The following is a 71046-nucleotide window of genomic DNA, read 5'->3' as shown; positions in this document are numbered from 1 at the left end:
TTAGGCTACTCGTTTTACCCTACTATTTGGCTTTGAAAATAAAATCTAGTGTGTAACTGTTCGAAGACACGTGGCACTCGTACTCAAAGCAAACATATCGTCATCTGGATATGGTACGTTTTCTAATGTTTTGAGTTTATAAAACGTTTTGCATCAGTTTGATTCCGCGCATATTTGTGCAATTTGTATAATACTGAATATAGCAAAGTCATACTGAGTGTTTACCAATAACACTTGCAGTTGACACCCCATACGCTTATAGCTGGCCTATAGTGAACACGTACATTGTCTTCATGTAAATTTTGTCGGAAAATATTTACATATATTAGAATTACCATAGTTTTACACCGAGCTGTAAAAGCCTATGACGTGAGATAGTGAAGGAGAGCTTCTGTTTACCAACTGATAGATGTTGCATTCGGGGCGGGCAAATGTTGGAACTTGGGTGGATGGTTGCTGGTCGATTGTTATTTATATAGACAGCTAGGCGAGTCTTTATGAATCATTAAAAAAAAAAAAACTCCATGACGTTGCAACGGAAGCGGAGTATAATCTGTTTTCATGTTCTTTCAAAGTTGTTTTTGTTCCATGGAAATGTAACTATTGTCAATGTTTGTAGTCTTTACATAATCAAGCACACTACAACCGCTCGCTGACATTTGTTCACATGAAATATTTGGATTGTCGCGATCACCCGGTTACACAAGTGTTTATTTGTGGTGATACACGAGAGAGAATTTGGGGTAGATGAGCAAGAGACGCACCAGAGAGGTGCTTCACAGAGGGGCGATAATTATGTGCTTTCACTGCCTGCAGTCATCAGGGGCCTCTCTTCTCAACACTGTTCTGTGATAAGGCAGAAAGACAGTTCAGAGTCAGGTTACAATCACTGTTGTTGTTTCAACAAAAGCACCCTTTCCATGTGTTTGAAGCCGTTTATGTCAAACCAAGAATGTGTCAAATAAAAAGGCAGACATGTGAACCATGGTCTGTTTGTTTTTATCTCATCCACAACATCTCTCTGACAACGGTCATGTTTTGAATGGGTCAGGTTGCATTGCTCGAGCAAACAGACTCTGCCGACATCTATCAGGATATATTTTCCCCTTCCATAAAGAGAGTTATGGATTCGGAGGTCTTCGAGGTGGTTAGCTAGATTTGCGTGTGTCAGGGGACCACGTCTTCACTCCGGGTTACGGGGTCAGACTCGTATTTAGTTAGCCGTAATGATCCTGTTAAGGCCATGAATGGACCACCATCTAAGCGAGCGTGTCTTTCTCAGCCCACGCCTCTCCCCTCCTCCCCTGCCTCTCTTCTCTACCTCTCTTCCTTTTTGCCCAGGATGTGAACTGTGATTAATTGACTTACAGAGGGGCTCAATGACTCTCCCCAATGACATGGCCACAGTCAGCCCCTACACCAATAGAGTCCCGGGTCCAGAGGGAGAGAGAGAGAGAGAGAGAGAGAGAGAGAGCGAGATGAAGGGATTGGATGACGTTTTGGGGCTTACAATGCTACAGCTGGTTCCCGGGGCAGGACCCAGGGCTGAAAAGCCAAGCCTCCAGGTGGCTCATGGGGCTTTAGTCTGTTCAGTGTTGGATAGCCTCCCATTTGCGAGATGAGCATCGACGAGCGTGCTGAAGTGATGTAGGATGAACTGCAAGCCGTTCAAGGAGTACGTTTTCCAGACCCTGACCTGGGTTTTGCTGGAGTGATGCTGGAGTCCTTTTTGTTTGGGCTGTCTCTGGTCCAATAGGATCGGGCCTTGACTGTGCGAGTGTCATGTACCTGTAACGTACCACCAACCCTCTGTTTCTCTCTCCCTACTTCCCTCCCCTTTGTTCCATCCCTTTCTCTTCCTATCTCTCTCTCTCTCCCTCCCACCCTCTCTCTCCCTTTCCCTTGTTCTCTCCCTCCATCTCTACCTCCCTCTGTCTGCCTCTCTTTCTCACTTTCCCTCCCTACCTCCCCCCCCCCCACCCTCTCTCTTTCTCCCAGGCGTCCTCAGGTTCCTCCCTCCGGGTCCATGCCCTGCGTCTGGGCCCGGGTCAGGAGCTGCTGAGCAGCCTGCTGGCATTGGTGGAGGAGAGAGGCCTCAGAGCGCCGTTCATTATCACCTGCGTGGGCAGCGTAACCAAGGCAACGCTCCGGCTGGCAAATGCCACCACGGAGAATACCAATGAGGTATAGGCCGGGCCCGACCGTTGGTTTGCAGACATGCCTGTGCTGACGCTGCGGTTAGCTGCTCTGAACAAATAAAGGAGGGTTGTCACTTACTCCATGTTTAGTACTCAAAAGGGGTTTGGGCTGGGAAGGGATGTCTACTGTATCATTGAGGCAATAGATTTGAAAACTGGACCTTTAAATCCTTACATAGAATATATATTGGCGTTTGTGTGTGGTGGCTTGTGTGTCAAACTTGAAAAATGCCAGAATGAAAGACTTACACGTTTGACCCCTTATTTGTTTTTTCAAAGTCGTATTAAACACACGAGGTACATTGTCAAGTTCTTCCGTGGTATCCCCAGTGCAGTACAGCAATGTGTGATCCCGAAACCCGGCGTCCCTCTGTCCTTCCGTCAGGTGATCCACCTCCGGGAGCGTTTTGAGATTGTGTCCCTGGTCGGTACGCTGAACAAGGAAGCCCACTTGCACGTGTGCCTGGCTGACAAGGACGGGAGGACAGTGGGAGGCCACGTGCTCGGTGACCTGGAGGTGTTCACCACGGCCGAGGTGCTCGTCGGCGAAGCCTCCGACCTGCACTTTGACAGAGAAATGGACGATCGCACGGGCTACCCAGAGCTGGTCATCAAGCCACGCTCTTAGAAGCACCGGAGGTCGTGGTCGGATTTCACGGCAATCGTAGTGTATCACAAGAGAAAGAGAGATGAAAGTATCCCGCTGTGCTTGACCACTTAATAAATGGAAACCGTTTTTTCCTCATAGTATTGTTAATGGTATTTGGGATGTAGTCTTTTGTAGCACACATGCTTCCCTACTATCATGCTGTTTGTACATTTCACCTGTAGGCACACACACACACTCAGACTGACAGACTGGAAACTGACACGCTTCACTAAAAACAGGACCCTGGAGAGAGCTGACAATCTCATCCGACATGTTTACGTGCAGGACAACAGTAGGCAGAAGAGCCAACCAGAGAAGCCCTCTGTTGTGTTGTGGCGTCTCTGTTTCCACATGTGTAGACTTCACTATGGTTCTTTGTCTCACAGTGAAAGGGAAAGGAAAACGCACCCATTTCACAGTAATTAAATAGATATTCAACCACCTATTGTTCCCCATCCTCAGCTGATGTGAACAGACGCCCCCCAAATTCTGGACGGCGGAGCGCCTTTTGTACCTTAACACCTTCCGCAGAACAGATGACTAATGATGTAACACCCAACAGCTGTGGAGGAAACTGTTCCCCCCCCCCCCCCCCCCCCAAAAAAAAAAAAGCTTGTCCCTTTTGCGGAGCAACCAATGAGAGCGTCTCCCCCGGTCTGCAAGTGTTCCGCTAATAGATGTTTAACTAAACCCCGTCTTTTCAAACGCTCTGACCCCCTGGTTGCTGGGAAACAATGGGAGAACTCCCAAAGGATTACCAGTGACCTCCACACCGCCCGGAAGAAAGGAGCCTGTGCTCCGCCTGTCTTGCAAACAGAGGGAGGGAGGTATATGGTGATGGGAGGGGCCAGGGGAGTGGTAACAACCTTTTGATGGAGCAGAGTTTGCATAGACAGCCTCTAATTGGACCCCATGCCTTGCTCCGACCGAGGACGAGCCAGTTAGAGACAACTTTCATCACGTATTCAAGCTGGGTGCACGCACGAGCGCGCGCATGTGTGTGCGCGCGGGTGTCTGTGAATGTTTGGATTTGAGAAAGAGAAAAAATAGTGAGAAAGTAAGGGGAGGAAGGAAGAGAAGGCCACATTGTTAAAATGCGTGCCTTCAACTCTGTTTTATGCACTGCGAGTTCTCTCTCTCTCTGTCTCTCTTTCTGTCTCTCTCTCTCTCTCTCTCTCTCTCTCTCTCTCTCTCTCTCTCTGCTGTCCTTACTCTCCTCCTTGCCTTCATGCCCGTGGTGCTGAAAGCCTGTACCTGTATATGAAGTGTTTGGCTACTGAGTGAGAGGTGCATTAAATTGTTTAACAGATTAGAGTTGATGATGACTCATGGAGTCAACTACATGTGAAGCTCAGTACTACAATACATTAACAAACTGCTCCTTTAGCTCCCTGATGCTCTTACACACGGGACACGTTTAGATTCATTTAGAAATCTGCACGTTCTTCTTTCATAGAGGTAAATCAAATCAAATCAAATTTATTTGTATAGCCCTTTTTACACGCAAGCATGTCACAGAGGGCTTCACATATGCCCATAGAACTGCCCCTCAACCAACCTAAACCCTCAAAGAAGACAAGGAAAAACTCCCAAAAAAACTCTCAAAAATGACAAGTCCAATGTCAAAATGTTAAACATTAACTATGGTCCATTTTCAGGATGTGGAAATGGCCATTACTTTGCCCCGCATGGTTTATAAAAACAAGTGAGACAGATAGCAAACTTTTAGATATAACACATGCAAGTACTATGAAAACATGATTCTGACACTGACTACCCTTCAGCCAGAAGGAAAATTACTAATTATAACGTTATTCATGACCAGTTGACTAGGGACATAATCAATTTGATTCGATTCGAATTTATAATTCACTACTATTTTCGATGATGGTGCAATGCTTTCAATGTGTAAAAACGTTTCAATTAATTTTTTTACATTCATATACAGTTCATATAAAATATATACCTGTTGACTAAAACATATTGCCAAAGAGGGACTTAAGACTTGACTTGGACTCTACCTGAAATACTTGCTACATAAAGGGAATATGTAAAAAAAATAAAAAAGACCTGTGAACAGCTGTTTAACACAAGAGTTTGCTATTAAGGGGATCTGTGCATCGCCTACTGTACCTCCTGGGCTCTCGGTGCATTTGTGACTTGGCGTTAGAAGATACCCATGCAGACATGCAGCACTGTACATTGACCGAACAGGTGGAGGTTGTGTGTCATTGCTAATGTAAAAAAAAAGTGTGCCTTACTTTACCGGCCAACGAACGGCCACACATCTTTTTGACATCGGCACACACACACACACACACTCACTCTCGCAAACTCCTAGGGCATCATGCAGATACATTTTTGCTGTATACGCAGGAGAGGCTAAGCCTGGAGTGGCCATTGAAATGAGCCAGAGCATCACTTACCTCCAGGCTCCTGGTGCTTTCAGCTCTGAGGGGGCATGGTGGAGTGGCTGTGCCCCCCTCTTCCCCCTCTCCTACCCTCAACTCCCCCTCGCATTGGGTCGAAATGCTACTCCTGTCCTCGTATCACTTATATCTATACACCTGACATGCCGTTGGTGGATAAACAAAGGTGGGCTTTTGTTGTGTACGTTATTTGGTGTGTGAATGAGTTCAGGCCTCAAAGAATTCTTCAGAGTTGATTTTCCAAAAATATGTCGAATGCAAAACGTCTTGTCCAAAGCTAGATTCAGCCCATTCAAACCTCAATCCATGAAAGCATCTTAAAAGGGAGAAGATCATTTTTGGTAGAATAATAAAGGATTGTGTTGTCTAAAGGTGAAACCAATAATTATGATTGCGTTTGTGGTATTAATGCTTAGAAGCCATCAGCCGCCATACCGCCGGGCAGTAGCCCAATCTAGAGTGGACAGAAAGGATTCCCGCGGCATCTTTGTGCTTTTGTTTTGATGTGTTTACACAGCGTGGTGGCCGAGCGCGTTGGTGGTCCACCCCGTAGCCCCCTGGGGGTGGCGGGGGGGAGGGGGGGGGTTGTTTTTTACACATACTGCTAAGCAGCTCAAAGTCTTCTTTTGTAGCAAATGAGGAGGCATGCACCATTTTATGATTTTTCTATTGTCTATTTGGGGTTTGTGTGCCTTGTTCTGCCTAAGGTGTGGTCTCACATCCGCCTCATCATCTTCCATCAGCTCTTTGTGGTCGTGGCAGATAGCCGTCCTTTTGGTTTGATCTCGCTTTGTGTTGCCTTTTGATGCTTTTGCCTTCGACGTGCGTTCTACATCAGGGAGACGAGGAGGCATGTTGGTCATCAAATGCTGCTGCGCGTCCTCTGCTAACAGACATGCCGCAATTACACGTCTCTCTTTACATCTCTCCCATCAGAGGGAGAGAGAGGTGGGAGGAAGAGATGAGATGCGTGTGAGTGTGTGTGCATACATGATTGGTTGTGTCTCTGTGTGTGTGTGTGTGTGTGTGTGTGTGTGTGTGTGTGTGTGTGTGTGTGTGTGTGTGTGTGTGTGTGTGTGTGTTGGCAGTCCATTTGTGTGTTTGACTTTTCAATGTAAATTCCCTGATTTAGGTGGCTTGGGGTGGACGTCCTCTTTACTCTGTCCATTAGTGAGGATTAGAAGCTGCTCTGTGTGCTGGCATTTCACTGTGTCGTCCAGCAACATACCAACCATTCACCAGCACACCACCTTTCCCTCTTTTCAAAGTAATAGTGGAGGACGACTGAAGCTAGTTGAGGCACTGATAGATAAGGGTACAGTGATAAGTACAATGCAATGGATCGACCTGCCACAACCAGCATTGATGAATGCTTCTCTGCAATGTTAAATGGACAAAGGTTACCTTACCCTTGGTAAGATAATGTTGTGAGCTTTCGCAAGCGGAATGGAGTAAATCAAATTTAAATATGTTAAATGAGAGCTTAACACTTTGACTTGTTTTTTTCCTACACAATTGGAAGTGTTCTTAAAGTGGAATGATTTTGTATTTTCAGATTTAAAAAAATTATATAATACTTATTGAGCAACTTTAATATATGTTACTATGTTTGTACTTATACTTTGTAAGTATACTTTTTGTCACATGGGTTATCTGCTTTGAAAGGTGGAACCGTCTCTCTCACACGCTCACTCTTGCTTTCTTACTCACTGTGCCTCTCCTTGTCGCTCTCTCTCTCTTAAACATACCGGCACGGAATGGCATTTTGCAGAGGAGTCCATTGTTGTACTACAATAAGAGATAAACTTGACCTAGGAGGCAAAAAACAAGGCGGATAGAGCACTACACACTAAACGCTTTTGAGAGTCTCCTGAAAATCGGCCTGTCTGTTTCTGAGCTTACACTGATGACCCAATGTACCTGTTAAATATAGCATTTTGCTTCAGACATCATTTGTGTCTTGGCATAGATTAGATTTCAGTTGTACCATCTATATTCGTAATAACTCGTCTTGACTCCAGTACGCTCCAGACTCCGGGTAGCACGGCACTGACCTTGTTAAACTCATCAACTGCTGATGTATCAAATGTGTTCTTTCCGGAAACGTTGTGTGGCCTGTTCCCCCGGACAAGGATCTTTATCTTTGGGACAAAGGATAGCTTTGTTGCTTTTCAAACTGAATAATTACATTCATTCTGTTTTTATTGAGGATGGGGAGAGTAAGTCATTTGTAGACAATCTTCATTTGTGTTGCTGCACCATCATTTATCCAAACTGACACCATTCCACTAAGGGTGTATTATTTAGTTCCATCATTCACTACTCTAAAAACAAATGACCATCCGCAACTCGCCCCCCGCCCACCCCCCCCCCCCCCACCCACCCCACCCATCCGTCTCGTTTGGGAACAGATTGATTAAGAAGGGAGTACATTCTCCCCTCCTGACTACATAGTTGTGCTAATGAGTCATTTAAGAGTGTCATTACATTTGAAGGATCTCTCACAGATCCATGGCAGGGACGCAAAAATCTCTGCAATAAACCCCTTTTCCAGTTCCATGTTTTAAGAGGCAGCAGTGTTTGTCACATCAGTGTGGGCTGATGATTAGAGTGGAGGGTTCTGAGTGAGGGGAGCTGGAATAATTTGGCTGGAGGGTACATACTGTATGAAAAGCTTTTGGTGTGTCAAATGCACAAAGTGTCTTTTTCCTCAAATGTTCTTAGGCAGAATTGGCATTTTGTGTCCATATTGTAGTGTTACCATTCCTGTTCATCGGAAATCGTCTGTGACTGTAGATTTATTGTTTTGTGTACTGCACATACATAACAGAACATCATGTTAAAGTGCGAGTACATTTTTCTTGTATGTAAGTTGTTATTGTTTGTTACATTTCATGTGCATTAACTGTATGTGTCCACGTGTGTGTGTGTGTGTGTGTGTGGGTGCGCATCATTGTGTGTAAGTGTAGATTCATGTGCATGTGTGTTCCAGAAGCAGATCTGTTCAGAGCTCTCTCATTTGGCTGCGTTTTCTCATTAGTGACTTTCTCCCATTTGAAAGCTTTTGTCCCCGAAGCCACATTAGCGCGTAATGAGCCTTATTCGACAGCGTGGGGTCAGGCTCGCTAGCTCTGCTCGGCTAACCCACCTCCACAGGAGCCCTGACATGGCCAGCCCATATCATTATGAGGCGCGTGCTAAACAGCCTCTGATTTGACCGGGAAGCCCGCAATGAGAGAGGATGTCGCACCGAAACACCGGTCCTCCGGCGGGGTCATGCAAGCCCTCCTGGGGAGCCGTACAGTGACAAGCCACAGCGAACGCACTGATGTGACAACTTTCATGTTCAAGCCAAAGTTCCCAAAGGCTAATGAAGGGAAGCTCTGTTTGAAAATCCCAGTGTGAGACATGGTGGAATTGGATGAAGGCATTTTGCTGTTATAAGCACCAAGAAATGTGGCTGTGGGTGACTGAGGCAAAGGAGGCAAGCAAAGAAGTTTCAACTGATATTATGTGCATCACAAAGTTGTCATCATAGGTATGCCGTAGCTTCACTGGAATATGTAGCTACAGAGGTTTATACACAGTCTCTAATCCACACACCGACTCAAAATAGGTTTTCACCAACAGCACAGAAAATGTTGTCATCCATCAATGGCATTTGTACACCGACAGTCAGAATTTGGACTTATTGTTTGAACTAGGGACAATTCTTATTAAGTGTTGCCACAAACCTTCTTGTATTGGAATGAATATGATTGACATGTAGCCTTGTCTGTCAATGCCAGTAGAGACTGAAACAAAGGAAGAATGAGCCCATTGTAGCAGTTGGGTAACTGGATTGTCTCCAAGAGATCAGAAAATGTTGCCGGAAACAATCCTGGCTTCCGCTGCTAAACAAGGAAAAGTGAAACATTGTTAGTAAAGATTCTATACATAACGTGTCAAGATCATCATTGAACAGCACAAATGTTTTAACCTGGAAGGCGACCAAGGGCTGAATATGGGACCTGGATGCACAACTATGTACGGATGTCAACCTCTGCATACTATTGTCTTGTTTATATACAGTATGTATATGGCAGGGCGACTTACATTTATTAGGTTTTCTACCTTTGAGACGTACATGTAATTTTTTTGGACTGCATGATTATTTTACTGGATAGCTTGTTTTTTCTTCCTCGTCTCCGCGGAGTGGTTAGGACAAGACCTATCACACCCCTATCCACTTAGAAGTGTGTCCCCACTCAAGTGGGGCTATTGGTTTTAATCCACCTCTATTTGATTCCCAGTTTGGCCTGGATTTTAAGCTCCTCCACAAACACCCGTCGAAGAGGAGGGAGAGGCGACAGCTGTACGGCTGGAGGGTTGTTGACACTGGGACGTGTATCGACTGCTTCATTATGATACTGTTTTAACAGGACTCAACACTATATCCTCCGATTTCCAGTGGGGGCTTTAAATGTGTGACCTTTGACAATAACGGGATGATCTCCCCATCCTCAGAACACCTCAGGGGAGAGGATGTGTGATGGTTTTTTGCCAGCTGGGGGCAGTATTTACCAATCATTGTTCAACCAATCGTTCCATCACTAAGTGAAGCTTTTAGAATGTAATTTCCCTTGCAAAAATAAGCTGCAAAGATTCTAATAGAAATATATCGGTGATATCACACCGTTTTATTTGGTAAAATGTATATGATATATTTAGCTGTAAAGATGTTTGACAACGTATTTTTCCTTGTGAAATATCATTTTGCCTGTTCTCCAAAACATAAATATTTGTAAAATGTTTTACAATTAGCTCATAGCTTTAAGCCATGTTTTAGTAATTTAGCTTACATGTTTGTGTAATTTATTATCTCACAATTACAACAACAAAATAAGATATACACCATGTGTGAAAAGCATGTGCAATGAATTTCTCAAAAAACACTCACAAGCACCTTTCAAGCTTTGTTTTCTTAATTTTTTAGAAATTCATTTTTAGGGTAACATGGAAAACAACAGCTCAGTGTGTTCATGGACAGCTTGGAGGTGTTGTATGTGAATTATCACCCACTCCATCCTACATCTCCTCATATGTTATTTTTGTCACTCACCCTTTTCCAACACCCTTTCCTGACAAAAATTGGTGGAAAAAAATGAAATTAAAGCCATTTTCCGTCAAGGGCCTTCAAGGTCAGTGTTTTTATGAAGGAGAGTCTCTGAGCAGGCCCTCTGGGAGAACACAAGAATGGTAGGCAAGCTTTTCTCTAGGTCAGCAGTTACCTGAAATGAGAGGTCCTCGGGAGCAGCTGTGCCTTCACTGTGCTCTAGTGTGGTCATGTAATACACCCTCATGTCTATGGGAAGCATTCCCATAGAAAAGTGTCTCTCTACACCCGCTCCAGGGTGTTATACTCATTTGTTTTTACCACAATTAGTCATAAGTAGACCTAAGTCATCAGTAGGTCTACTTGGCTCCAAGTCTTGTTTGTTGATATCAAAGGGCACTTAGTTTGGTTTTGTCATTAGCCATTCACAGTGATGTTGTATATTCTAACTTTCAGGGCATGGGTCAATATGTCTCTCACAATTTGGCCTGGATGAATGATACAAAATGTAGCTGAGACTATCATGCGACTGAAAGAAATGAAGAGACTATTTTGAATGATCCGCGAAATCAAACGACAGTGTATTATGAACATATGTGTGGTGTGCAGGGTTATGCCCGATGGCTAAAGAGAAACGACCAATGTGCAAATTCATGGCAAACCTCTTTTGAAAATTAATTGAATCACACTCCAGTTAAAGGCTAACCGGGGGAAACATGTTTGTTATTAAAACGCTTTATACTTGAAGCTCATCCTCTGCATTTCCATGCTAATGGGCAGGTAAGGGCTCTCACGCTCTGGTATTACTGGGCACACTAGGCTCCCTGCCAGTGGCATCCCTGTTTTTAACAGAGTGCTTTCAATTCACATCAATTTAGCCCAATTAAACTGCTTTACATCCACTGAGAGTGTTTCAGAGCAGCATTACAAACCATCCTTTTCAATTAGCTATGATGAAAAGATCCATAACAGATCCTTTTGTTTTCTGTCTTCACATCGGGCCGCCCAATATATCACATATAGTCCTGTCCTAGCTACTTTACACTGGCTCCCTGTTACCTTCAGAATTGACTTTAAGGTCCTTTTCCTCACATACAAAGCTCTACACGGACAAGGACCTAGCTACATTGCTAACTCCTTTATAAACTACACACCAGCTAGAACACTGCGATCATCAAATGCAGGCCTATTAGAGGTCACCAGAAGCAGTCATAAGAAGATTGGTGATTCGGCCTTTGTCAATTACGCCCCAAAACTATGGAACAAATTACCCATAAATATTAGGGAAGCAAACACTCTACCTACCTAAAACCTACCTTTTTACCGAAGCATTTAAGTAATTTTATCTCAAAAGGGTTTTCCTACTTTTAAAGTTGTTTCCTCTCTTGAACAGAGATCTTATTGGGATTTTTATTTTTGTTTGAATTGTTTATCACTTGTATTATTGTTTTTATAGATTTTCTGTAAAGCACCTTGAGCTACAATTCTTGTATGAAATGTGCTATATAAATAAAGTCTTACTTACTTACTTACTTACATATGAAACCTTGTTTACCAATTGGTTACCAAACTGAATCTACTGGCCGCCACACATGGTCATCTCTGCCAGTCTGCAAGCCAAATCATTTGAAATCTCTGATGAATGCACAGTGGGAAAACATGTTTGTATAGATACCGTTATATGGTATTCTTATTTGACATGTTATGGATTCATATGCAGTAAATACATTAAAAGAGAGAGACAGACACACTTCAACATTACGAAATGATTCCGGTTTGTTTAGAAGACGTATCTTCTAAATTGTAGCCATTATTGGCCCTGAATTTAACCTGCAGACAAAGCAGATTATGATCCTGCATGTGTCTCACATGCAATCAAAAATCTCTACTGGTTCTTTATTCTCACAGACTGAGCAGAAATGGATTCAAAGAGGCTCTGGCGTGAAGACATCCTCAAAGAAGCACAGACCTCAAGGCTCCATCAGGACCTTGGAGGCATAAATTGATCTATTATACTATGTGAATTCACACTGAGCTTTTCATGTGCCGGGATTTTTTTCATCCCAGCCAGCAGATCAGCGAATCAAAAGAAGCTAAAATAAATAGTTGGATGGAAAATTGGATGAAGACATATGGCTTATGTCTGTATTGGAATAGTTTGAATTATAATGTTTTATATGGCACAGTGCATTTTCTTCTGTGCATGACACATTCTTGATGGAATGTTCTTTACTTTTAGATGGAGTGTAGACATTCTAATGCCGGATAGCTTGTTCCCACAAGTTAAAGGACCCAGTAAAATGTGTTTAAAAATGTATAGAGACCACTGTTGAGTTCAGATAAAAACAACAGATGAGCACTATGATGACAACAGCAATCCAGGCTCTTGAGGCCAATCACTATACTGCTGATTACAGTTTGGGGTACAAGGTTTATCTGTAAGTATATGGATCATCAGTTGCAGAATTGTTGGTAAAAAAAAGTCAGTTGTGTTAGTGCCAGATACAAGCCGACTCATACTCAGTTTTGTGAGTAAGCTCATCTGTTCCAGGCCGATTCATTAAGTAATTGGTTTCCAGTTGTTTACATGAGTATTAAGCCTATTCAGGAGCCTTTGAGAGTTGCATTGTTCAATGTCTCATGTTATGAATGCGAAATGAGATGGGTTGTGTGTGTGTGTGTGGAGGGGGGGGGGGGGGGGGGGTGGAGGTGGTGGTGTTTCTTATTGGCAAAACATTGAACTGAAATGAATGCAGGCTTTGGCTACTGCACTGAAATGCATCGAGTGTCACAAGACATTATTTAAATAGATTTTAATGGTTAATTCAGTGACTTCTCTGTACCACTTATTTGATTATTCCTTAGAAAAATACGAGTTTTCCCACCATGCAATGGTGGTGCAATCACAGTGGTCATCATACTTAAAATCATCCACAAAGATGTGTTTTTTTTTTTTACTCATTGTAATTGCCTGTTTAAAGTTTTGCTATAAACATGAGAGGGACAACAATGACTGTGACCTGCCGGTGGAGGGCCCTCTCCCTCTGTGTGGTGGACATGGCCTCTGGCAGAGCTTATTAGTTGGGTCACTGCAGGAGCTCTATAGCGATTTATTGATTTATGTATAGAGTTGAATAAAATATTGAGAGTAAGAAATGGATATTGCATATATCATAGGCTAAATTGTTTTCTAACTTTTCTTTTTTTACTGCAAACAAAATTCCTTTGGCTAGATAAAATGCTAAAGGTTTAGCCTTATTTCTTCTAATTGACAGACTATTTTTAAATACTTTTTTTTTTCTCCATCCAATCATAAAATATCCATATTGCAAATTAAATATATCTGCTATAGACTGGGGCTTTCTGAAAATACTGTCAGAAATGCGTTGTGAGTTAGGCCTACATCATTTTGCACTGACGCCTGCGTGTCACCCTAGTTACTCTGACACTCAGATCATTGGCTACTTGAGCTATCATACTATTGACATTGACTATCTTTGCTAGGTGAAATTCCCTACAAAATGAGCTAGTGTCAATGTTTATGGAAATGGACATTGAGGTAGGCAAGTGTTTCCATCAAAGCTCTTTGGGTATTTATTCTGTCTTGAAATCAGATCCTTCCTGTCTGAAGTATAACAGCTGATGGACGTTTTGTCCGTAATGGGACAATGCATAAAAGAAAATCTCAAATGAATCTAATATGTGTTGCTATGCAAGCTATTACTACTAACAAAATGCAGTATCACAAATATAGCAGACTAGTAGGCTAGTATTTTTCAATTGCGTACGACTCTCATCTCTTAAATATTATTGTATGACAGGGTAGTCTTACATAGTAGATTAGCTGAAAACACCAATGCTAATAGCAATTCTATAGTTGAAGATCTTACTGAATACAACTTTTGCTATTTTGTTTAACACTCGGTTTTCTCAGGATGCGGTAAAACTATCCTAGAATAGAGTCCACTTTTTAACCACAATGCAAAGTGGCGCTCTATGAAAAATGGATAACGCATAAACCGCAACCGGAAGGTTTTGTTAAACAACCCGGAAACAAATGTAGGCCAGGAACGTTTCTTAGGAGCCCGTACTACAGCAGTTGTTTTAACCAAGTGTTTTGAAACATTTTTTATATTAACTGGTGTTTATTGCTTGTATATAAATTACGGGAGATGGGAGTCCCCGCATTTTTTCGTTGGTTGAGTCGGAAGTATGCGTCAATTATTGTGCATAGTGTTGAGGAGAGGGTAAGTGTTTGTAGCCAACATGCTATTGCCAACGTACGTGTTAGCTTGCTAGCTAATAGGTTTTATGAAGGCCATGTGTAATAGTTATTGTTATTGAATATAGCTTGAACTGACGCGTCTTACGTCAATGTTTGATTTCACCAATTCATGGCAGTAGTTTGTAATTTAAATAGAAATGAACGAATTAGCGATCGGTCTTTCTACACTAGGAATCGACGTAATGAAAGTAGCTACGCCACACATTAGCTAGCTAATGCGCGCGTGCAGTGTACTAGTGCACCGCACTTACTCACAGGTGGTACCTGTATTGCGCAATACACTTTGATGTTGTTACGGTTGCACTGTTATTTATTTGGTCAAAATGTAATTTTTCCACAGTCGAAGGAATGCAATGGTGTGCGTATTCCCGTGGACACCAGCAAGCCAAATCCGAATGAAGTGGAATTTGACAATTTGTACTTGGACATGAATGGGATCATTCACCCTTGTACACATCCTGAAGACAAGTTGGTCATACTTTTTGCATGTTTTGATGCATGATATTTTATCATGATCGATATACAACTGCTAAAGTAAACATTTACCTCTACAGGCCTGCACCCAAAAATGAAGATGAAATGATGGTTGCCATTTTTGAGTACATTGATCGTCTTTTCAATATAGTTCGACCAAGAAGGGTCCTCTACATGGCTATAGATGGAGTGGTAATTTTTTCTTTTCCTTCAACCAATTACCAAAGGTCATAGTGGTAGCTAAATAATTGTGGAATATAATACAAGTATAGTCACAGTTTTAGCTGACATAATTGCTTGTCTTTAAACAGGCCCCCCGAGCCAAAATGAACCAGCAGAGGTCCAGGAGATTCCGGGCGTCCAAGGAAGGGACAGAGTTGGTTGATGAGAAAAACAAAATGAGAGAGGAGGTCATCCAGAGAGGTGCCTATATTCAGAACATTTACTCTAACAACTACAAAACATCTAAAGCACTTGAAACAAGACCATCTGTGGAATTATGTCATTGATTTTGTCTTGTTTTTGTGTTTGCTTATTTGAATCCTCAATCAAACCTGCTTTTCTGTAAAAAAATTGTCTAGGAGGGTATCTTCCCCCTGATGAAATAAAGGAGAGGTTCGACAGTAACTGCATCACCCCAGTGAGTCAAATAGTTTGACCCATATTTAAATGTATTTAAAAGCCTCTCTGAAATGCATAACACCACCAAAAAATTTTTGTCTCCTAGGGAACAGAATTTATGGACAACCTTGCAAAGTGTCTCAGATACTATGTGGCAGATAGACTCAGTAACGATCCTGGTTGGCGTAACATTACGGTCAGTATTATGACTTTGTTGGTAGGGAAATATGTAAGTCCAGCCACTACATTGGTTTGTTCCTTATACAAATTAGTCACATGATTCATGATACTATGCATGGTGTACTGGAGTGCGTTATTTGGTATTATGCATGGTATCCGTTTTATTTTATATTATATTTTATATCTACCTAGGTTGTTTTGTCTGATGCCAGTGTTCCAGGTGAGGGGGAGCACAAGATTATGGACTACATCAGGAGGCAGAGAGGTACCAGAACATAAGTGACACAAGGCTTACTGTGACCATCATGTTAGCCTTTCCTCCACCCAAATACTCAGATCAGCCAGAATGTCATTTAACTTTCCTAAACGTTATTCCCTTTGTTTTTTGTTTTTTTAGCTCAGCCTCACCATGACCCGAACACCCATCACTGTCTTTGTGGGGCTGACGGTAAGCTGGGATCTCATTCACTCAATAATACTGGCAAGCTTGAGCCTGTGACAACTACAACGATGTAGTGTCTGTGTACTGGGTGTAAGCGGATTGAGACAGTATTGTATTGCATACGTGTCTTGCACTGGATGTCCTCCTCGTGTTAACACCGTGTTAATAATGACATGTATCATGACTGTTGCTTAGGCCCTGTAGAGGAAACAACCTGAACCCAGTCAAACTCCGAGCTAGTCGTTTCTCTCTCCTCTATGATATAATATGTCTTGGCATGTTTAGATGCATTATGATTCTTTCTTCAGAATATGATAAATGTTTGCTATAGTGGTCGTATTTGGGATATTGGTTGATTCATTAACTAAGTATGTCGTCAGTAGTTCCTGCTTTTTAGTTGCCGGGTTTCAGTTTGGTCTCTGGTTCCTGCAGTGGAAACGCTCTAGGTTAGTTCTTAGGGGCGGGAATCTTTTGGTACCTCACGATTCGATGTCTCGATTTTTGGGGTGACGATTCGATTGAAAATCGATTCACGATTTTTCAGAGATTTTTTGAATAAAATCAACAACAACAAAATATATATAAATAAATAAATTACATAATTATTATTTTTTGATTCACATACATTTGTGAATCGATCTGAATCGCGATTCAAATGTGAATCGATGTTTTTTTTTTTCACCCCTAGTAGTTCTGTGGTATAGTTCCAAGTTTTGGGGTATCGTGCCTGAGGTGCAAACACAGCTAATCACAGTTTTAGATGGTAAGGCTGCCATCTTTATCTTACACTCAGGCTGTGGGGCTTGTCTGACTTCCACATGGACCTGTAGTGTTCAGCCCTCCCACACACTACACCTGTGTCTGGTCTTTCTTGGATCCTGAGGAATAAAATACTATGTTCGGTGACAAGTCGTTTAAAATGCACATTTTCCATCATCTGTTTTTAAGAATATTAGGGTAGTGGGGAAAAATTACAACTATTGTATTGGTAAGGTGTTCTGATGATGATATTTTATAAATGATAAAATTCAACTTGAAATCCAAATCTAATCAATGTGTCCAGTCCACATTAATTTGTGAACAAAACAACCAATCTATCTGTAATTAAGCTTAGTAATGAGCAGATGGTTAAAATGGAGAGTGCTTTGTAGATGAAGGAAGATGGCTGGGGCTAGAGAGAGCCAGCTTTTTTTTGCTGTTGAGGATGGTTAGGCTGTAGCCTGAAAAACCTTTGGTTACATTAAATGTGCTAGTATACAAACTCAAGTTTTCTTGAACGGCTGCATATATAGCTAGTAAATTGAACAGCTTGTAATTTATTTTGATTTTTATATTACTCGTAGGTAAAACAGAAATTTGACTTTTGATTGTAGACATTGAAATGTTTTTCACAGAAATAACACAAAAGTACTTTTCTTTTTTTTTTAAGAATGCAAAAATGCTTGTCTATTCAAACAACAAAGATGAATTAATCTTATATTATATTAATGGACAGTGGCTGTTGCAACCAAATATGGATAATAATACAAAACACAATTTTTATTCTACAGTTCAACATCAGTCAAAGAAAAAGGTGTACATTCGAATGTGATTGATATTTTTGTTGTGAAACTGTTTTGCCAGTTGCAACTCTTCAGGTCTGGATGTGAATGAATATGGGGATCAGTCTTTCCGCTATCCTAATTGTTCTTGCTTATTAATGCTTGGTTAAAGCATTTAGATTGGCTGCAATTATGTAGCACACAGAACAAAAAGATGCTGCATTCAGTGGTTTACACTGCATTCGGTGGACAAAGGAGGACAAATATTCGGTGTAATTAGATTGAAGAGGAGCTTGATACATTTGCCCCCTAAATGGATGAATTATGCCATTGTACATTTGTATTACCAATGCATGTGCATAATAATGTATGTCCGGCCCACGTAGGATTGGTAATGTGAATAGATGGAGCCTGCAAAGCCTTCTCATTGTCTGATAACAATGCACGCGGCGTCCCTGGAAACGGGGCTCCTTTTGGAAAGTTTTCCGTCACGAAATGAGTTGAAATCGATTTTGGATGTTGCTTTGTTTGCTCAGCCGATCTTATCATGCTGGGGCTGGCCACACATGAGCCTAACTTCACCATCATCAGGGAGGAGTTCAAGCCCAACAAGCCCAGGCCATGCGCTCTGTGCAACCAGATGGGTCATGAGATCAAAGACTGCCAGGGAGTGGCCAGAGAAAAGCAGGGAGAGGTAAGTGAATGTGTTCAACCCCCTACCCTACTCCTCCCCGCAAATAGATTTCTATGGCATTCTACAATTGGACAATAACCAATTCTGTGGATGTTTCTCCAGCATGATCAGTTTGCAGACACTATGCCGGCTTCAGAACAAGAATTCATATTCATAAGACTCTCTGTGTTGCGTGAGGTATGTGAAGACTTTTAAAATAATAAATAAAATAAATTGTTTTCAAGTGAAAGATGTTACATGTACTTTATTGAATGGGACCTTTTTCTATCTCGTCACCGTGGCATTGAAAGTAATACGAAATCCTCCCTCTCAATCTTCAATGGATGTATTAGATGTTTGTGGGTTTGATATTTATCAAGGCCTCCTTGCTTTTCTGCAGTATCTGGAAAGGGAGCTGACAATGGCGAGTCTACCCTTTCCCTTTGACTTTGAGAGGAGTGTTGACGATTGGGTCTTCATGTGTTTCTTCGTGGGAAATGATTTCCTGCCTCATTTGCCGTCGTTAGAAATAAGGTGAGGCTGACAGCCGACAAATCCATTACAGCAGTTCATCGGCTTTCGTGACATTTCAAAGGTCTCGACTTGATTTCCTTTTGTTTTTAGAGAGGGTGCCATAGATCGGCTGGTGGGCATCTACAAAGATGTTGTCCACAAGACCGGAGTGAGTATGATCAGTAGTGCCTGTCTGTTTCAAAGCCAGGCTTCAGTTGTACCTTCTTGCCTGAGTGCTTGCTGCTGTTTCTCCCATGCCGACACGCTTCATCTGTGGTCTCCTCACAGGGCTACCTGACAGAGAACGGCTTTGTCAACCTGGAACGAGTCGAGCTGATCATGCAGGCAGTGGGTGTGGCCGAGGACAACATCTTCAAGAAACGCAAAGATGATGACGTTAGTTTGCAGGATGAACAGTGGCTTTAGCAGCCAATTTAGTCTCTCTTCAATAGGTCATATTTTGCTGTGGCTGCACAGGAAGATGGGAGATTGCCCATTTGGGTTGCATGAACAGCTGCAATGTAGGCATCTGATTAAAATTGCTCTCTGGGGGAGGTACTAGCCATTGATACTCAACTAGAATTTGGTCTAGTTTAGGGGGTGGCAATTTTAGGAATTCAAAGCCCAGTGAATAGCAATTTTCTGTTGCTCTTGTTGTCAGCTGCACTGTTTGTTCACATAATTGTGTTTGTCTTGTAGGAGGGCTTCAAAAGAAGAATGAAGGAGAAGAAAAAGAGAATGAAAGTAAGTGATACAGATGTGTCCATTTGAATTGAAGTCCTCTCTGTTTATTGTAATGTGATGCCAAATTTAATTTGGATTTGTTTTGACAAAATGCTTTGAAATGACCGCCGAATAAAAAGAAAAAAGGCTTCTTTTGGTTTCCGCGGGTTTCTGGAGTCACACTGTCCGGCTTTGTGTTTCCTAGGCCCAGCAGGCCCCGTCCTACCTGACCTCTGGTCAGTTTGCCCCTCAGGCCCTGGGTGGTCGAGGCAGACCCCAGCCTGTGGAGAATGCTCGGCAGCAGGCCTTCGACATGAGGATGCAGTCCAGAGAGCAGCACAACAAGGTATGCAGCCGGGAGCCTGGAAATTGTGCTTTGAGTTCACATTGAACCCCGTTCCCTAATCAGAACCCAGAACCGGACCCATTTGGTTCCAGAACATGAGAAATGAGGAGTGTAACAACGCTTCAAGGTTCTGATATTATTTTATTCAGGATGCCGCTCAATCCCTGAAGGCCATGATGAAGAATGGTGGGAAGGTAGGTGTTCTGAACTTAACTGATCTAGACATCTAGCATCTAGACTTCTTACTGCTTGTGTGCAAACATTACAGCCGAACCTCGTTGAACCATAGAGCATAGTTAAACGTATTCTGTAGGTCGATTATTTCATTGATCCTTCATGGCTAGGGTCAGGTGTGTCGTAAGAAACTGTTAGTGCTTATATTCACTCACGCTTTGCTTCGTAAATGCCTGATTGAACAATGTCCCAAGCAGCTATTTTGCACATGAATAAGAACTTCACAAAAGAAGCATGTTTAAGAGAAGGTTTCCCATTGTGCAGAACAGCTTGTTGTATTTCCTTATGCCCAGGATTTTTTTTTGCCATTAAAGGAAATGTCCTTCCCTTACTAGTAATGTCCTCTATAATACTCTGCAATATTCAAAACTACAAAAGTTAGTTTGTGACCCAAGGTTTCACATAAGAAGTGTGTGAACAAAATGAATACATGTAAATAAATGTAATGTAACATAAAAACGAGAAATGGTCTTTTCTAAAGGTGCCCCGGGTAACGACATTCATTTAAGTTTTGTAATCTCCCCATTCCCCCCCCCCCCCCCCCCCCCATCCCTGCTGTCGTCCAGAGCTCTGCCGGGCCCAGTGATGCAGCGGACGGCCGAGGCCTGAAGAGGAAAGCCGATGACAGCGACAGCGAGCCCGAGCCTGAAGACAACGTCAGGTAAACCCGGGGCACGAGCGCTCCTGCCAGAACGGCATCCAATCCAGGATAAGGCTCTGATTTATGCCTCAACACTTGCAGCACGGGCTCTTCGGTTGCTCCTCTGTGGCTTCCCGATTCTCATCAATAACCCCCTCCCCCCCCTTCATCTCACACACACACACACACACACACACACACACACACACACACCTTCCTGCAAGTCATTAATATGGAAAGGAGGAATATTCTCATAAATTCCTCTGTGATGTGCCTGCCAAAGCTGTTAAATCCATTGGGCTAAATTGGTATTCATGGAGGCTTTCCGGTTACAAGTCGTCGCTCCCAGTGGGCCAGAGTGGAGGATCGGCTAGACAGATGCTGTTCATCCTTGATTATGTGCAGAATGGCATACCAATCTACTTGTATGTCGGAACCATTAAACTACTCCAAAAGGTGCAAAGTTTCGCTGCATGTCTACACGGACGCGACTACGGTGGTCGAAGCGCGCTGATGGAATTCAATGCTGCATGGAAGATGGAGTCGAGTGCATTGTTTGCATAGAGCCCGAATAACTACAGTTGCTGCAACTATGGTTGAATTGTTCCCCGAGTTGATCGCAATCAATGAAAAACTTTTCGACGGGCGGTAATGGACGCCCGCTGGTATAGCCAGTTTTGTGTCACGTTCTTCTCACAATGTGCTCTGGCAGGTTGTGGGAGGATGGCTGGAAGCAGAGATACTACAAGACCAAGTTTGACGTCGACGCCACCGACGAGGACTTCAAGCGCAAGGTGGTCCGGTCCTATGTGGAGGGCCTGTGCTGGGTCCTGAGGTACTACTACCAGGTACAGAACCCGCCGAAGGCCTTTTTACACACGTGCTCACCCACGAGACGAACCAGCTGTTCTGAAATCATTTTGCGGGGCACACCGTTTTTTAAGGGAGAACCAGCCAACAGTGTCACGGTGTGGGAATATACCATGGAGCTGTTTATTTAGGACGGGAATCGAGCTGCCCTCCTCTAGTTTGTTTGCTTTGCCATCGGGAGCCCCAAACGCACCATGTATTACTTTGTACGTCAGTTGATAATGCAGATCTTGATCTTTAACTTAAAATTCAATAATTAGGCGTGGGTTCTCTTCAGAAGATCCTTGTCTGATTAGGCAGGAGCTGGGGGGATTTGTCAGCGGTAATTGTGCGCTCTGTGAATGCGGGGCTCTTGTGTTGACACCACATGCTCAGCAATCGAGGGCCGTCCCCAGGGGGGGATTCTGAGTGTATTCATTACCAAGCATCCCCCCCCCCACACCCCCCCCCCCCCACACCCCATGGATGTGGACGTGTCTGTTCTTTTCTGCCACACATTCAGGGGCTTGCCAACGTCAGACCTGTGCTGTGAACGTGCACACGCATCGCCAAATGTTCAGAGACCAAGGCAGCTCGTTTGGCTGGTGCCAATATAGGGAGCTAAAACAAATTGAACCGTGTGTTTATTTATTTAGGTCTTCTTTTTTGTCCTTTTTTTTTTTTTTTGAATGTCGTAGTAGTACCCTGCTTTCTAGTCAGTACCATAAGAAAGCACGAGACATATTTATTATTAATTTATAGGCTTTCAATTCTGGTATGGCTGTGGTGAATGTTGGTTTTTAATGTGATTTTGGGGTTCACACTTAATCATCCTCTAGGTGGAAAGCCACAACTTGTTATTTGAATTATTGTCTTTTTGTCATAGAAATGTGGCATTGAAATGGGAGTACCCAGTGTGTGCAGGGATTGTAGAATAGTTTGGAGACATCATTTTCAGAGAGAAATTCCTGCTAGCAAGGCAGTGAAGGTCATCCATGGGTATGCCTTTGAAAAGCTAATTCTGTAGCAGAGGAGAAGTTTATCTTATCTCATCTCATCTTCCAAGGCTGGATTTGCAGAGTTTATATTATTTTCAAGTATACTTTAGGGAAGGGGTGAAATTTAATTTGTATCCATTTTGTTAGTGTTATAAGGGTGAAGAGGTACTAAGCAGGTTGGCCCTTTGCGGGTCTTTTGGAAATGACTGAAATCTCATGAATTCAGCTCAACCCGTTGCTAAATAAACTTCAGTAACATTATAAATCCCTTACCACTTCAAAAAAAGAATTCCCAGTGGGGGTTTTTCCCTGCGCACTTTTTCAAGCAAATCAGCAAAGAGTTGGGGGTTGTTTTTTGTGTCATTGCTGTGGGAAACTCATGTTTGTTTGCTGATTGACAGGGGTGTGCCTCCTGGAAGTGGTACTTTCCTTTCCACTATGCTCCGTTTGCATCCGACTTCAAAGACATCAAAGGCCTGTTCACCGAGTTCGAGGTTGGGACCAAGCCGGTAAGAATGGACAGAAGGCCACTTTTTCCACTTGTCTTGTTCACGTTCTTTCCCGCTCTCGTGGAATTCTTCAGCCCAGTCCTTTCCTTGCACGACTAAGCCCGTTTCGTGCTCTGTGTGGTTACGTCTGGGTAGTTCAAGCCCCTGGAGCAGCTGATGGGTGTGTTTCCTGCCGCCAGTGGAAACTTCCTGCCAGAGACCTGGCGTACGCTCATGAGCAACCCAGTAAGTTACAGTGAGAACATCAGTCACAACTAGTACAGTTTCTTCAATACACACATTAGGCTACTTTGGCCTTGTGAAATTGCCAGTTTAATTTAAACGAAACAATGCGGTATGTTCTCTCGCGCTCAACGTTCTGCCCCGTTTCAACAGGACTCTTCCATTATTGATTTCTATCCTGACGACTTTGCGATCGATCTGAATGGGAAAAAGTACGCCTGGCAGGGTGAGTCGTCACTTACCACAATAATCCAATTTCCTGGTGCTTGTGGTCGTCTGACCTGGAGGGACTACGTCCAATAAGGGGCCAAAAATCGAGCAGAAAATGCCAAATGAAAGCTGACGGCCTGCTTTCACCGCATTGTCATTGGATCACTTCTAATCCAGCGGGGTAGTGCAGAGCCAATGTAAACATGACCACCATGTCACTGTCCAAATACTGTTACTAGTGCAGTGCCTTTGATGCAGCTGGTGATTGAGATGTCAATTACTGTAGTTTGTCAGTTGTTAATTGGAGTTTGTGCACACACAAAAAAGCTAATTGTTTCACAGTTTGATTAGAAATACTACCGAGCAGCCACGTATATTGTCAATAAATGTGTTATTTGGTTAACATAACCAAATTTGCTGATCTATACTGAAAATCCACTTTACACTACATTGAGGATCCACTTCATATTGTCTTGCTATTAGTTAGCTAGCTGGCATGTTGCGGCACTGTACTTCCTTAGGTCTTGATCAAGACACTGGGCAATTTTCTACTTCATACCTTCAGAGAACCTCTGGGGTTTGAAGAGAATCGAGCTACAAAAACTTGGAACACACAGATTCCCCTGTAACAATATTTGGATAACCTCAGGTGTTCCGTATTTGCAGGTGTGGCTCTGTTGCCCTTTGTGGACGAGCGCAGGCTGAGGGCGGCTTTGGATGACGTGTACCCTGACCTCTCCTCTGAGGAAGGTGAGCAACACTCCAACGGAGCCTTTCCACAAAAACACTTGTACTCTGTCCATTTCATCTACAGCTGGAATCGGAATCACACATGACCTTGGCATTCAGAACACTTATTATATTCAGTTTGGGAACAATGGAGCTACATATCACGTCTGTTAAATGAATAAGAATGTGAAACGGTGGGGGGGGAGAAAAAAACAATAAGCCCGGGGCTCCTCTTTTCTTCAGAAAAAAGGAACAGTCTGGGAAGCGACGTGCTGTTTGTGGGAAAGTCCCACGCTCTCTGCGACTTCATCCAGGAGCTGTATCTGACCAAATGTCACCAGGTAGGCAGAGCTCCTCACCATTTGAACGGGATTGGCCCCACCTTACAGTCCAAATGTTACAGATGGCTCAGACTCTATCGCTGCTCTCTAGGGAACTGAGATGCCTGCAGAGCTATGCCATGGAATCCAAGGGACACTAAGTCTTGATGAAGAGCCTATTCTACCAGATGAGTAAGCAACATCCGCTTCATTAGCACATTTTATGATTTCAGAGGACATTCTTATTTTGCTAGTACTCCATCCCTGGAGAAAGTAACACATTTTCTTCCTTTTCTCTCATAGGCCAGTGGAGTCTCCAATCCCTACGCTCCGAGACATTGCACAGAACAGTGCGATAGGGTACGGATTCTCTTTTTGTCATTATTATTTCTTTTTGTAACCTTAGATTCTGCCGCTGAACTCAGGTGGACAGGAGGACACGCAAGCAGCTGTTATGACATTGAGCTTTATGTGCCGGCGAATATTTGTTTACCCGTTCCCGCTAACAACATAATGAACGTTTGAAGGTGCACTTGAACCCCTAACCTCATACCGCCGCTCAGACAACTGAGCTTCCTGGAAGTCGCTACCTGAGGGCCCCAGTCAGCAGCTGTTGGAGTGTTCGCTCTCCAACTTCACATTTCACCTTTTTTGCTGCATGCGATGGATCTCCTCCATAGGATGAATTTATAGTGGAGTAGGTGAATGACATTGGAATTCTTGGCCTCAATGGAAGCAATGTTTTGAGGCTGTGCACCTGTCACTCTGGAGTCCTCGTGGTGTGTCTATGGCTTTTCAGGGTCCAGTTTCTATGGGGGGGTTGATCAAAATTAATATGAAATAATTGGTATGGTTCGCAGTGACTCCTGTATCAGTACGTCATATTTGTGCATATTTAGGTAATATATAAAATAAGTCATGGTGTTAAGATAGTAACGTTAATCATTTGTTTTCTTTACAGAATAAAGTATGTGGATCCCCAGTATGCAGAGGGCTTTGTGTTCAAGGCAGTTGTTCTTCCTGGGGCTAAGTAAGCTAACATCATTTTTCTTTCTACTGTGAGTTTTGCATATTTGTTTACATCGTGTGGATTACTGCACCTATGCTTTAAGAATATGTTTAGAAGAGTAGGTTTAGTGTAAAATGTGCATCTTCTTTTTGAAATGCTATGGTAATTAACACATTGGTAACACCTATTATCCTTGATGTATAGAACATGCCCATCCACAGAATATAATAGGTTTAATACAGGGAGGCCACAGTCCCTTATTTTGACCATTGTTCGGACCGTTCTTCTCAGGCTCCCTAACAAGGTGCTTAAGCCCGGGGACTGGGAGAGGGGCAACCGGGGCCCCTGGAGGCCCCAGCTTGGGTTCAACCCTAACCGACAGCAGACCCACCTGGACCAATCAGCCTTCCGTGCTCTGGGGTAGGCGCTTTCTGTCTACCTCAGGACCAGCTACTACTGTGCATCTGCCACTGTGGCTTGCTCCCCCCCCCCCCCCCCGGTGACCATTAAATACCCACGTTTGATTATGATCTAAGCTCTTTACTCTGTACATTCGTGCAAGGCTGAATTGTCATTAAGGAACCTGAATAATTGAACATCTGGCTGATACCGACTATAGCATGTTTTGGAATGAATTATGCATGGCGTTGAAGAAACGTGATGTATTCCGAATTATTTATTTTTTGGTCCACCAAATCCTTAATTTCGTAATTCAAGCAGTTATTTGCCTTGATGGGGCCAAACGGGCAGGTGCTCGGAGGCTGGTAATGAGGAAAACCTGGTATGAATCAGTTGGTTATAGAAGTAGGATTTTTCTTGTGTGGCTTTGAAAAACGTGTCACCGGTGTGCCAACATTGTAAGGAATGTAGCTACTATAACACGATGGACATTTGAGCGGATAGTTCGATTTTTGGGGCTCTTACTAACCAACAAAGCCGTAAACTGCAGTTTGGCATGCTTGTAATACTTTCTTGGTTTTTCCTTTCCAGTCACAGCATGAACAGAGGTGGACAGTACAGCAACGCCCCGCCCCCTGGCAACTACAACCGGGGGAACTACCGCCCCCAACACAGTGGCGGGCATGCCCCGTCTTTCCCACGTAAGACTCGCGAGCATGCGCATCAGCCATACCTCAAGACATCCAAACACCATCGCACCAAGGCTTTTCCCCATCAACTTGCACACAGCCTTTAGATGGTGATACGGCGCACATCCCAAAGCCAAATATCCACTTGCGTGTCTCCCGATTACATACTAGGAAGGCCAGCGGGCTCCTCCCTTCTTGGATGTTGTTTTTTTGGCCCAATCAGGACTCGAGGCTGACAAATGGTGCTTTTTTAAAGATGGTTAAAAAATAAACTTTTTTAAATACAATTAAATGGCCCTTTGTTCAGTGGACTGGGTGCTGGAATCACTCTATCTGGAGGGACAAATTCTCTTCCCCAGCACCTAATCATGGGCTCCTGCGTGCCCCTGGCCTTAGCCCTTGTGGTCCTCTGACAGCAGTTCTCCAATTTGACTTTGATGTGCCAATTTGCAAGTTGATGAATAATCTCATCTGGCGGCTGATAGCCTGTGGGGGAGTCGAGACTATTCTGGTGGCACTTGATGCAAATAAGGGTTTTTGGCTCCTCTGGATTGCGGCAGCGCCTCCCTTTTGCCTCCACTGTTCATTCGTGATGGTAAACTTGGCAATTAGCAGTGAGGGACTTATTTTTCTTTTATCATTATTATTTTCTTTTTCTTGAGGAGGAGTTATTTTGATTAAGGTAATCAAGGTTAATATCTGTGGCCCGTCCGTGATTGTGGACTTGTTCCTCTTTGCGGTGTTACTCTGCGTTTTTATCATGGAAATTCATGGTCCTAAGGCGATGGATCACTACAGGACTGTCTGCTATTGACAGCTATTGTTTACGTGACATATCCTAATAATTGAGTTCAAAGCCTTGGACATAATACACCTAGAGTGGCAGTGAAGGCTCCTTGTTTATTCAGTGTAGACTATTTGCATAAATATGTTCCAGAGGTGTTTTAATTTTTTTTTAAGGTGGTTATTAGTAATACTACCTGTGGATTGACTGAACACAAACGTTTTCTAACAGCAGCAATGCATGTTAAATGTAGGATGTACCATGTTGGACTCGTGATCAGTCAGTGACTGTCATCAGACTTCAGAGAATTGGCCATACATGAAAAACCAGTCAGGCGTTTGCAAATCATTAGTCTTACAGATAAAAGAAACCAGGTAAACCAGAGAAGTAACTCTTAGATTATCTAGAAATCTGCCATTTTGGGGCGAATGAGAGCTCAAAGGCATGCCTTTTGTTCAGATAAACCTTTTTCCTAGGGGAGGATCCACTAGGTGGGCAGTAATCACCCCAGCCTGGGCTAGGATGGGTCTTTGTGGTGGGGGTCCTGGGTCCCTGTTTGCTGATTAGGTGTTGGGAGACCAGGGTGGTAATGAGGCTGTCGAGTGGGTCTGCTGGACACACTGGCCCCCTGATAAAAGCCTTTGGGAGGATCCCATTTGATTGGATGTGTGCTGTAGTCTGGAGAGGGTTGAAACCAAAGTTAACTTCCCCTTTGACTGTGCCACTACCTCCTGTGGTGATGTGTCAACACACCGCCTCTGAAACATGCAGCGAGGTTTTGTTCGCCCTAATCAAAACAGCTGGTGTGTAATAACCAACTGGGGACACTCTGTTGGTGGCCATTATTGTGCTGACATGTAGTGACATTGTATTGTCGACTTTGTTGTGCTGTTGAAGTTTCAGCTCCCATCCATTTTTTATTGAGCCATGCGTACTCAAACGAGTCGTCTACGAAACCAGACTGAAAAGACAAGATAATTGAAAATGAATGTGAGGAAATGTCATTTGTTTGGGCTTGTTGTAATCCTGGTGGTACTACAGCGAATGCAGCGTGTTTAGAGGATTTAGAAGCGTAATCCTTAATTGTCGTTTGTATCACATGGGCCAGAGCTCCATAGAGTTTCAGATCATTGTTAATTAAGGAGATTGACAGGTGTCTACTTGTAATTCTCTCTTTGGAGTGACTATACGGACCCATCAGCAGAAGAGAGATGAGACGTTACAGGGTTCTAAATTAGACCAGAGTGGGTGGTCCTAAGTTGTTGGTCGAGAAGATTAATAAACGTTTGCCGAAAAACAGGCTGAAATGACTTGGTTCTGGCAAACTTGCCATTTCTCCCATTGTCTTTTTTAGTACGTCTGTTGATATTGAAGCTGAGCTCTGGTACTAAGTTGTGACTTATCGCAGGACTTGGCTATTCTACAAGTGGTCAATATAAATGTTTGTCATGCAGGGGTTTCTCCACAGCCTGGTCATATTTTACTTTTATCGTCCTCCCAAGTCCTCGCTCTATTCTCTCCTTCCCAAATTCAGCTGGGGGCCAAAGTTTCAGTGAACCTCCAGGCCAAACATACTATTTCCAACATCATTACCATCAAAGATTTTCTTACACCAGCTCAAATCCCGGTTTTGTAAATGACGGCCTTTTCTTCACTGAAATTCTTTTCATCCCACCCTTCACCCGCCCCTCACCCTCTTCTCCATCTGAAACACTCACCAGGCCTGCCCCTATAAACAAACAAGTCTGAGGCTTGCAGCTGGTCATTGCCTTGGCAACTGTGAATCTGGAAGCTGCTCGCTACTTTTTTTGTAAAAAGTGTGGCTTTGTGAAGGGCTCGCGGCGATGGAACCAGGGTACTTGAGTCATCCACAATGCCGCCCGCTGAATGCTTATTTCATTTTCAGGAGAAGAAATGCAAATGCTGCATTTTTTTTTTCTTTCCGCCCTTCCCTCAAACCCTATTGTGATCTGATGCTTGAATAGGCGTAATTTTATCATGGCAATTGTTTTCTCAGTATCGGAACATTAAAAATGCTTTGTTTTGATATTGGGGTTATGGCGGAATTGAATTGGGTTAATTAATTTCCCAATTTGGATAGCGCACACTGTAGTTCCGGCATAATGGAAAGTTAAACTGAACATTCAACCTGTTGGAAGTACTCCATTTACAGTGTCATGATTAGGTTTAAACATTAATTATGATTTTTTTTTTTCTGTGCATCATAGATGTGTTATCAAATATGGGACTTATTGCTGTTTACAATCCAAGTACGACTTAAGTAGAATTCCCTCCCCACTACCACCAAAACCAGAAAAGTTGAGGGAAAGGTTTCATCAATAGGCCAACTGCAACTCATAATGGATCATCCACCAAGTTCCACAATATCAAGTTTTTATGAATTTCTTGTTCACATTCTTGATTTAAAAGACACTATTCCACCTGCCAATTTTGTTGAATGTAGTATACTGTGTACATGACAAGAACTTGGATTAGAATAGACACTTTTTCAAAAATGTATCTTTTGTCCTGCTCAGATTCCAGGCAGCAGGGTATACTAGGAGCCCCTCCCCCGTACAACCCTCAGCAATACCCAAGGTGAGTCTTCTTTGTCCGCTTCTGTAACATGTCAGGAGGAAATCTTCTCTGTCTTTACTCAGCCTGAGAAATTCAGAGTAACTTTTCTTTTGGATGAAGTAGTGTGTACTGCATAAATACTTGGCGGCGCTCATGAACGTAGAACTTTTTGGGGGGATTGACCGACGGTTTTCACACTTGGGTTGGCGTTTTTAGCAAGTTGTTTTTGTCGGGTTTTTTTTTGTTTGTTTTTTTTCTTCCTGTGGAAGCACACCTACCAACTGTACATGCTGATAACTCCCTCCCTCTCATTTCTTATTTGAGGCCACCAGCCCCGCACCATGGGGGGCTTGGATCTGAATTGAAATTATGGCCGAGCTAAAACAAATTTCTCTCGAGGAGGTTTGTGGAACTTAATGAGGCATAACTAATGCTGCCGGAGCGCTATCATTTCCGTGCCGCAGCCACAGTGTCCGCACAGACCAGCTATTGATTCTGGCTCCAGACCTCTTGAAGGACTAATCAGGTTCTTTGGTTCAACTTTTCAGGCCTCCCATCCCCATTGTGCCTCCCTGTCACCTTAGGTCAGTAGTTATTAGCGGCGACTGAAAACAGTTTCTTTAACTACTTACGACCGGACCAAATGAAAATGCATAAGAAGGGAACCTGGAGGAGGGATTATGGATTCCACTGCTCTGCTAAGTCGGGCATTGGGAAAGAATGTGACATGGTTTGATAATGAGGGATGGGTCCACCTCCACTCTTTCCTGCTCCATTGTCGGCAATAAGACGAGACTTAATACGTTGGGGTTTGCTCCCAGATCGACACATTGTCGAGCTGTTGTTCATGGAGAGCTGCAGTGTGGTCGATGTGTGTTCATCGCCCAAGAGCAATGTGGTGCCCTCATTTCAGGGATGAGTGCAATTCATGTAAATATGGTTTATTTCATACTCTTGCGGGGTTTATACACAGAATGGCGTAAATTGGGTCGCCATCTTATCCTTTTATGAATTCAGCCTCTCGGTCTATACCAATTAGCAGGGATGTTGCTAGGTCACCATGGTCAATTGAAGGCTGCATCAATAGAACTTGAAAAGGGTTGTTTTTTTTGTAGCCATATCAGGCCTTCTGACATATTTCAACAAATGGTGGGTGGGACAAAATGATGGAGGGCCCAACACTCAGAATCCCCAAAACCCAGAATTGCATCGTCCTGCCGTCTCACAATACAAATTCTCAGGTGTTTTAATTAACGTAGCTAGGTCGAAGCCAAGCTGCACAACATTGACCGACGCTAATCCAAACTCGCCTTCAGGCTAGCGATTCTTGTCAGCTGACAACCACGTTTTGACTGTGCAGGCAGCAGTATGGTGGACAGGGCTGGGACCGGTCGATGCAGTCCCAAGGAGCAGCCTACCAACAAAACATGGCCCGGGGCCGTGGGGGAGGTGCTGGGAACTACCAGCAGCGCTACGACAACCGCCGAGATGACCGCAGAGACAACAGACCACCACCACCACAGGTAACTATTTGGCAACCAAGTCAAGTATAATCTCCAGCTGCTTAATGAAACCCAACTGTACGCATACATGGGGGTCATTGGAACTAGAACGGTCGATCAGTTCCACATTCTTTTGTGGGGCTTGTTTTTGTAAATTGCGTGCAAAGAACGTGCAACTGTATTCTAGCATATTTATATGGGGTAGGTGGGGACGGTTGGTTATGTGTTCACATTTGTGCAAAGAATTTAACTCTTAGCCTCTTTTTTTCCACTTTTTGTAGGGTTACAACTCTGGACAGGGTTACCCACCACCACCACCTGCCAGACGTTACGAGTGGAATTAATTTCAGATGTAGACAAGCTGAAGATTTTCTGTTTGCTACTTGTCTTTTTCAGGCTGTTAACTTGTGAAATGCTTTTTTTCTTATTTTAATTGTACTGAACCTGTTTTATGTACTGAATTTTTAAGATCTATGCCTGTAAAACTTGTATAAAACAAGTGAGTCAAAAGACGATTGCCATTGTGTATCGTTTTTCTTTCTTTAAAGATGCTGTACTACTTTTCCACATTAATACTGTTTGTTTATCCACACTGGGGTATAATTACTGACATTGGCCATAGCTTCCATTCAGGATTTGTTACTATTATTATTGGTCAGTATATGAAACAATAATAGTACATTCTAAAAAATAGTTTACTCACAAAATGTTTGTAAGTAAACTATTTTTTAGAATGTACTATTATTGTTTCACATAAGTGGAATCCATTTTAGTTTTGAAGAAATCTATTACCAACTAACAATTATACAGAGATTAAGTTTTTATGTTTATTTTTTATTAGCTGAAGTGTCAAATGTGTAACACAATGTGTACCTATATGACATTAACTCTACGCTATTGAATTGATAAATCCCTTTCACCAAAGCTCAGACGTTTGGCCAAGTCACCAGTGGCCCAAAACAGCTAATGTATCTCATAAATCACCCCCCCATCAAAAAAAAGATTTTACTTTTGATCATCTGAAACGATATACTTTTCTGTCCGATTTTGCATTAATTATTTTGTACATTTATTTATTTTTACATTTTGAAACCAATTATCTTTATTATTGCAATTCGTTATTATAAACGAACAAATCTCATATGCTTTCAGTCAAGATTTGTCTCCTCGCCGTCAGAAACTTGGCATATTTATTCATTTGCATGTGCACATTTCTGACAGTTTCGATAAAGAACCGTTTATTGACGCAGTTGAAATTAAATTGGTAATGAAAACATCAGATTACGGATAACGAATAATTTTACAAAGTATAGAACAAATATAAACAGTGTAATTTGTTGTTTTACCTTCAGTCAATATGGCTACCTGACAGTCAACAGTCTTCAAGCAGAAATGCTCCAATGTCAATGATTTATTGTAATGGTTCCACTGGATTGTGATTCATATATTTGTATGTGCAGCAGCAATCACATTGTGTATTTTACAAATTATTCTAACAAATATTTCGTTAAACAATACAGGTGACATTAAATTTGTTAGCTATATACAGTTATGATTCGTTAATCTAAATAGTTTACAGTGTGATTTTGTTTAATAAGATGTATACCGTTGGGTCATTTTAAGAGATTGATTTAAAACGACCAAAGATCTCATCACCCGTAAGCCCCCAAACATCCGAGTTTCATAATGGTATTGGAGCGACAAGAAGTTAACATGCATGGTTGATTATTTTTTTCAAAGGGGTTCAAACTGCCCAAAAATGTAAAATAATAGTAGCGCTTTGTCCGAGATTAACAAACAAACACCATCCTTGAGTGTTTGCTCCTAACTGGCATCCAGGTGGTTGGGTTCCCCATAACAAATATATAAAACATAGGAAATGTGTCCTACCAAGTTCTGCCGTAAAGCAGGTTTGAATTAATCATGTTATTGGTGTATTCGATGAGGGCCGCGTCTGTCTGGGCCATGTTTATCTGGCTGTGTAGAATTGGCGGACTTGGAGACATTTCCTCGAGTTCTTCGGCCGAAGATAACGGGTTCACCTGCTGATTTTGATGAAGATTGACCGCACTTCCAGATGCTCCCATCGGCTCACCTGAGCTATTTTGCTGTTGAACTTGCTGATGACTAGGTGTTGGTGTACTGGATCCGTTCTGACAGGGCTTCCCATCCTTAACGAGAACTGGCACGGCTACCCGCCTTGGCGACTGTTGCTGTGGGCACGCGTTACCGTTCTCTTGTTGCAGTTGCTGTGTAGTTTTGTCCTTCGCCTGTCGTTTCATTTTGTACCTGTGGTTCTGGAACCAGATCTTGACTTGGGTCGGCGTGAGGTGTATCATGCTCGCCAGATGTTCCCTCTCGGGCGCTGAGAGGTATTTCTGCTGCTTGAACCGCCTCTCAAGCTCGTACACTTGGGCCTGGGAGAAGAGCACCCGTCGTTTTCTCCTGGGCGCAGAGTGTAAGGTCACCATAGACTTAGTGGCGTCCATACCTGCCAACGCTCCCATGCCGGCCATATTCATCCCAGTAGAAGCCCCCATGAATCTAGAAACTGAAATAAAATAACATAAGTACAGTTGGGTGAGTTGTGAGTGATTGGTGATTCGTGCGTAAACTGTGCGTAAACGCAAAGTTTTGTGGGCATTCTTTTGGATATTTTGCAGTTGGTAATGAATGGCTGTTTAAGCCTACAAGCAATTTGCAATCAATTACATCTAAGAAAAGGGGTTTGAACTTACTTGTTGGGTATCGGGGTTCGGTATTGGCGCTATACCAAGCCGTTGCTGCTGCACCATTTCTCACAGTGTCTTGGTACGACGGTAGGTCTCCCATATTGCCGATACCCCCGTTGCAGTATCCTCCCATGGCACTGGAAAACTGAGACACACTGTGTGGCATGTGATAGGTAGCCGCCACTGCGGTGTTGTGGCCCAAAGAGTGCTGTTGCATTCCCGATTGAGACACCTGAGTTTGTCGGTATGCGCCAAGCGGAGACGCGAGGTTCCCTGTGTTGTCCATGCCGCCAAACTTTCTGTACGTCTCTTCGATAGGGCTCAAAATATCTGTCACTGAGAAAGGAGTTGAGTGCTTTGGGCTCAAGGACATGGTTTAGCCCGCAGGTGAATTAGCTGAACGCGGAACAAGCCCGTGGTGCTGTTCCTCTCACTGTTACAGGACAGCTACGTAAGAGTACTTGTGCTCCGTCTGAGGTACCCAATTGATCGCCTTGGAGAAAGAGGCGAGCCTTGGGCGCTCTTATCCTGGGTTTCTCTGCCAGGCGCCAGGTTTACGACAAACATAGGGGTGGAGCCATAACGAGCCAAACGAGCCAACAATGGCCATTGACATTTTACTAGGTTATTGAGCAAAAATGTTACTTTTGGAGCTAAGGGTGAAAAATGCTATTTCGATTATTTACACGGTAAATTAATACATTATTGGTGATGAGTTGTAAGCGATTGTTTAATTAGTTACTTCTAGGCTCTGTAATTAGACTATAGGCCTATATCGTACAACCTAAGCTTATTTGCATAACTTCCGTGAACTGTGAAATACCTCTGTAGCCTATAGATATAACACTAGTCTGTTGTTAACGTTGTTGTCTCCAAATGTACCTGGACTGCAGGCAACTGAATTTAGGGGTTTTAGCCTGTAGGTCAACCTGCCAATAATTCCTTCAAAATCTACACAAATTTCAATGATCCATAAATGAAAATGTTAAGATTAGTCAAACAGGCCTATAGGATTAGTTCTAATCAATGATATTCATTTGAGCCTGTATTAATATCAATCCGATATTTATGCAGCGACTGCCAGAATATAGATTTTAGTGACCTCAGTATTAGAAAATGCAATTTCAGCCCCAACTTTGTTATGGTCGAAATACTTAAATTATATCGGCATGTTGCAAACACTAGTTGTCACATGCATGAACAGTATGTTTTGCCAGTATATGTGAAATACAATCTTTGGATAGGCAATTCAATGTCCATAACGCATTTTAGATGCGGGTTAACTTTACTGTGCCACATAGCATAAGTTTGTCACCGTGGCATGTATTTCTGTAGACCATATGCAAATCACTCAACCTCTCAACCTAGTGGTCGTTTCCGACAGTGTTTGGAATGGGGACTCAAACCACGTTGACGCTGCTTCTGCTTGCTTTGGAACCATGGGCAGACTCCTTTTGCGTGGTGGGCATTCAATAACGAGAGGAATCGTTATTGTATTGAAAATCTGGATTAATGAGGCAATCAATTCTTTAGGTAAACTTTAAAAATTTACTAAAGACATTTTTGTCATAGCAGTAAAACCTAATCGTGGTATAGGCCTACGAAAAAATACGGGGCATTGGCTAACCTACACCTGAAATACTTTTTGAACCAAAAATCGAGTCTATATTTGATTACATGACCTTTTCAGCGTCAAAAGTTGTATTGTAGCCTAACCCATTAATAATGTGTCTGACTTGAAATGTTTATCATTAAATTAAGCTAAAATGCAACGGTTTAAGAAAATGGCAATAGTAATTGCACCACGTTGAAATTTATAGGCCTGGCCTACCCTAAACAGTAAAAAACGAAATGGGAAGAAGTCACCTTAATCTTCCTATTGAACTAATAGCATGCTAGGTATTATATGACTACTGAGCTACTGCAGATAATTTTTCGCAATTAAAAAAGGCAATAATTACCAATTCAACGCCAAACTTGATACACTTAGGCTATACACCAAATGCACTTACTGCATTTTGTAGAAATATTGTCTTCATATTGTATTCAAAATGGAGTACTCGCTTTCAATTTAATGTAGGCCTACCGTTAGTGGCACCATTCATTAAGACTTACAGTCACATTTTGAGTATATAATAATAAAAATAGCTACAAACTCGGAAGTCTTTAAAGGGATGACTTTTCTTTATCAATGGGGCACTTGATGCATTCCGCCATCACCAACTCAATAACGAGAGACGTTTGGAGAGGTCAGTTAAAGGGTTTGCGTGCGTAGAGTAAGAGCCTGGGTCCTGAACCGTTCCTGTTAATGCAGAAAAGATGTAAGTGAAGCAAATGAGCTTGTGTGGAATCCAGGTTGCTTGTTCTACAACACGCATGGCAGTTCTTAAACTTCCATTTCATCGTAGAGATTTGCCAATAATTGAAAAACCAAGAATTAAGACTATATCTTAATTTCTAGTCCAAAAGGACCACTGTTGTGCGTGAACAGGAAACTAAATGTAATGCAATTGAAACAAAACAACGAAACAGTTATGGGTCAAAATGTTTTGGGGAATTGGAAAACTAGAGAACTTCTATGCTTATCTTTGTTAATACCATAGCCTATGATATCATTTGTATTTAGTCCAACCGTATGCAGTTTTGTTAAAGGAATGTCTGACGTTTTATAACACAAATAACTTGGGAAATAAAATAACTTACAACGACAATATTCTCTCTATCAGTATGACAGTTATGTCAAAGTGTTTGTGTCCAGTCCATCATAATTAAGTATTATGAAAGACGTAGCTTATTGTAGGCCCTATTCATTTTTAAAAGCCTATCATTTTTGCTTTATTTGTACTTTCTTTCGATTAGGATTGCTGTACCTTTCTTTTGAAGGCTACAGTAGAAAATGTTTTACTGAAGCCTAATGTGTTATATAGTCTGCATAAAAAAAAAGTTTAATTTGAACTTTATGGCACAGCACAGATAGGCTACTCTTAGCTCTCTATAACTGTCAGTCTTCTGTCATTAAGGTAACTAAGGTTACCTTAAATGTAAATTGTAAATAATGGATTAAAGATACATTATGAATTATTCATTCAGTCATTGTAAAAGGAAATATTAAAAAAGAAAAGTCATAGTGTAAAAGATCCAATCGTGTTCCTGTAAATTTGAAGAACGAAAAATGTGCACCTGGGGACTATACCACGTGGAGTTTTTACGCCTTAAAGATATATCTATTTTAATCTTCACACGTAGAGCACCTTGCAATGCACGTGTACATCGCACACACGTTTTTGTTTAAAATGGTGTCATATTATTTTTTTAATCCATCTCAGTTATTGGACACAACTGACAGTCAACTGAATTGTGTCGACAGAGATGTCCACGTCAAGCCGCCTCAAGATCCTGTCATCCACTCAATATTCTGTATTAAATTACTGTCGTTGATTTTTGTATTTGTGGGTAAGAAGTGGAGTAATACGTTTGTTGGCAAGGTCTGTTAATAGAAATGAATAATTGTTATGTATGTTTGTAAGGTTTACAATGTGATGTATTTGTCATGGGTAACAAACGTTGGCATGACCTATCTCAGATGAGATTCCTGCATAAATTGTCAATTACCTCATATTTTGGTTTACTTTTTAGTTTATGATTATCTATTTGTTGTTGTTTTTTTCACATCAAAAGGCAATAATGAGTGCATCAGAGAGCTTCTGGTCATTCACTGTACATTGTATTCTCATACTGATTGTCTATATGAATCCCTTGTATTATGAGAGCAGCTAAGTGCAGCCTGTACCTTGTTGTGATCCTATTTCAAGACTATGCTCTATGTCTTACAAGACTGTTAATTCTGGGCCACAATCAAATTAGAGATATTGGCTCATATTGGAGCACGCAGACATTTGTGCAGACAGTGGATTCATGAATATGAAGATGTGATCTATGGATGTTCTGAGGGCCACTTGATAAAATGAATATGCAGACATCCCTCAAAACAAGACAGACCTTAAAGGAAAACCCACTTGTTTGAACATGGCTGAGCTGTACCTATGATACACTGTGCATACTTGAATGCTGGGATTGTTGCTTTGATGTGAACCAGTGTATCAACTGTCCTAAATTAGAGTTTGCGGATGCTGAGTGTAACACAGACAGCAGTTGTCTTCACATTTATCCTGCTCTGCCTATTCACCTGCGAGGCTTCATTCCAAGAAATTGATACAAACATTTCACATATCGAAAGGTTTCAGAATTCTGTTATGTCCTTTGACCGTGTAATCCATTGGAAAGTGATCATATTTTCATCTTGTTTTTCATTTGTGATACGGTTTTCCTACAGCCACATTCTGCTGACAGAGAGGACAAAGTATCCACTACCAAGTAAATAGGCACTTGACAGTGTTTAAGTCTCAATTAAATGCATTTTTTACAGGTCTATTTTTTCAAGCATATATGTCACAATTAATTTAGGGAACCAGACACACCCTTGGGCCTGATTACATTTTTAGTCTAAATTCCCTCATATCTCTGTCTAGGATATCTTGAGAAAATTGCCCTCAGCTTATCAGCAACATTTGAGAAGGGAAGTAAAATGTTGTATCTGAAATGAGAAAGACATGGTGATTATGGGACTCATCACGCCTGTGTCCTCTTTTGTGTAAAGACCACTACAAAGCCATTATGGTGTGAAAAGACATGTTTTTACGCCCACAGGCCCATCATTTTCTCTGCAGTCTAAGTCCATCATTAACACTTGGTCTCTGTAGCGGGTGACTTTATTGACTGGTCCCCTCCGTTGTAAACAGAAGAGCGATCTTCTGACAAACAGCCTTTCTGTATCATTTCTGACCTCTTCATTGCATATTGCTTTGGGAAATTGGTTGTGTCCTGGCCACTTCTTAATGGTCCTTTTGTGCACCCCTTAAATGACCATCATTAGCGTACAATGTGGGTCTATATTAGAAGAGAGGGGTACAGTAGCTTGCTTTGCTTCTGTGGTTTATAAGGGTTGAGGTTAGTATCTACCTTGTAATCTCTTTATAAATAGTATGACATGCGGACGGGAGCCCATGTGCTGTACTATCTCACAGACGTGCCTTGAACAATATTTGGTATTTTTAATGAACAAAAATATTATAGATTTCCCCCAGCTTCCTCTCAGGTTTCACATTCACAGGGATATATTGCAAAACAGAAAGTATAATTGTTTGGGTGTACTATTCATGTGCATGTGTGCGCCTGTGAACGTATGACATTTTGCCCGTAGATTCACCTCTTTCCAAAGTTTTTTTTTTTCCCTCCTCCCCCAGTTTTTTTCCATTTCTCTCCTCCACTCTCTCTCCCCTGCCCCTCATTCTCTCCCTTCTTCGTTTAATCCCCTGCTCTTGTGAGGAGCAATAGGACAAGCAGCTGTGCTCCCGCGGCTCTTGGAAAGGCAGCCACTCGAGTCGGTCACAGGAGGGGTCCAGACCACCTGGCTCCTGGGCACCCAGGCTCTCAGCGGTGGGAGGAAGCCAGGGCCAGAACTCACACTAAAGCCAGAGAGTGGATGGGGGGAGGGGGAGTTATAGTGACCTCTGACCCACAGCATGCACTGCCCCAGTGGTGTGTCCACACACACATCAAAAACATGTTTTCCAACCTAACCAAGAACAGCTTTAAGGGTTCCAGCACACTTGCATGAAGGCTATTCGCAGGTCTGAGCCCTCCCCATGGTACAAAAAGCATGTCTGCACCATCTCTATCTATAAGCCACACAGAGCTTGGCAAGAACAACAACAAAGAGAGATGGAGGTCAACCTGTTTTCTACCTCAAGCCTTAAGGTCAAGGCAGTGACCACATACAGTGGTACATTTCGATTTATTTAGTATGTGAACAAAAAAAACAAAAACATATGTTGGCCATTTCAGCCAGGCCTTGTAAGAGATTTGTAACATTCACTTTGGAAAATGACTAAAGAAAATGTGGACAACACATACATACATGTGAACAATGATATGACACGTTATAAAATGTATCTTTTTCTAAACTTGCATTGGCAATGCAGCCACATGCACTGGTTTTCTGTTGAGTCTTTATTTTGCTGAGGTGCTCTTAAGAGTGTGGGGTGCCAGGCAGGCAAGCCCCCACTCAAAGACCTCTAGAAGATCTCCAGAGCGCCACAGTGGGATTATCATGCAATGCTGACAAACCTGCGATTCACCAAGCATGTCTGCGAGTTTGAAAGAGTTAGAGAGGGCACTGTGAAAACACATGGCTGCTTGTGCTAGCCAGGTTAGCCATTCAAAGGCCAACGCAAGCTCTTAAGGCTCCACACAATATGTGACCTGAATGTCTGGATTTTAAATGGCTGTTCACTTCCAGTTCTACTACATAACCACCTGATTTCCTGTTTGCCATGTATCTGTGGCATAAACTAGTTATGTTGTCTGTAGCACACAGTGTCAACTGAGACATTAATTCTGGCCCCCCTCCAGCCCATGTCCTCAAGGTAAATATCCTCCTCAGTATAAATACTGCCCTCACCCATGTCACTGCATTGCTACCTTTTCCCACTGGCTAGTGGTGGTCATCAGAAGTAGTCAAGAGTGAAAGGACAAGTGACACCATGACATCAATAACAGTGGTGCCATGACTTGGATACACAGTTGGGTTAAGCTCAACAATCTGGGCTCCCTGTGTTATGTATGAATGACTTTGAGGAGAGTGTAAGCAAGTTGAATTTGATGAACTCATTCCTGTGTATAAATATCAGCCGGGCAATTTTTTTTTCCAGTGTTGCAGCTAAAGCGGTGGTTGAAAGTGGTCAGTGGCGTGCATGATCAAACCCCTGGCATGGGTAAGTGAGAGAGGACTGGATGAGCCATGCAGTGACACCTGGGATGCCCACACACACTTGACCCGTACAGAGGGACCTGGACTGAAAGTGTCCTCAGCTCATTTGAATGCTATGTATAAATATTACACTGTGGTGACTAAGAATATTATTAGCAAAAACAAGTTTTGGGATGTTACACTTATTTAATGTTGATGTAAAATTATTAGGCCTAATGAATTAAAATGTGAATTAAAATGTGTATGGTTTGTGTGAGTTTATGGGATTGATCCTTGATCATGAAAACACATCCTAATTGATATTACACCTGAGGTTGTTCATCATTGAGCCTTCGTATTCCCTTTTCATTATGGATATATGCGTGAGTTTGCTTGGTTGAGATTAGGCCTTACATAAGGGAACGAGCCTAACACGTCATCTAACCTGAATGAGACTGGAGGATGAGCTATACAGTGTAAATGGTGACTTTAGAAAGATGCACTTTTGATCATTGAGATCCAATTTCTATTAACAAAGATTTTTATTGAATAGCAAAAAGGGGAAGCAGCTAATAATCCTAGTCACCGAATTGTCACACACAAAGCCACTTTCACTTACCGTGATCATTTTTCGGTGTTCATGGAAGATACGTGTTTAGTTGCCCAACTGCTCCCCTCTGTGGACAAACCAACCGTGCCACAGCTCTGCCTCTTATCTTTCAAACTCAGTGGATTTATTATGAAGAAAACTTTTGTGCACATCGAATTTACACAAATTGTCTAAACAACTGATTAAGAGTCACTGATTCAACTGATGTCACAGTATTCTTGTGAAATGTCACACAATTCCTAGGTAGCCATTCGGAAATATTTTCAGATCAGCATATCTGATTGTACAATCATGTTTCTACGATTGCATGTTTTAATAGTGTTTCTCGGCAGTGATAATTTACAACACTATGGGAAACTGAATAGGTACTGAATTAGATTTTGTCCTGTTAACAACGACGCCCGTGTAAGACGTAATTTTCATCAAATCATTTGCTGCCATCTTGTGGCTAAACAATTGCCGCTCCGCTGTAGGCCTAATGAGAAAAAAACCCCTGTATATTTCTTCATTTGAGAACCTACTTATAGCTGAAAAAATACACTTATAAACCAAACATTTGTGTTTATGAGATACAAATTTACCAGTAATTGTTCAGCAACATCAGCTGAATTTCGGAAGTATATGGAATGAACAGATCTTTTACAATGACAAAAGGAAGAAGGGGCTCCCTGTTTTACATGAATGGGGTTCCATGGCTAAGAATAAGACACTGCATGAATTTGTACCCAGTCTTTCCCCTTAGTCTGCAACAATGCCATGTTTGAAAGCAGAACACAAGTTGTGTGTTCATTAGGGTTCCTCCCCATGCCCTTCACTAGGCCAGCTGTCCATATTGGATGCAACGTGTCCAACATGGGTCACAAAGGAACCAAGTGACAGCATTGACAAAAACGCTGAGATACTTTACTCCTCATCTCTTGCTTGGAAATGAGCTGACCCAACTGACACTGCTGAAAAGCAACACCGCCTCCATAGCTCTCTGCTTCGCCACAACAGCCCCTCTCTTTTCCGTTTTGTGTGAACTCTGCACAGCTGCACTCATCTATATTTGGTGCCGTCTTTTGTGAATGAACACAAGCAACACAGTTACAGAATTTCGAGTGTGTCTTATAGGTTTACACTCACCCCCTGCAATTTTGCCTGTGGGTATAAGGTTTAGTAAAGCTGTCACTACTGGAAAAACAATTTCGAGCCGTGTATCATTATTTGTTTCATGACATGTAGGAAGTGTAGGCCAACGCTATAGAGTTCAAAATGTCCATCACAATATTCTTATGAAACATTAGCGTTATGGGATTGCAATGGAAATCAAGCAGAAACGCTTGTAAGATAGTGCATGTTATTTCTGTCAACTTTGTTACAATGCCACATAGGCCTATAGGCATTTTAACACTTTACCAAGACATGCTAGAATTAAGTCAGGCTAAGTTGGGCAACTCATGAATTAATGTGTCCAATTTTCAGGGTTGGCTATTATTTCTTTCATAATTATCAGTTATCAATAGGCCTACACATATTTCTGCTCAACGAAGTCACCATCCTTCAGACAGTCCTACATTTAAAAAATGTATCAACCGCATTAACGATAATGCCCAGGTCAAACAGGTTTATTATAGGCCTAGACATATTCATAAATATTCAGGTTCATTACATACCAGTTCACGAGAACACATCATACATTTGTTAAATGACTGAACAATTTGAACACAACACAAACATTCCATAAACGACCACCATCTGAAAATCAAGAATAGGCCTATTTCACAAACTAGTGCCAATTTCTGCCGTCGAAAGGTGAAATTGTGGACAATGACTATTTCGAAAGCAGAGGTCAGCCATTATTTTTTTAAATATTGATTAATGTTCTGTTGAAAATCCACCTTTTACCAAGTCCATTGGTACATTTGCGCCAAATGATGCACACCGGAAAGTTGAGACATGGCATCAGGACTGTAATGTGAACGCATCTGCACGTGAGGGAGAGAATATGCACTGTAGGCCGAGAACGGTAGGCCTATGCCAGCCCTAAAAGCACCGTCAAGTTCTTGAGTTTTTACAGTGTCACACGGCTTGCCATCCCTCACCAAAACTGGAATGGCCACCCGCCTTGGAGAAACAAATTGAACCATATCCATGCCCTTCTCTGCGCGAGCTCTCTTCATTTTATATCTATGGTTCTGGAACCAGATTTTCACTTGGGTTGGTGTCAGTCGTAGGGCGTTAGCAAGATGTTCCCTTTCCGGTGCCGAGAGATATCTCTGTTGACGGAATCTTCGCTCAAGTTCATATGTTTGGGCCTTAGAAAAGAGCACTCTCCTTTTTCTCTTCTTTCCCGTTTCACTGTTGTCACCTGCGGGGTCCCTGTCAATATCTTGGGATTCGTCAGTGGACAACTCTGGAGATTTTGATTCGTTTCGAGAATCAATTGACACACCGTGGATCACTATTAAGGAGGAAACAAACATTTAGCTGGTTTGGAAAATTGGCCTCTTAGGTCTACTTTAACATAGGCCTAAATCAGTATTTCATCACGTGGGCTAAATAAAACACTATCCTAAGGCTAATGAATTCAATGCACAAATATAGTCTTTATGTGTAGCTTAAGTTATTATTGGTCTAAATCTATATTTTAAAAATGTGCTTTGTAGGATAACGTAGGCTATAGGGGACTGTAATTCATAAATATTGCTTGCTTACACGCAGTGATGTGACTACGATGATTTACTCACTATACAAAACTGTTTTCAAAGCTTTTCAAACATTCGATGTTGTTAATCCATCGAATGTTAGCGTGATAAGGCACATATGCATAGGCCTAAATGGTAAAAAATAATAGACAATTAATAAACAACAGTAAATTCCAATTAGACTAGTCTGCAGGCTATAATAATGACCATAAATTGAGGAAATATCCTATGGGGAAGAATAGACTACTTTGTGAAGGCTACTATTAAACTAACTTTCTAAAGGCTACTTACTTGAATAGTGGATGCTGTTTGAGGACGCAAGCCACCGTGAGTAGGGTTTACCACCATTATCACACAACACGCTTTTATATCTCACATTTCCATTGTTTTCAGACAGATTCTTTTGCGCCATGATTTCACTAGTTTCATCTTCATTTTCATCTTCAGTCTCCTCAGTTCCAGATCCCCCATTCGTGTCAGAAAGGTCCAAAATATCCTTCACGGAGAACCCAGTCTTTGTGTTGCCCAAAGACATGATGTGAAAACGTATTGATGCGTTTTATGGAGAGTATGATTTTCCTGCTGTCAAACCGATAGTCGTAACTGATCGTATTTCAGGAGGATGAACGCAGGGAGTCTTTACGGGTAACTCAAGGAAACGAAGACTATTCCTTGCGTTTTATTAATCGCTGGCTTGTCTTGAGGCTCCAGTGTCGGTCATTGAGGTTTGCAGGAGTTGATGGATAAACTCACGGATGCTGCACTATGAGCTTGGGAAGTAAAATCAGCGGCGAAAGGATTGGTCCACATAAAGATTTATTTAGCCACTGATCCTGCAATGGAAAATGCATTGGAAAACAGAAGAGACTAAACCTCTGTAGGCGGGTCCTTGGAGTCAAGTAGATGAAGACTGTCCGTGGGTGTGAAATGGTGGGGTTTTGGGGACATTGGAACCTCTGTCATTGGTGCTTCAGAAAGTGATGAGTGGTATTATGGGACAGATAATTACAGGGATGGGGAGGGGCGTTTGTTCGTCATTTACATAATCCATGCATTCATTGCGTTTCTCAAAAATACTTCAATATTCCATTTATTGATAGGCCAACGTAAAAAAATTACATCCGTTTGGGATGCACGCCTAATAGTAAGCCATTAAAGAAAAAATCAAAGATTCTATTCTTCAGCATTTTGAGAAAGGCTATCTGAAACCATTTTATGTCAATATTTTGGTTCAGGCTTAACTCAAGTAGCATGGATAAAACATGTCATGGTCTTGTTAGGTGAGGGTAATGGCACGGGGCAAACACTTCTGCAAGAATAATATTAGCTTCGTTCAGCAAAACCATTACAACGAATTATAACTCTTACTACTCTCATCATTACAATCTATCCCCGTAACCCTGTTATCATCATTATAGTCATTATAGCTTTCTCAATTAGTATTATTCCATATTATCGCATTTAGCAACGACCAATTAGGCCTATATCATACAGCCTACTCATGCTGAATAAAATAAGAATCCTTGCTGGACAGACTGCTTATTTTCAAATTGTTTTATTTCGATGTATTTCAACTTCTGTTTACGCTCCACTGACCTCACCCAGTAGAACAGCCTATGTGATGTGGGTGACAATGAATCCTGTTCTTAGAGAATTTAAGCCTCCTGGGTGGTCGGACTAAGCAAACACACGTACAAACCGATTTCTAAGCTGCGGACAATAGAGGAAATGTAGACAAATGTCCGGCTGCTTTTGGAAGTTTTTGTTAAGGCTGAGTTTTTGCATTTATTTTGGGGGCCAAATAATAGATGATTGACGCCCCCTCACAATGTGCCGTAACTGTTTGGCATAAATCCGAGGTTGCTCCTAGTTGTCATGGTATTCAACTGCTTTCAATGGACTATCTCTTTATTCATCTCCGACCTCCCCAACACACACACTCACAAACACACGCGCGCACACTCACACACAACAGTACACAAAACCATGCCCCTTCACGTCATAATGATTATTGTTTACTGTTACACAGCAAAGTAACTTCAAATGAATTTTTAAATGCTAATTTAACACCAGGAGTGTTTATATAGGCACCTCATGAGAGTAAAATGACCACTCCTATTGTTAAATCAACACTTTTTGTAATAATGTACACATTTGCTGTATACACTATGTAATGATTATCGTTGGGCCCATCAACATAATGTGGTTAGGCCCAATACATTTATTCTTATAATTTTTCTTATTAAAATATTATTAGTAGTAGTAGTAATAGTAGAAGTAGTAGTAGGCTAGTAGTAGTAGGGATAGTAGTGGTAGTAGTGTTAGAAGCAGTATCAATATCACTATCGTCATCTTATAATCAGGCTGTAAATTGTTCTGTCAACACTCAGGATTTGTTTGGCAAGGAAGAGAGTCTGGAACTAGGAAACCGACTTCACTGGTATTTATTTAGCCATAATACTCTGTCAGAATTCGAGCCCAAGCACAACACAATCCTGTTTACAAGTTAGGCTACCTTATTTCAACAATACCTTGATAAAATGTGTTCCCTCTGAAAAATGCGATTTGCTTAAGTTACTGTATAAAGAACATTTAGGGTTAGCAATTCCAATTGCCATAGCAATTGGAATATAAAGCTGAGGGCCATCCATACTGTACATATGAACAAATTATACAAACATTGTGGTGGAGCAAACTGGTTATGACAAGACCTTGTCCTAGGTCATTATGATTAATTTGAATAAATATGGGTCGAAATGATTTCCGAATGCAAATTTGTTTTGTCCAGTTTTAGATGGATAAAGGAAAAACTACCACAAACAAACTAACTCACATTGTGCAAAGAGTATAAAGTTCATGAAAACACACATTTAGGAGGCCATCTAGTTGGCAAACATTTCAGATTCTCTTTACACACAAGTGAGACCAACTTTGGATTGAAATCTTCCATTAGGCTTAAATCAAGAAACAAACAATATCCATGATGCACAGACTCTGATCCAATAAAACACATACGACTGTAACTGCTTTAAGTCCCTCCCCTAAGACAAACATTTCACGATGCCCGCAACCAATTCTTAATCAACTGTTGGTAAAGAGTGCCACCTACTGGTTCACAGATATGGCACGAAACCAAACCCCACAATCAACAAATACTATCTAAGCGCACTTGATTCTATGTGTGTAGCCTACACATTGTCATTCAACAATTAGAAAGTATACATTTTAATGACATACATCTATATTAGATACCACTTTGAAAACGCCAAACATTAGCCTAAATGCACTTTATTCCTGCACTAAACACATACGCCCTAAATGTATTCCTGGAGAAAGCCAAACACAAAAATAAATACAATTTGGATTTGATTTAGAGTTTATAAGTGAAAGAAATCGCATTGTTTAAACAGGGCACACTTTAACATAACTTATCTCTAACCTTTGACCTTCATTCTGCACAGCAACTAGCTGAATTGCAGTGATAACTTTTGTCCAGGTGAGGGCGCCTTGGCACTACAAATCCAAACACAAGGCCAAAACTCTCCTACAAAACCTGGCAAAACAGAATAGACTAATAGACTAACCCTAGCCTACATAAAATTAAAAGAACTTTAATTGGGAGTTTTGTGAAAATGGTTAAATAGATCTAGTGTAAGAGAATATTTACTACTGTAGGGCTATTTATGTAAATCTATGTTTTAGGTGTCTTAGGCCTACCTGTATTTTTCGTTTCAGGCCTATATGTCAAAACAAACCCTGAGAAATTACCATCTCATGTATGACCCTGTATACTCCTGCTCACCTGAATGAGAGACCCTTGTCTCCTCACTGCAGGTCTAGGTTAAGGTTTAGCCAGTCAGACAGCTGGCTCTCTCTTACAGAAGGTGAGGACAGCTATTACAATAGCAGGCCCACACCTCTCCCATGACTGCAATGCTGATCCTGAGAGAGTAGATATAGAAGATAAGAGACGCCTTTTCATATCAATTATTCTCCACACGCAATTCTGTGGTTATTCAGTTTGCACTCGTAGTATACTTGGCTTTTTGAATTCTGCATGTTATTAAGTTAGTAGTAAGCAGTGTAAGGTGCAGATACAATCCTAACGCGAAAAGTAATAATAATGAATCGCGAATCAACACAATGAGGTCGGGCAAAGGTCTCACTTATTTTTCTTTTTTTATCAGTGTAAGTTAATATTTAAATTATTCACAAAAATTGAGTCATCATTTCAGCTTATGCCCATTTTCAGAGATCAAAATCTTCCAACACTGAAGATTGTACTTTTATTGAGTAGCTACCTTTCATGACTAGTAACCCTCCAATGTGTATTTGAATCGTAATTCAAAACATGAGTGGGACTAATGTTTAAGGCAGAATGTATGAGTCCTATATTTGACTACAAGCTAACACGAAACATTAAAGCCATGGGCCAAATTCAAGCAATAGGCTAATTACAGTAGGACTGAACATGTTCATAAAATATCCCATATCTTTGTCAAATATTTATGAAATGATGGCCTTCATCAAAACTGTCGTACACAATTGGGTGGTCCTACAAACTATTTTTAAACAATATGACCGATGTGCAGACGAAATATTTTAACATAGAACAATTACAACACAACATACATGTTTATGATTAATCAATGTTCTTTAATATCATTTAAATGTGTTCGTTTGTTATATAGGCTACATTTGCAAAGCATAACGTGTTAGAGCGTTAGAGCTGACCGGAATAACATCTGAGAAACAATTTGTTGTTGGCTATATTTCCACTTAAAAATTGAATTTGGGGCAGTGGAAGTGAGTGTTTCTGTTATACAACATAGGTCTGAGGGCGTCTATAAGGATTCAGTATATCAACATAGTATAACACAAAATAAACAATGGATTGTACATTTTTGCTCATGAAATAACAAAGCATATTCACACATTAAGCGAAACTGATGATCAGAATAAAATGCATTACACGGTGGTTGAATTTTTGTGATTACTTTACGTTTGCAAAATCAGTCTTATACAGTAGCAGCCATAATACATTTAGGGTATTGACTGAGGAGGATGCATATTCGATACGTATAGGCCAAAAGGACAATATTGACTGATGGTTGACAGCTGCATTTATTATCCCTTCACACCACTTCGAGTCATGGGCTCCATTTTTTTTAAATTATGATTAAATATCTAATAGAGCTTGGTGGTCGATTGGGACAGAGAATGGCACAAATTGCTAACTTTCTTGGAAGAAATTTTCAGTAACAATTGATAAGGCGTGGAATGCCTGGCAGACGCACGCGTAAAATCAAAAGTAGCCTATTTCAAAGCGCAAGTTTAGGCTAGCTGTGTGTTCCAAGTAGACTACCAAGTTAGAGGTGTGCAGTGCAGCTAAATTCACGCTGCGACAAAGGCCCTCCTGTAGGACGTTCAAGAATAGATTCTGTGGAGCAGCCTATACGCTAACATAAACACACCACAGAGACCAATGAGAAGAGGGGAAACGTTTTGCGCAGCCATCACGCTTGACGTAGAGGACGCGTCAAATTAATCTACGCACGCTTTAGCCTACGGGATGGACACATTTCCTCTTATAGTACACAGATCATTTTAGTCCCTTTGCCCAATCCCACTGTCCTAGATCACTTTACCAGAAATGCAAAACTGAAGGGGTAACGCAACGCAGAAAGCTACACGTCTCCCCCATTTTATGCACAGAGGAGATACAGTAATTTCGGATAATTTCAAAACAAATTAAAGAATCCAGGTCGAATCGAGAATAATGGGTAAGCACACAAATGCATGTATCATTCGCTGAAGAAATGAGAATGGTTTGATAAGTTTGCATAGACACGCGAAATCATTTGCGTAATAGAAACACTCGTTAAAGTTAATGCGATGCTTTTATCATTCCAGTATGGGCTATATTCCTCCACATTCATGTTTTAAAGTAACTTTTGCAATTAGCCTCAAACTGAGTTTAAATAGTCTACAGACAGAAACATTCGTTTTTTGACTTGTACACCCCATTGTTTGCTAAGTAGTTTATCTCACTATTATTAACCGCTATGGTCAATGTCAAAATGTTTCATTTATTTCAGATCAAACATATGGAGAAGTTAATCAGCTCGGCGGGGTATTCGTCAACGGTCGACCACTTCCCAATGCGATTCGGATCAGAATTGTCGAGTTGGCTCAACTTGGAATAAGACCCTGTGACATTAGTAGACAGCTTCGTGTTTCTCATGGCTGTGTGAGCAAGATTCTTGCAAGGTACAACGAGACAGGTTCGATTTTACCTGGTGCTATCGGGGGGAGTAAGCCTCGGGTTACTACACCCAATGTGGTGAAGAGCATAAGGGATTACAAACAAGGCGACCCTGGAATATTTGCTTGGGAGATACGTGACAGACTTCTGGCTGATGCAGTTTGTGACAAATACAACGTCCCCTCTGTTAGTTCCATAAGTCGTATTCTTAGAAACAAAATAGGAAATCTCTCCCAGCCGAGCCAATACGAAAACAGCAAATCAACCCCTCCTCAGCTTGCCTATAACCACATGTACCCCTACTCATACCCAAGCGCCATGTCACCCACCGGGACTAAAATTGGCAGTGCTCCCGGAGTGCCCGTTACTGCGGGCCATGTTCTCTCTCGGGCCTGGCCCTCGGTGCACACGGTCAGCAACATTTTAGGCATTCGAGCCTTCATGGACCCCACAGGTTAGTCCTTCAGTCTCCATCTAATGTTGCCATAACATGTAGCTCCATATTAACTTGAAATGCACACAAGTTACAAGCAACTACACACCCATGCTGCCTGGAAAGGGTTGTGAGGATATAGGCTATAGTGTCAGAAAGATCTAGGTCTAGAACGTCTCTCAAGTAACCTAAGGTACAGAGAAAGCAGATTTATGTAACTGATATCAAATAATCCAAAAGGTTACCTTAACATTATGCAAACCGTAAATTAGCCTATATTAAGGCTGTTGGATAGAAATGTAGCCTACTTTTATTCTATCTAGCACATTATTTTGTTGTTCTTTATTATATAGACCTAATTGTCAACATTTTCGTGATGATGTAATCAATACATTATATTTAGGCCTAAACGTAGACCATTAATTAAATGTAAAGTTGTGTTTAAATGTTAATGGTTTTGAGATTAATCTAAATGACTGATGTACACGAATATTCGATATGATTCAGATGAATAAATACAGATTTATAATTTGTTTACCCGATGAGTGTTCCTTTGAATTTTCACAAATGAGAAACATCTGTTCATAATAAATGTTACCATACCCAAAATGGGTTACAGCAAAAAGGCTTTTGAATCTCAATATGGCTATATCAATGGCCTCAAACGCATTGTCGCTTTTGCTTTATTGAAATAATTTTTCATCCTGAATAAACTGGGTATCTAATCGAATGAATCGTTTTGAAAACTATTTTCCAGCAATCGCTGGATCAGAAGGGTACACAACAAAAATGGAGGATTGGGCTAGCGTGAACAGAGCAACGTTTTCTACACATGGGGTCAACGGAATAGATAAATCATCCATGGAAACAGACATTAAGTATTCACAGGTAAATTCAAATGACTATGGTTAACCCATCATAGGCCAATGTTTGTTACATAGCCCTATTCGTGCATCGTATACCTTATTTTTAAGCACACGTGGGCTAGAAATGTAGCATAGGCCCTATGTTAAAACGTTTCCAGTCGAATGTATTATAGTCCAGCTGATATAACTGACATGTGGTCTAAATTGTCTAGTTTGTTTAATCTAAATCAATTAGAAAAACAATGAATTCGAATCAGTTTTCTGAAACGTTTCAGTCATTGCAAGATTAGATAATTCCGTGCGCAAAAATTAACCGTTTTTTCCCCTTGTGTTTGTGTTTTTTTCTTTTCGAGGTAGCCTTCATCAAACATATCTAGTTATGTTCCAGCTTGTGCATATTCTCCACCAAACCAATACGGGATGTATGGTGGGCCAGCGGGTAACTACATGACAGCGGGACATCACTGGCAGTCCCAGAGCGCAGGCCTGACTCATCCCAACAATGCAGTAGCGATGCAAGGTGGAGAGCTTCACACAGCGATGTCCTTCAAACATTCGTCAAGAGATGGTAGGCACTGCTCTATTCTAGAATTGAAGTCATGTGGCTTCATTCGACTTCCATGGAATAGGAGGCAAATATGAATCAAACTGAATCTATTTCACAAGCTTGTTTGATTGCTCTAAACCAAAGTCGTAATAAGCAATTTCCAATTAAAATATATCCTATTTGTCGTCTCGAAAACTCCTGATGGGAATAATTACACCCTCAATTTTATTTGAATTAAATATTACATAGGCTATATGCCTACGTGAATCTTTGCACACGTTCACATATTCTATTTTCTATTTTCTATTGTATGTTTCAGACTTTTATTTTTCTGATTAGCCTACTTACAATAATGCTCATTTATTGGACCGTCAGTCATCGAGAAACTAATTCCATTCCGATTTAAACATTGCACAGCAGGCCTCAACCTAGAAATAATTTCAGCTAAATGAGCCGTTCCCTATGTTGACAATTGTGTTATTGTGTTTATGATAATAGAAAACAGACCTTTGCTGTTTATTCTGATAGGCCTATAGCTTAATGTAGCCTATTTGTTTAGGCAGGGAGACGCAATGGTAATGATTACATTTAGTCTTTTTTAAATTTATTTTTGTACGTGTTTTTTGTTGTTGTTGCAGGAGATAGAAAACCTCCCAGCCCACTGAGTAAACACCAACAAGAGCTGTTAAGTGGCGTGCACGCATTGTCTCTACCGACCTCAGCGTCATAAACCGACGAATGGACCGTCAGGACCCAATGAAAAAAGGCCATTCTAGGCCTTAATATAGGCCTACATGCTGCCCAATCAAGGTCAATTTGTGAAGAGTTACACCGTAAGTCACAGGCTACAGGTTTTTTATTTTAATTTCTTACAGCGTTATAGCCTACATTGCATGTATCGCATTTGCCCATAGACCAGATAGTGTTCTAACTAACAAACAATTAGGTAGCCTATTTCGATGCTACTCTACCTGCAACCGATGCCGCGGTATTGCTACTTAGGCTACTATGTTATACTATGTTTCCATTCAATCAAGCCTCATCCTATATTTAATTATATTATGGTGACAATATGTCGCTAGGCCAACAAATGAACTTTCCCCCCCAATTAGGTATGTCATGAAAGGGAAGTTCAAAATGTGAAAAATTGCCGCAGGCTATTTGTAATTTTGTAAATGATATTTGCCAAAGCTGTAATTATATATATATATTTTTTATAACTGTGCTAAATAAAGGCATTTAAAAACGGACGGTCTCTTTCAATCTTCTCACAGTAACGTTTATGCATGTGGACCATGTGAATGTTCAGGATACGGAGCCCCGCAAGAAGAAAGGAATAGTTGATTTGACTAATGTGTGTAGGCTATCAAATGATGCTTATACTTTTTATTTTCTAAGATTCATGTGTTCTAGTAGGCTATATAATTACTTAGCAAATAGAAATAGGCTACATGCAGAAGCCTACAACTCTTGGTGTTAACCAAGATGTCACTGGTGTTAAATGCGCTATACATTTCGGCGCCTCTGGAGATTATCATACCCGTCTTTTGCAAGGTGTCAGGAATCCAGATAAAATTAGAGCGCCATATCTCACTGGGGTTCGAGATCATTGTAAAGGGGATCACAAGGGGATTATACTGACAGACTATTTAAGACATATGCTACTTGAAACACCTATTAATCCAAATATCAACAAGACGCGGCGTTCAAACGTTGGTAGCTGATCAATCCAAATCAAACAGGGCTGCAGAATTGCGGTTACACATCACGCAGTGATGAATAAAAAGCCTCTTTATGAGCTAATGCATCAACATTAGATACTAGAATTCTCTAATGATTTCTTATTTAAATACACTGTTGACTATAAATAGGCTATTTTCTGCAAGAATCCCGTAAGCCTATGTGAGAAAACAATCAATCAAAATAACACTGACAAAAATGTCTGTTCATTTATTTGTGACAAATACAACTAACCCATTTCACCTTGTCAATGTGACCTGTAAGTGATACAAATAAAATAACTGATATTGTATTATTGTATTACTTCATCGTCTTTCATGATTTCCTGAATAAAAACCAAAAATTAAAAATTAATACATAGGCCTAATCTAAATGTAAATATGTTAAAATGTTTCTAATACTGATATATACTCAGCATTGAATTTGGACTGCTCATTCCTAAACGGGCCATTCCATTTAGGGAAGGTCATAGAGTTGGTCTTGGCAAAAGAATGAAGCCCAGCTTCGAATTATTTATATCGACAACAGGACTAAAATACTTATCATGAAAACCTTATGAAAATACACAAGAAAACACAGTTATGTTAAGGGCTTCCTGTAAAAATGACCAGAACTATGGCTTCACTGAGTGGTGGCTACCTGCCAGTCCAACAGCAAACCTCAATGTTCCATTAGAATGAGTACTCACAGGCTAAATTCAATGTGTTCTTTGCCAGAGATAATGACTGTGACACAAAAAGGACCAGTTTACATTTGGTCATGAATATTTCCAGGCACCAATTTCAGTTGTAGAAACTCTACCTCAGAACCACATTCTCTCACACAGCATCAGCTCATCAGAATCCATTTCCGGGGCCCACAACATTTCTGGACAAGGTGACTAAGTGAATAAGTCTTATTTCACTGAAAATCTACAAAAAGTAAATAACCTCAAGCTTGCCAGTCTTAATACACACCATAAGATGAACCCCACATTTGTTGCATTCACTTTGTAGTGGATTTGCAAGAGTGTGTGTATTTGTGTGTGAGTGTATTTAAGTATATGTGTCATGTGCTCTACCAGTTCCCAGGTAGCTCTAGTCTGGACACATTCGATATGTTCTCACAATTCAAAGCCTGACCGTTTGTTTGCAGAGGCAAGTCCAGTAGCCTCCAACAGGTAATGAGAATTGTAAGGTGATCCACAAGCAAATAGTCTCTGTTGAATGGAGGTATGTCATTACTGTGGGCAAGTCTGAGCCTTCCTGAGCTAAGGTTTGACAGAACAAACACTTGCCCTGAGACGAAGGACCGGGCCATTGTTTACAATAGTCTCAGTGAGGGTCTTGAGTCATTGAGGAAGTTGATAAAACCCACCCTCTCATTCCCATTATCTACTCTTTGTTAAAGTGAGTCTGCTGCTTTCATTTGCAGGGCTTCAAACTTGTGTGACTTCTGAGGCCTGTCTGTCTGTTCACTTGTCCCTCACTGGATACGTCATTTTTTGTATTTATGAGTGTCAATATTGACTTTTTTGCATTCAATTAAATGTCAAATATTAATGTTTCTGAAAGTGTCATCATATGTTATTCCTTATAACCATTGCAGATTGTTCCTGGCACACATGCAGGAACTAAGAGAGAGAAATACACCCACACACACACACAGATGCATGCATGCATACATACCGCCACCTAAAAGCATCACAAAGAGAAGCCAGATAATACATTTCAAATGTCAGATAATGATTGACGACCTTGTTAAACGACATGATCTGTTTTTTTTTTGCTGACATATCAATTACTATGCTGTACTTGTACATAAGGTTGTAAAGGATTTGTTTTGACTTCACCAATTATCGTTTTTTCTCCACGCCCCAGGGCCGGCACACATTAATCTCCGCAATGTCAAACATGTATTATTGCACAGTGTACGCCTCCATTCAAAGACGCATGGTCTAAAATTCTCACTCTCACAAGCACAGAATGAAGGCGCCATGAGTAAGACTGTAGGCAGAGCATGAAACCACACAGGCCCGCTCCATAGAGGACACCCAGCCTTACACACGCTATTCTAAATACCCATTCATAGGCCAGGATTTAGTTATAGCCAACTGAATCAAGAAAAAGCATAAAAGGAGCATGTAATTTCCAGCTCAATTATATTTTAACTCAACAAACATGTAGTACAGAAACGGGAAATGGAATCCATTGCAGCCTTTACTTTCACTTTTAACAAAATATGAACGTGAATGAGGCATTAGCATTAGCATCTTGAAAAAGTTTTGTCTCACTTAAAACAATTTTGTACATCTTCAAAGTGCTCTGGGCTCAAGCACCTCCAGACAAACACATCCGGATGCAAATGAGGTTCTTCATGGGAAATGCAACAAGCACCCCCCCAGCCCTGGCCTTCCTATGTGACCATGTCTAAGCTCCAGTTACCTCATTCATTTTCTGTCCTCAACAAAAGGTAAGTGTCAGTGTTATAGAGGAAGTGCTGTCCACCTCCCATTCAGGATACGTCCAACGTTCAAAGTCGGCTCTCGCGGTCCGCTCTTCCCTTCCTCCAGACATGTAAGAGGAGAGCAAATAAACACGGATGATGGCCGTCATCCCAAATGAGCGGTCAGGACTGTGTCTTTTGATGTCCAAAATAAAAGCAAAGGAATAAGACGATATAGAACTCAACATTTTAGGAACTGTGGGAGAGGTGCACAAATGTGTGTGTGGTTGCCTGCGTGTGTTCATGTTTAAGTGTGGCTGCTGTTCATGTCAATGACAAATCCTCACCAACACCACAGTCGTCAGTGATATACATTTCTGTAATTTGATTAAAGGCGGAGTGATTTTTGTTTGCAGAGTTGATATATGGGCTTGTGGTGATGGACGAGTGCGTGACTAAATGGTAAGTGGTTCTGTCTCAACGCCTGACTGCTCCCTTACTGTTAGAACTCTCTGGAATTCTATCTCAGAAGATGAGTCTGTAGATGTATCAGTACTTCACACCCTGTATCAAATGCCTTACTGACTAATTACACTGAACTGGCAACATCACTTTTCTGTTGCAACGTGTGGGCATCAGGTATCAACAATGAAGGATTAACCTGTCACCAAAAATGACTGAATTGCCTACCTATACTTAACGTCTAAAAAAATATTACTTACAGACTCATAAAAATAAAAACAACAGGTTATGGTTCTAAACAGGACAAAAAGTCAGCTTTTACTTTTTGAGGATGTTGAGTTAAACGTGATAAATTCCACAGTTTGTGATTCTTCGTACAGCTACTACGACCGTGTCAGTAAAGGCAGGAAGGGAGCCCCTTTGTACTCTGAGACTTTTTCCATTTCAGATTGAAAGAGAGAGAGATAGAGAGAGAGAGAGAGAGAGAGAGAGGGGGGGGGGCAGTATGTAGAGCCATCCAGTTCAACCTCCCTCCTCCACTCTCCAATGAATGCCTACTTCTGGCTTTCACGTATGACGTCATTACTCCCGATCTCGGAAAACTCTGCGTTTCCGTGCCAAGACGCTAACTTTGTCAAGTCAAAGATGCCCTAAGGGTTGGCACCGGCCAACATGGGCTGTTCCTTTTAACGATGGCATAAAATAAAACTTCACAGAGTATTTCTATGTCGAGGGAAGACAAAAGAAACAAGTAAATAAGATTGCTCTGTTTTATCTCTCATTGGGAAGGATTTTTGGAGTTTGCCGAGGAGTACGAAGCCTGAGTTGTTTTTCCGGCTGGTTAAATAACAGCAGCTAGCATTCAATACCTTGACTGAAGTTTCTCAGAAGGCAAAGGCAGACCAGAGATGGTGTCCATTGATATCTCTTTGGTGACTGACTCTTGAATGCCTCTTACCTGCTGATACCATCTTTAATGAATAGCTGCATGTTCTCAAGGGTGCTGACTGATAGCTATCACATGTACCAAAAGGGGAATGAGTTTTTTAAGGGACAATCACCAAATTCCATCTGAACTATCTGGACGTCTTCCACATTGCCACACGCCCTGCGATTGCACCCATAATTGGCCTCATACTCCAAAATAATTCCTAGCCACCACCCACAGTTGGCCCGCCAACATATGAATGATCTTTTTTTCCTCCTATCAGCACCTCTTTGTTGCCATGCCGATGGCAGTTAGAGATAGTGTTGTGTGAGTGGCTTGCCCCACATGGACAGATCACCATCAGGCTTATCCCGGTACACCACTGGGTCTATCTTATACTCAGCATCGTAGGGCAGACCTTTCACCAATTCCTAAGAGAGCTTTATCAGTAACTGGAGCCAGAGACTGTGAACAATTAGCCCAATACTAGACTAATACTGTAAACTGGGGTAATAGTTGTGAAGTTTAGTTTTCTCAAATGGCGGGAAGAATGTGCTTAGCAAGTAGCCGAAAACAAAGGCGCTTGGATAAAAAAAATGCAACCTAGGGAAATGAATCCGACCATAATTTTTTTTTTTACAAGGGTTAACCTTGAGGACAGACCCCTTTTAGGAGATCCCTAAGAGGACATGTCCAGTCCCAGAGGGGCGAGCGGGAGGGAGAGCCTCGGTGATGTGTGCACATCAGAGAGAGAGATCTTGTCATGGCGTATGACAGCGTGACCAGCTGTTACATGCCCGAGGAGAAGGAGCAATGCAGAGATAACTCCCCAGGCTTTGTTTGGCCTGAGAGGAACGCTTTGCTGGAGGAGGCTGAGGTAGCGGCCAGCAGGGAGGCTGGAGGAAGCTGAGGTAGCGGCCAGCAGGGAGGCTGGAGGAGGCTGAGGTAGCGGCCAGCAGGGAGGCTGGAGGAGGCTGAGGTAGCAGCCAGCAGGGAGGCTGGAGGAGGCTGAGGTAGCGGCCAGCAGGGAGGCTGGAGGAGGCTGACGTAGCAGCCAGCAGGGAGGCTGGAGGAGGCTGAGGTAGCAGCCAGCAGGGAGGCTGGAGGAGGCTGAGGTAGCAGCCAGCAGGGAGGCTGGAGGAGGCTGAGGTAGCAGCCAGCAGGGAGGCTGGATCGGCTGATGCCTTCAGTACACCTGGCAGTGTACAGACATACACACTGTAGAATACTGCAGCACTGACTTTTGTGAAACTGTTATACTATTCCTAAACTGATAAGGATTTTTTTTTAAAGGTACTAAATGAAGGTAAGGAATATTTCATACCCTAATATGATGCTGTAGGTAATATCGGCATTGCGTTATAACCATGGAACAACGTTGTTTACAAATTCATTTTCATGCTTAAGGGGAAATGCTGTACCTGCACGCTCAATGGATGACCAAGTTCACTTTGGGTTCATGACATAATGTCCAATGCTGTCGCCTTACGACAGGGACATACAGTACACTGGAGATCGCTGGGAGCCTTGGAGACGCTAATGGAGACCAGGGGTCACAGTTAACAGCATGTTAGCAGCACGGCACGTACGGGTCCGAGGGGGAGAGGGCCCTCACCTTCCCTCTGCCGTGAAACCGGAGAACTTCACGTGGCCGGAAGACCTGCCTCTCTCTCTCTCTCTCTCTCTCTCTCTCTCTCTCTCTCTCTCTCTCTCTCTCTCTCTCTCTCTCTCTCTCTCTCTCTCTCTCTCTCTCTCTCTCTCTCTCTCTCTCCCTCTCCGTCTCTCTCTCTCCCTCTCTCTCTCTCTCTCTCTCTCTCTCTCTCTCTCTCTCTCTCTCTCTCTCTCTCGCTCTCTCTCTCTCTCTCTCTCTCTCTCTCTCTCTCTCTCTCTCTCTCTCTCTCTCTCTCTCTCTCACTCTAAACCTGCGCTCAACTATTTTAAAAGCTTTGGCTCACCTAATCCCCAAGTCAAATATTGTGAGAGTTTCTCTTGATGCTACAAAGCCCCGATCCTCCTTTCGATCCAAGCGGGGATTAACAGATCAACAGCCTGGGACAATGATCTGGTGGTGGCACTGGATGGAGGGCGCAGAGGTCAGGGACTTAAAGCCAGCCAATCCCATAGCCAAACACTAACTTGAACTGACAGGTTGGATCAGTTGAGCTTTGTTGGAGGTGCCTAATTGCAGGTGCAGCATTTCGAATTGACCATGCAGTTGGATGGTCATCAGTCAATCAGACAGGGATATTGCGCCATTGCCAACGCCGAGGAGGAGTGGTGCTGAGAATTCCACGTGAAGCTTCTCTATCTCACCTGCCGATAGGATTTTTAAACCACAACCTTCAAACTCCTTCTGTCCCACACTACGCCACTCTATTCATCTCCTGGTTACACTGCACCACTAATCCCACTGGTCTCTACCAGGTGATGATTGGACGAATTGAATGTGGACTATGTTGTTTCCTCCCGAATCAGTACAACCGAATGAATCATGTACACAAACTGGCAAAAGGCGGACCGATCTGTATGTGGGTCCATTTAAGATGTGCACGAGGATTAGGATGTTTTCCTACAGGAGCCATCCCACTTGGGTGGCACAGTGAGAAGTCCCTGTGGAGATAGCATTGTGTGCGTATAAAAAGGTAGCACACTTCAAAGGCTGTTAGGAAGTAGGTGAAGCTGGCAGGGTGAAAACATGAAGGCATGGGCTCTCTCTGTTTCCACTCCCAGCCCTCCGCTAGCTGACTGGAGGACGACTCTCATTCACAGCAAGAATGACACAGTGAGATGTCGGTTGTGGTGTTTTCTAACCGCTTTTCCACATACACACAGGCTTACAGGCACACAGACACGCGCACACACGCACACTGTGGTATCTCTGGACCACACAGGTCAAAGGAAAAAATGCCTTTTCCGGCTCTAGTTGACTTTTAAAGGCACTCAGAGACTGGGGGGTGAAAAGGTGAGCCCTGGAAGAGGGGCTAGCACAGATGAATCACACAGTCTTTTCAAAATGACGTGACAGTGATGCAGCTGTCATCCGAAGAAAACACCAACAGTGTCGTCCTTTGGGTCTGCACCTGTGACACTCCCAACAGATCATTCCTACCAATCAAAATACGTTGTCCTCAGTCGCTCTAATAAAGATCAATCCGTTCTGTTTGGAAGCAGCGGTTGAAGTGTCTCTGCTTTGCGGAGGGGCGGCGTGCAGCATGGGAGAACGTCGATTGGCTGAACGTTTCACTCGCAACAGCTCGGCACGTTAGCCACTGGGAGGAAGCAACCTCGGGTACTGCGCAGGGTGGACAGCGCCAAGGAAGGCATCTGAATCGCCCGCGGTATCAGAGGGGCTGAGACCTGGCCTTCTTCCCTGAAGATGTGTCATGGTGTGTGGAAGTGAGCCGGGTCATGGGCCGGAGCTGACCCTGGATGTCCACACATCTGCGCAAGCCCCCCCCCTCCACCCGTTCACCCCCCACAGACCAGCGGAGACCATCATGTGGAGTCATCGTCTCTCTCTCTCTGCCCTTGTCTCTGAGCAGATGGCCACGGGAGGCCCCCTTCTCCCCCAGCCTGGTGGGTGCTCCACCATGCACCTGAGAGAACTTTCCGGGCGAAAGCACTTCATTCGACATTGGACTACAAAGGCCGAACTCTGCATCTCACATGGCTAATGATCTTGTCTTAACTCGGGACAGTTTTTCATTTGACGTGTCAAGAGACGTAGGCGAACGCCCTCCTGCCCCATGTCTAATGAGTTTTGTCACTAAACTTGTCTTTGCAAAAATACACAGAGTTAATCACCGACGGATACCATTCGTTTTCATCAGGGTGGTCCCCTCTTGAACTCCAATGATTATCTGCTATTAAACAACACCCAAATCAGATAAGAATCCTTGTCAACCGAGTGAGCAGTGTTTATTTCATGCTAGCCATGTAGATCTTTAGTACACAGACTTCATAGAAACACTCAGTCATTTTCACAAATACATAGAACAGTCTTTCAAAACGACATGTGACTACTATCAACCGTGCGTCCCAATGGTCCGACCAAAGAATCAAAGTTCACCCATCTATTTTCCCATCAGTCATCGGTTGCCTGCTCCTCAGCTTATAGACCCCCCACTACTGTTGGTGGTCTGCTATTGGTCACTGTTGGAAGTCTGCTATTGGTCACCGTTGGTGGGGCAAGGCTTTCCCCTCCGTGTGACCTCTGGCGGTGTCTGCGGCCCTGCCGTGCCCTCTCAGGGGTCATTAGAGGAAGGAAACAGATGTCAAAGCCTTGTTTTATGAGTGTCTCTGTGGACGTGCTCCCTCGGCTCCTGTTGAACATCGACTGTTTGTTTTCAGACTTTCCCCAGTGTCCATAACTTTCCCCAGTGTCCACAACCCTGACCGAGGTGTCTGGATGACAGCTGAAGCTCCAAAGCTAGAAAGCGGAAACCAGTGGTGTTGTCGATAAAAAATGTTTGGCTGTTCAACCGTGTACTGCACTGTTTATCCACACACTGGATGCTTAAGACATCAGTTGTGAATCATTACTGTTGAGGATACAACGGCCTATGGTAGAGGAGGAATGGACAGGCCATTCAAGGCCTTCAAGATCCCCCAATAATATATTTTTTTCTCCGCTACTTAGTCCACAAAAGGTTGACACCTGATCAAAAGGTCTGGAGAGGCAGTAAAAATTCCTCACCTGCTGTTAAAGGTACAGTGGCCCTCATTAGTCGAAAGAAAACAGAGAAACTTAGTAGCTGTTAAATATGACCTGACGATACAGTAGATCTGACTAACTACGGCGTATCCATTTTGGTTCTCTGATTCCCTTATTTGCTAGCGCTGAGGGAGAGTGGCTTTAATCAACACTTAAACTGGACAAGGTGTGTGCCTAAAGAATGTCCTGATGATAAACCGTCTTTACAGCCTTTAGACTGGATTCAATACCTTCCTAATGAGGCTAAATGAATTCGGAGACTTCCTTGCAACAACTCATTGAAGTCACTTGATGTCAGCCTTCAAGGATCTAAACACTCGCTGACCTGGAACACCCAGACCTTTTATCGCGCTAAAACCATCCATCGATCTTACACTGTATATGTCGTCCAGATACACACGGCAGAAACAAGTGGGACGAAAGGCCTCATGACGCGAATTAAGAGGGCATTTACCAACAGGTTTACAACCCAAACACACGTGAACCTGAGTCCCTGCCGCTCAGCAGGGGTTGAGAAGCAGTAAAACATACAGTCAGACGAGGAAAGAGATGACTGATTAACTGCAGATGAAAAAGAGTGACACTCTGGGCCGATGTTGCATGTCACTGGTTTTAAATAGGGTGGGCGAAGCCCTGAGATATGGCGCCATTTATCTCATAACCCAGCGGGAGACTGATGGAACACTGGGCGTGTGTGTGCTGCCTTACAGTACACGTACTGTATTTACTGTAGGTGTTCATTGAGAGAGAGAGAGAGAGAGAGAGAGAGAGAGAGAGAGAGAGAGAGGGGGAGGGTGGGGGGGGGAAGAGAGAGAAATGTACCTCTCTAATGCAAAACAAGTAGAAAATCTAGCTCTGGTGCAATTTTCGTAACAAATCAGCTGTGTCAATGGCAAAATGAGTACAAATTAGACATTCATCACAGGCCACAAAATGTATAAGCAGGAGGATCTTGAATTCAACTTTTCCTGCTAAAGTGAGAATGGGCCCCCTAAAAGGGGATTGCACATTTCCAACATGGCAACGTCAGATACCCCCCCACAGGAGCAAACATCCAAGGACAGATTGCCAGCAGATATTTCTCTCGATTAATGACACACATCGAGCTCGTTCAAATGATATGTATTGGAGAGGAATGGGTAGACCACCCACCCCAGCAGTGTTGAAAAGAGGTCCACAGAGGGCAATTAAGCCGTTTCCCCGGGTCACTCAAGTCCAACTTGTTAAAGTTGTGAACTTGGGGGGGGGGGGGAGCCACTGGCAAGGATCCAAGAACACCAGGTTGACAGTAAGGAGCACGGGCCAACAATATTTCTGTCCGTCAACGACAGCCTCGTGGACCACATCGTATCTCACTAACGAGGTATGGACCATTCCTCAATCGTCTCCTCTCGGGTCTATTTTCCGAAAGGCGCGAGGAGAAGGTGTGTGTTGTCAGGATGAACTAAGCCTTTCAGAGCAAAGGCTGTATTCAAGCAAAATGGCCGATATGTTTTTCTTTTATCCACGTTTCCTGTGACAGTGCTGCATATTTTTGCTGTGCTTGAACTGCATTCGCTTGACTGGATGTTTTCAGCTGTCCTTTTAAATAGTTATGGCCGTCCTGTTCAAATCTAAACAGTGACTCTGAGAGTGACAGAACAGCCTCATAAATCTTCTTTGTGTGGAACAGTGGGATGAGTTACTGTTGTCCAGGGACAGCTGACTGTTAGCCAGAGCTGGCATGTGAAAATAGCTTGGATAACTACTCCCTTTCCTCAATGGACAAAAGCCAAGAAATCCTCCCTTCGAGTATTGCTTCTCAGCTGACCTACTTCCACACGTGACCTTCTCATTGTGAGGGAAGAGAGCAGTTCCTTGCCACCAAGGCCAAAGGGGACCAAGACTTCTGGACCTTCGGCGGTATCGCAAGAATGGAGCAGATGTGGGCCTGTGAGCTGTGAAAACAAAATGGCTGCCAAAGTCGCATGGAGTTTCTTACATCAGCAGTTGTGGTCCTGTGTGTGTTGAGGCTGGAGCCAGAGGTGAAGAATTGAGATGGAGCCAGTGACAGATCCAAAGGGCCGGCCAGGTTCTGAGGGGAATTCTCACCCTCTTGTTTTGGCTAAGGTCTTTCGCACACACCACTGACCACTGACATCATTGACCGTCCGCTTGGCGTTTGACGTCGCCGGCGTGGGTGTGGTCACGGGCCATAGAGAGCAGCAGAAGGGATCAAAGAGGCTGGAGCCGCTTGTCAGTCACCCACTGGGCCACCAACAGCAGTAGTAACACACAAGGGTGGAACCAGGCGCATTAGGTCACACACTGAAACACTGGTGACGCCAGTCACACTCTCCTCTTTCCTTCTAACTCTCTCCTCCGGGAAAGTACTCTGGAGGGAACAATGCTAGTGTGGCTTTTGGGGGATGTTTGTTTAGTCAACAACATGACTCCTTGTGAGACTACCCTCATAGGGCTGACAGTATTTCTGTTGACGTTCATTTACAGACTGTCTAGGTATGACCTTTTGAACATGGTTCTTTAGCACGTTTATCTGATACATAGTGTATGAATATTCATCATAGAAGCCTTTGCTGAAATCCTTGTCCTGCAACGGCAGTGCACACTCTCAGACAGTGGTAAAACCAACAAGAACTGCGAAGAACAATGGGGCCAGACAGTGCTGTCGGAAGTCTGTCAACATTTGCCGAGTCATCATCCGTCGTCATCAGTCATCTGTCACAATGCAACCATTCTAGTTTTTTTCAATATTTTATCTCTCACCTTCCCTCTGCCGTGAAACCGGAGAACTTCACGTGGCCGGAAGACCTGCCTCTCTCTCTCTCTCTCTCTCTCTCTCTCTCTCTCTCTCTCTCTCTCTCTCTCTCTCTCTCTCTCTCTCTCACACACGCACTCTCTCCATCTGTTTTGTAATATCACACTATGAGAGATCATTTGCTACCAGGTCACAACGTGCTTTCATAAGTCTCGTGTCCAAGACTGCCTACCCACTGTTGTCAACCCTCCCACGACTACACCATCTCACCTGTATCAACTTATCTTGTCCCTGATAAGAATGTAACAAGCAGCTGACAAAAGCTGTGGTCCAGCAAGTTTTGCCACCTTCACTCACCAGTCAACAGGCCTTTAGGTGCTTTTTCACTTGGGGCCACTATGAGAATATTTAGCTGTTATATTTCATATAATATTTAGGTGTTCAGAACCAGAGTCACACAAGCTGTGCAAATACACTTAAAATGGTCAACACCAAGTCCTTCCTGACAGACAAAACTTCCCGAAGTACTACTTTACAGATTATTTATAACACATCCGCATTAGTGGAGCTTTCCAGTAAACGTGGAGGACAATGAGCGGCCTTATTGCATATTTGAGGGTATCTTTGCTAGATACAGCCCGCACTGTCGGACATGCTGGTGACGTCAACTTTTTTTTCAGGTGGAGGTGAGAAAACGTCCTACCTGCATTGTCTTGTTTGTAAGCACAGCAGAGGAGACAGATAATCTAGCATGGTGAGCTAGGGGCTGTTATAAATTACCTGCCGATGCCAGCGATAAACTCTGTCAAAACTACCTCTGCCCCTCGTCCTGCCGGAGAGAAAGATCCCCATGGAAACCTCAGATTATAAGAGATAAATCACCTGGATTAGGTTCATTTACAGAAGATACACATTTAGTGGAAGAAAGATTGCACCCAATGACGGCCAAGATGTACCTGGAACTTATTTTATTTATATAACTACCAAGGTATACCATGGTACAGTTAAAACGTCAGAAGATGCCAATAACAAACTATTGTTAATGACTTTCCTCTCAAAACACTTTAACAAAACCAAGTTAAAAAATAATAAATAAATAAATAAATATAACCCATGCAGTAGGACTGACATCTGCTGGCATTGCCTTAATCAGCCATCTCACAGAGCCTTAGACTTCAAATTGACACCGTAATTACAGATAAAAGCAAATAGCAGATTATGTACTGCTTCAAGTGGTGTATTTAAAAAGCTGTGGCTACACGATAGTATCTTACCACCCCTCCACTCCACCCAGAAAATACCAAGTCTCAAACATTAAATAATCCCGCTATCAGACAAAGCTTAACTTTGATGTTGTTGTTTTTGCAAATGCCCAAGCTCCATTAAGGGTGGAATTGCCGTGGCAGTCAGTCTGAGTAGGCGCCAGGCTTCAGGTCAGACAACTAGATGTGTGGGCAACAAAATAATGCTTGACATGCAGTAAAAGGCAAGACAGAATGAACACACAGTACTCATAATTACTACCGATAAGTCTGACGTGCATGAATACAATGGTTATTCTGTGATTAAATATCTGCTCATTCAAGACTTCCAGTGTACTTTACTTACCACTTTTTAATAAATTAAAAACGTTTACCTCAGAATGTGTGGATAGTGCAAAGGAGAGAGACAAAGTGCTAAATGATGTGCTCTAAATCTAGACTCATTTAAGCAAAGAATTCTACACACTTCAAACGGGACTCATCGAGTTCTTTCAGGAAATCCCTCATTTAACATCTGAGGATGTAAACACATTGGGCAAAATCGCCTACTAAACCCTTACTGTGAACCAAATCAAAAAGCTATTTTACACAGCACAGACAAATCACATCACATTATATGGTCGAAACTGGCAAGCCAGTCAAAGAATAACAGAATATTCTGAACAGATTAGGGGATCAGAACATGTTGTATTACAGCCAGAAATGTTACCTGTGGTAACAAAACACCTCCAATTTACCCACAGTTTGTCTGTTCTGTAGGGGGAAAGCAAATGTTTATGGTGAGGATCTCTGTCCACACTTGCTTTAGCCAGGACGTTAAAGAATGAGCAAGTCATTCTAATTTCCTTGATCCAACTCAATGCAAGTCACATTAGGCCAAGAAGCTATTTATTATTGCTCAGTCTGTAGCAATAATCTGCTAATCTCTCCCGGTGGTCTCCTGGGACCAGTCCTGGCTACCGTGGAGAGAATGTTGGGGAGTTCCAAGGGTCATTTTCACCTTGTTTACATATACTAGTCAGCTATTTGGATTGTTTATTTCAGGGCTAACTTGTGGCTTGAAGTAGTTTGCTAATTTGGTCCACTTAATTGTGTAATCGGCCTTTTTGAAAAGCTCTGTTTATTTTCATCGATGAAGTTCTGCTAATGGCGTTGGTTATATTTACACAATGGTAGGGTTTCAAAGAGAGTAGTTGATCTGAGACAAAAAGTCATAGAAATTGGTTCCTGAAAAACAGGAGAGTGGTGGTAAAATGGGAAGATTAAAAACAAATGGGGAGGGGGAATATTTCCCCCCCGCGTCACACAATGAACATGTGAAACAACATTTTCACATTCAACTAAATTACACCTAACTTTTCTAGAAAAGCTGATTGTAAACGCAAGAGTCCCGTTGAGAGACCAAGAGCTGTAGTAAATCATGAGCCACATGTTGCAGATATGTTGAAATGTAAAGCCTTCCATCTCTCTTTAGTAGCTTCTACATATACAAAATAACCAGAGTAAACCGTGGCCAGACCCTCCTGGATCTTATTTGTCCATATTGAATACAAGAAAGGCAAAGAAGAATCCACCTGGTCCTCATTGGCAAGCAGCGTCGTGTTCAGGTACATATCCTGATCACCGCAGATGACCTACTGGCTTACGCACTTTATAAGACGTCTTCCATCATCTCTACAAAACTCCAGAATACCGGGCCATCACCTGAAACATCATCAACACCTAGATCAGTGTCTTCTCTTCAGGGCTCACTCCAAAAGCGGCCGACTTTTTAAGAGGACATACGTTTGCTAGAAAAACAACGTGCATTCCTAATAGGCCTATGATGGACTCCGATTTCAATAAAAAAGAAAACACATAATTTGCCGGTGGAGCTGAAGCACACATGCATCTGCTTTCCGAGTGCTTTTGATAGAGATCACAGGAGTCACACAGAGTCAGTTAACCTAGTGGGAAGCAAGCCAGAGAAAAAGCCATGAGTGTGACTGACGACCAGCTGGCCAAAGTATACCACATACAACATCAATGGCGAGCCAAAAAGCAGATTTCTGTAGCTTGTTGTAAAAGACACATTTGATTTGCTTAAGGCAAGAAAGAGGACGTTTGGTTGCCCAGGTAGGCGGCAATTTAGAAAACATGAAACAGACAATGATCTCATAGGGTTATAGTGTGTTTTTTTGTGAAAAGGCCAACTTTCCCCTTTGCTAGGGTTGCCATGACTGTGATTGTATCTCGAGCACAGAGGGGCTTATTTTCAACAATCTGAGAGGAATCCACTAGCCTAATTGACATTGCCACATCTCAGATAGGATCATTAGATCAAACACTTGTTTCAGGCACATGAGCCCATCCTTCCTGACAGGCATCAAGGACACCCTTTCAGCAACAAAGACAGAGACAGCTCGTGTTGCTCATTTCTACCCTTGGTTTCAACTGAATGGGAACATTTTCCAGTGTTAAAAGACTCCTCCAAGCCAAAGTACTGCTTACCGACGGCACAACCGGAGCCTTTCTTCTTCCAATTTGTCACCGTCAATTACTAGGGAACCCAATCACAGCCCAAAAAGGTGTTTCAGTGCTCAACCAAAGTATAAGGGTGCCCCTTTATTGGACTATGTGTAAGTAATGTACACAACTGACACCATTAATTCTTCATACAACTCCTGTGCAGGAAAGTTGTGTTTAGAATACTGTGTGTTGTTTTTAGAATACATTTTTATGAGACGTATAAAAAATTATTTGAAAGAGTTTCCACAAGATAACAATTTCAAGTTATTATTGTTTGGCAAATACAAGGCATTTTTTCTATCTTACTTTTACTAGCATTAACTAAAACTAAGAGAATACCGTAGTGAAGAATGTCAAAAGACTTTATGATCTGTCTCAACAATTTGACCCTTATTTAATTATGGAGTTTGATTATAAAGCGATTTAATGCGTGATAACATAATGGATGTGATTTATCTCTTATGAGGGTTTGATTTCTGTAATTCTGGTCTGGACATGTAGCAAGGATGATTCGTTTAGGCTGGTTGTGATTTTTATGTGGAATTCAAGGACAGTCATTTCTGCCGAAGCATACAAGTAAAGATTAATGGGTATTTATTCACTCTTTCTCTAACATGAAAAAGGTGAGGTAACACATGAAATAAAAACGGACTCATGAGGATGTAGATGAACATAACCCGTAAATCCCTGACGCAATCAGTAGCAATATCAACCAAAGCAAGCGTACACAACCATAATTCATTTTCAATAAAAAAACAAGTTCTTCTGCAAATATTTTGGTGACATTTATTTTACATTGCACAAACCAGCCATCCACTGACGCATATTTACTTGAAATGTAAAATGAAAAAAAGCTAAATAAAGTTGATTCTCCATTGACGCAACAAAAAAACATCTTACTTCACAGAGGAGGGGAGTGAAGCTCCTGTTCCACATGCCATAAATCTATGCAGTGGCCTGCAGGTGGAAAGGTCTTGCCAACACCAACAGGACCACAGAGCAGCTACTGCAGCCCTGCGGCTAAGCTGGGGATTCGACCCGACTGACCCTTGCTCCAGACGACCGCAAGCTGCAGGCGGCACCTCAGACAGAACCACCACCGCATGCCCTTGACCAGCTGGGCTGAGAGAACGCGACAAACAACCCCTTCTCTATGAACAGTTTCTGGAACAATCTAAGGTCATATCTTCTCGAAGTGTCGCTTTTATAGTCCAAGTGTCTCACGGTAATCTAATTTAAAAAACTCAGTGGCTGCTAGGGTCTGTAAAAGTGCCTACGGCATGTGCTCAAAGCACTATCAAGGGCTGTGGACGATTCCACAGCAATACTGCCACCTTCTGTCTTAAATGATGCTGGAAGATTAGACTCTTCACACTGCTCAACAGAGATGTGTCTGAAGATATAATGAAGTTGGGTGACACAACTGGTAGATTTCTGATCTGCGCTTTCTGATACTCGGATT

General features: G+C 42.3%; 5 protein-coding genes across 7 annotated transcripts in view; 3 read left to right on the top strand and 2 right to left on the bottom strand.

Annotated features, from left to right (window-relative positions):
* The window catches only part of LOC136948037 (bifunctional protein GlmU-like), a 3015-nt gene extending 72 nt beyond the window's left edge, over window positions 1-2943 (top strand). Inside the window, exons 1-3 of the mRNA XM_067242298.1 lie at window positions 1-113; window positions 1999-2184; window positions 2584-2943. The exon at window positions 1-113 is cut by the window's left edge and continues 72 nt beyond it. Coding sequence (XP_067098399.1) covers window positions 111-113; window positions 1999-2184; window positions 2584-2826 — 432 coding nt within the window. The 5' untranslated portion in view covers window positions 1-110 and the 3' untranslated portion in view covers window positions 2827-2943. The remainder of the gene's footprint in view (window positions 114-1998; window positions 2185-2583) is intronic.
* An 11493-nt stretch (window positions 2944-14436) lies between these two features.
* On the top strand, window positions 14437-32358 carry xrn2 (5'-3' exoribonuclease 2). 2 transcript variants are annotated; one of them, XM_067241995.1, is made up of 31 exons: window positions 14437-14618; window positions 14997-15124; window positions 15211-15322; window positions 15442-15553; window positions 15712-15770; window positions 15858-15947; window positions 16124-16196; window positions 16329-16379; window positions 18451-18608; window positions 18711-18785; window positions 18988-19121; window positions 19212-19269; window positions 19389-19496; window positions 19800-19844; window positions 20029-20169; window positions 20319-20363; window positions 20970-21064; window positions 21756-21891; window positions 23292-23399; window positions 23535-23624; window positions 23775-23847; window positions 24498-24581; window positions 24804-24901; window positions 24993-25072; window positions 25184-25240; window positions 25842-25910; window positions 26181-26309; window positions 26880-26989; window positions 30299-30359; window positions 31699-31861; window positions 32122-32358. In XM_067241995.1, the coding sequence occupies exons 1-31, from the start codon at window positions 14544-14546 to the stop codon at window positions 32182-32184; spliced, it is 2880 nt and encodes a 959-aa protein (XP_067098096.1). In that variant the 5' UTR covers window positions 14437-14543; the 3' UTR covers window positions 32185-32358. The 2 variants fall into 2 exon arrangements, with proteins under 2 accessions (XP_067098096.1, XP_067098098.1); XM_067241997.1 differs by lacking the exon at window positions 20319-20363.
* Window positions 32359-33715: 1357 nt separating this feature from the next.
* Window positions 33716-34945, bottom strand: nkx2.4b (NK2 homeobox 4b). 2 transcript variants are annotated; one of them, XM_067242085.1, is made up of 3 exons: window positions 34579-34945; window positions 33958-34391; window positions 33716-33885 (listed from the first exon to the last, which is right to left on the bottom strand). In XM_067242085.1, exons 1-3 carry the CDS (start codon window positions 34943-34945, stop codon window positions 33727-33729), a joined length of 960 nt encoding a protein of 319 aa, XP_067098186.1. In that variant the 3' UTR covers window positions 33716-33726. The 2 variants fall into 2 exon arrangements, with proteins under 2 accessions (XP_067098186.1, XP_067098185.1); XM_067242084.1 differs by having other exon boundaries at window positions 33716-34391.
* An 8927-nt stretch (window positions 34946-43872) lies between these two features.
* Window positions 43873-45212, bottom strand: nkx2.2b (NK2 homeobox 2b). The gene is made up of 2 exons (XM_067242261.1): window positions 44969-45212; window positions 43873-44433 (listed from the first exon to the last, which is right to left on the bottom strand). Exons 1-2 carry the CDS (start codon window positions 45210-45212, stop codon window positions 43874-43876), a joined length of 804 nt encoding a protein of 267 aa, XP_067098362.1. The 3' UTR covers window position 43873.
* A 5052-nt stretch (window positions 45213-50264) lies between these two features.
* pax1b (paired box 1b) lies at window positions 50265-54033 on the top strand. The gene is made up of 5 exons (XM_067241672.1): window positions 50265-50460; window positions 50776-51396; window positions 52133-52263; window positions 52599-52809; window positions 53427-54033. The coding sequence occupies exons 1-5, from the start codon at window positions 50457-50459 to the stop codon at window positions 53516-53518; spliced, it is 1059 nt and encodes a 352-aa protein (XP_067097773.1). The 5' UTR covers window positions 50265-50456; the 3' UTR covers window positions 53519-54033.
* The last annotated feature ends 17013 nt before the right edge of the window (window positions 54034-71046 follow it).

The sequence above is a fragment of the Osmerus mordax genome, chromosome 8, assembly GCF_038355195.1.
Source record: "Osmerus mordax isolate fOsmMor3 chromosome 8, fOsmMor3.pri, whole genome shotgun sequence".
Lineage (NCBI taxonomy): Eukaryota > Metazoa > Chordata > Actinopteri > Osmeriformes > Osmeridae > Osmerus > Osmerus mordax.
This window is presented reverse-complemented; position numbering and strand designations above follow the sequence as displayed.

Bases quoted from the DNA above. Each gene is read 5' to 3' on its own strand.
- xrn2 (XM_067241995.1), top strand. From the start codon at position 14,544: ATGGGAGTCCCCGCATTTTTTCGTTGGTTGAGTCGGAAGTATGCGTCA. The intron at 25,073-25,183 runs GTAAGCAACATC...TTTCTCTCATAG, and splicing joins GAGCCTATTCTACCAGATGA to GCCAGTGGAGTCTCCAATCC. The intron at 30,360-31,698 runs GTGAGTCTTCTT...TTGACTGTGCAG, and splicing joins AACCCTCAGCAATACCCAAG to GCAGCAGTATGGTGGACAGG.
- nkx2.4b (XM_067242084.1), bottom strand. From the start codon at position 34,945: ATGTCCTTGAGCCCAAAGCACTCAACTCCTTTCTCAGTGACAGATATT. The intron at 34,392-34,578 runs GTAAGTTCAAAC...ATTTTATTTCAG, and splicing joins CGAACCCCGATACCCAACAA to TTTCTAGATTCATGGGGGCT.
- nkx2.2b (XM_067242261.1), bottom strand. From the start codon at position 45,212: ATGTCTTTGGGCAACACAAAGACTGGGTTCTCCGTGAAGGATATTTTG. The intron at 44,434-44,968 runs GTAAGTAGCCTT...CCTCCTTAATAG, and splicing joins AAACAGCATCCACTATTCAA to TGATCCACGGTGTGTCAATT.
- pax1b (XM_067241672.1), top strand. The intron at 51,397-52,132 runs GTTAGTCCTTCA...ACTATTTTCCAG, and splicing joins AGCCTTCATGGACCCCACAG to CAATCGCTGGATCAGAAGGG. The intron at 52,810-53,426 runs GTAGGCACTGCT...TTGTTGTTGCAG, and splicing joins CAAACATTCGTCAAGAGATG to GAGATAGAAAACCTCCCAGC.